This window comes from Uloborus diversus, chromosome 8 (genome assembly GCF_026930045.1).
Source record: "Uloborus diversus isolate 005 chromosome 8, Udiv.v.3.1, whole genome shotgun sequence".
In the NCBI taxonomy this organism is placed as follows: domain Eukaryota; kingdom Metazoa; phylum Arthropoda; class Arachnida; order Araneae; family Uloboridae; genus Uloborus; species Uloborus diversus.
In genome coordinates this window covers 44,618,521-44,690,609 of record NC_072738.1, presented here as the reverse complement: position 1 = coordinate 44,690,609, position 72,089 = coordinate 44,618,521, and the positions used below count along the sequence as shown (strand labels likewise).

The following is a 72,089-nucleotide window of genomic DNA, read 5'->3' as shown; positions in this document are numbered from 1 at the left end:
TCATGCGTTTTAGCCATCCCACTGCTGCATATTTCAGTGAATGGGTTTGTGTATTACACGTCTTATTTTTTCTAACTCTAACAAAACATTTTTTCTCTAACAATAAATTGAAATTTCAATCGAGCACACATCCAAAATATTAGCTTTAAAAGCTGGCTTGTGCAAAACCATAAGTGTTTGGGAATCATGGAGGAGTTAACAAACTAAAAATAACAATAACAATATGCATGTAAATGTGCATAGTTGTGCCTAAAAAATTTTTAGCAGAACCTAAACAAACCCTCAAGTTCCTATTCGCAGTAGACTTGGTCTCAGTTTTATATACCATTTTTTTTAATTATCATACTTTAATATGCCCTTTTATAAATTTTAATGTAAAATGCAGTGCTCTCTGCGTGTGCGTGTTGTGGCGGTCCATAATACTGTCTTTGCCCATGGACCCCCGAATCCAGTATGCACCACAACACAAACTGCAGCGAAGAGACTGTAATTGAAACAACTGCCACATTACGCTCAAAAGGGAGCAACCATAAATTTTGCAACTTTCTGTCACTACTGTCCAACTACGGATTGCGTGGAATTTTCAAACGTCCAGCTAAGACGAATCTATGTGAATAAGCGGGAAAAGTAAAAAATTGATCGCGTATTCCGCTCATTTGAATGAGACTCGCTTCTGCAAATGCTGACATCGGTAAAAAAAAAAATCATAGATTCGTCCATTTCCGGCTGTAAAACGGATGATTGTCTTTCCATATAATCCGTGGTCAGACAGTATCCTCCATCTGGGGAGCATTTTCTATGCTCATCAAGGACTTTGCCAGCACACCCTGTTTTTTAAAACTAATTTAAATCTATCCAAATTTCAGAAAGACTGGTAGTCAAGAGCAACATTAGGTATATTTATTGCTATTCTTTAATAAATCTTACAACATTTGTGTCAATGCACCAAAAAAGTAATAGGTTAAACGATGGAAGTGACAAAAGAACTAACAAATCTAGGCACCGAACAACTAAATGTGCAGTTAGTCAGGTATGCTTCCTAACTGGTAGAACTTACAGCTATTTCTTATAACTGGGTTTCAGTCTCACCATTTTATAGTTAACTGAACCACTAATTAAGCAAATCTTTATGACACAAAATATCAGTTTGAGTTTCCTGAATTCAAAATAGTTCCAAAATCATTTCATATACAGAAGACTTGCACGACATTGCATTTTTTTAAACGAAAGATTAAATTATGAGAATTCGTCAATTTTGTTTAGGGGTGTCAAATGTTACTACAGTTAATCATCGTCTGTATTATTCTAGGGAAATACTAATTCAGTTCATCATCTTTATCTGGTCGGTCAAATTCTACTACTGTTCATCGTCTTTATCTGGTCGGTCAAGTGCTACTACAGTGCTGGCCAAATTATTAGACTGAGACTGTTTTAAAAGCAAATTTTTATTGATTACATAACTATAGACACATTAACGAACAGTGAAATAATTATCTCATATGCATTTCCTTGTTCTTGATGAGCATTTTAAGTATTTCTGGCATACTTTTCACAAGGTTTTCTTAACTTTTAAAAAAAAAGGAAATAAAAAATTGTTTATACTCACTATTATATATACTCACATACACATACTCACTAATTACCGAAAACTAACTTTAAATATAACAGAACACTAATATAAAGAACTATAACAGTTTAAGCTGATTGAGGTTATGTTCCTGGTAGGTAAATAAACAAAGAACAAAGCAGACAGTGCTGCCACCTGCAAACATTAAATTATGCTAAAATAACGTAATAATCAGTGTACAGTATGTACTGTACTCTAACAGTAAAATAAATAGTATTTTAATACAAATAGTGTTAAAAAAAAAAAAAACCTTTAGTCTAATAATTTGGCCAGCACTGTACTTATCATCGTCTTTATCTAGTCGGTCTAATGCTACTTCAGTTCATCTTCTTATCTGGTCGGTCAAATGTTAATTCATCGTCTTTATCTATTCAGTCAATTGCTAATACAGTTCATCGTCTTCAGCAGCTCGATCAGTTCAGTACGTGACGGCTAATTCGGAAATGAGAGGTTCGAGACCCACCTGAAAGTTATTAACAGGACTGGGAACCTTTCCGTTTGAATAAAAAATTATGTTTCCAAATAGGTTTTTCTTAGTTGTGATAATTAAACCTAATAGAAAAACTGAAAGGGAAAAAAAGAGACGAAAATTTAGTAAAGTAGCTATAAAAATAAATTTTAAATGATCAACTATGGAATAACAGGTTACTCTAGAGGCATAGGTAGTTTTTTTATTAGTTGTTAGATTTTTCATTCGTTCATTACATTGGAAACTTTGAAAATAAATATTTGCTACTGGCAAGCAAAAAACATGACATTAAGACCATTAAGAATTCAATAAGCTTACCAAAATATTAGACAGATTAGTATTTTAATTAAAGAGCACATTTGCTGGGACATATATTTCATCAGTTAGTTAATAACGAGCTAAGGCAGAAATACATGCAAGATCCCAACCGTGATAACAGGTCTGTCGGTGTCTTGCATATAATTAGTGATCGCTGAATCGTCAACTTTAATTCTTTATTTGAACATCCCATTAATAATCCGGAAATAAAAATCGCGTTACAGAGTGGAGTTGATCATTTATATAATATGTTCTGTTTCAATTTCAGGCCTTTGCAGTTTTGTTAGCCGTGCTTTTGGCTGCAGCTCACGGAGCCTCAATCACTGGCAAGCGATACGGTTTTGGTTACAGCAGTCATAGTCATGGTGGATATCTTGGAGGACATCATGGTGGACATGGAGGCCACGGAGGCTACGGTCATGGCAGTTATGGACACGGGAGCTATGGTCATGGTAGCTATGGACATGGTAGCTACGGCCACGGGAGCTACAGTCACGGAAGCTATGGACATGGTGGTTACAGAGGCCACCACCATGGTTGATTCAGACTTTGTGAACTGCATGGACAATCATTAACCGCACGATGTATTTGATACTGGAAATATGTCTTCAAAATAAATTATTTTTTAGTAAATCTGAAATATTGGAATTCTTGATGTAATTAATTATTCTATTTTTCCTGGTAGTTTTAGCTTATTGAGAGAAGGGGGGGGGGAAGCAATTTTAAATAAGTGTTATTTTGGATTTATATTTTATTCTGTTTCAGCTCTATTTAGATGCGGTTTGATACGAAAACAGGTACAGGATTACAGGAACCCATTACTGAATAAATAATAGGGTTCTTTAATACTCTCTCTTCTCATTTTATTACAATGAATGGCAAGAAAAAAAAAATCTACCTCACAAAAATTAATGAACTATCAACTACTCTTAAGTTGGCGCAGATAAACTAGTGAGTGAATTGTATTTTAATAAGACTCCAAACCTCAATTTACTTGCGGGTCATGGTTACATGCAATGTAACATCAATACAGAAACGTTCCTGGAAGATAATAAGCAGCTAATGCGCCCAATTCTGCCAGTAACATATTTTGCAAAAAAGTTTTCTGCTAAATCCCAGTACCCTTACAGAAACTATGCTTGAATTTTCCTAAATAATTTTGAAAACTCCCCAGTTAAAGCTAGACATTTTTCTGGAACTTTCAAAGAAATAATAAGACAGTAAGATTGGAATAATAGCTTGGCGTTTTCCTGATTTACCAAAAAAGTATTATTACAACCATGGCCAAAGCTAAGACATAACTGCAAGTGAGTACCAAGCACCTCACGTGCCTATAACTTTCGCAAAGCTGCGGAATCCAGAGACTTATTCACTCCTATTGGGAGCTTAGTCAATTTGATCAAACCGTAAAAGAGTTAAGGGCACCCTTATACAGTGCCCTAAATACTTTAAACAATTCGGATTATTGATTTTTATATGTTTTGAAACTCCATTTCAATACCTTTTTTAATGATACAAACTTCTTGATCGTGCTCATATTAGAAATAAGTTAAAATATGCTTTTGAAAAATTTAAACCTTTTTTGATGAAGTATGATTTTCCCCTTTAAATTGCAATATCTCGAAATGGTATTTTTGAAACTGAATGTTCCTTTTTCTCGGAAACTAAACTGTGTCAGGCTTTAAAATTTTTACTACCTATTCCATACATCTAATTGTATATACAATAAAACCTGTGAAGTTGACCACCTTTGTAAGTTGACCATCTGTCTAAGTTGACCGCTTTTGTCAGGAACGGAACTTGTACTATCTTATGTAATGAAGGAATACCTCTGTAACTTGACCACCTCTCTATCTTGACCACTAATATACACCAGCTTTGGTTTAGAGTATTGTAAAAAAAAAACCTTGTAAGTTGACCACTAGGCAAAAGCATTAGATTGTACTAAAAGTTTCATCAGTTATGATTCAAATAAGTAAGCAGACATTTTAGAAAAACCTATGAATATTTATGCTTCCATCGAAAAACATTGGGCTAATGTTAAGTCCCAGAAAATGAGTCAAACTTTAATAAGGATTTATTTTGTTGAAAAATAGATTACCATGGTTACAAATATACCAGAAAAAATCAAATCAAGAATTTGAGTCACTTTTGACTTGTTATGAATTTTTAGGAATTGTTAATATCAAGTAAGTAATTTTTCATAAGCAACGAGGCTTTTTTTTTTTTTTTGATCAATTCACAGAAATTTTAAATTTGTATGATACTTTACGCGTCGTTCTGGTAAATAATCTCTAAAAATATTTAAACAACATTTTTTCTTATTGTTTTAAAGTAATGTTAAACAATGAAAGTGAGTTTAAAGTATTCCAATTAGTTAAAAAATAAATGCAAGGGACTAGAAATGACAACCAAAAAAAAATTTTTTTTTTCATTACTACACTCTATAAGTTGGCCACCTGTCTAAGTTGACCACCAAAGTACTGAACCGCAAGTGGTCAACTTACACAGGTTTCACTGTACTGATGTAAATATTTTCTCATATTCGAAAAATATTTTTTATAGAGCTGATTTCGTGTTGCAAAATGGCATTGTTTCAAAAAAAAAAAAAAAAAAATACAGTGACTTACACTTTAGAATTAAAAAAAAAACAAAAAACTAAGCTCTCTTTCTGTAAAATTTTACTTTAGTATAGAGCAGCGTTTCTTAATCCTTATATATTATTTCTGTAGCCTGTTTTTGGTTTCTACGCGAGATTTTCCTCAATTCTTGATCGATTTCTTTGATTTACACCTTATTTTAAAGCTTATCGTGCAGGCTACTGACGAAAAATAGACCCCCGGTCTAAAAATTGTTTTTTCGGGCAAAAAAACCTGTTTTAAAGAACCAGAATGAGGTTTTCGGTTAAATTTATAACTTTAACTTGCAATGTTACCGACAGAGGTGAATAGCTTGATCGGCAGAGCGTTCGACTGGTAATCAGGAGAATGCGTGTTCAGGCCCACGTCCGGACAATCTGCATCAAAAAATTTGAAAAATATCGCGCATTACATGAACAATGAATAACAAATATGAGGGAATACATGAGGTAAAAACGCTCCTAGCTGTTATGAAAACTTGATGCAACACGGAGCTAAATTAAAACTCAATTGTAAGGTTTTTTTTTTTTTTTTTTTTAAGCTTTGGCTCCGGGAAGAAAATTAAAGCATAATGTAAGCGAAAATATAAGTATCAGGTTTAAGATTTCAGACTACATTGGAATTGTTTTTTGTTCAGTAAAATGTAATAAATCGTATGTTGAAATATAGATTCTTCTAATGAGTTTTTGACTCTTTGTATAAATAAAAAAAAATACTACTCAATTTAAAGGGTAATATATATATTTTTCTTCTTTTTGCAAAAAAAACAAATAGCGTATCATATTTTTACTACATTTGAAAAGTTACGCTTAATAAAGAACTTAGTTCAAATTATTTTGTATTTTAACCGTGCTATTAAATGATGAACACGTGCTGCCATCTAAGTTATAACGGTTCAAACAGCCTGCGATCACAAATTGTAAAAAATTTCAAAAATAAAAACACTTCTCGGCAAGAAAAAAAATTTAAAATTACCTGTGGGTTTTTTTTTTTTTTTTTTTTTTGGTAGAGCGTTCGGCTATAAACTGTCTGAACTTCGGGTCAATTCGGGCTGTCCGACATAATAGCAAATTTACAGTAATATTACGCATTACATGTACTCATACCATACAACAGATAACACACGTAATAAAATAAATGCAGTGGGAATGCTATTTGGTGTTTCGACTCTTTTATGCAGGCTACAGTTATCATTCAGATAAATTGACTGCTAATCGAAGGGTGTTCTTCCCTTTTTTTTTTAAGCTTTGACTCCGTCCAGACCACTGAGCATAATGTAAGCATAAAAAAAAGTATTAGATATACCTCAAGGGAATCCTTTTTGTGCAGAAAAACATTTTTATTGTATACTGAAATGTAGATTTTTCTAATAGCAGTGTTCGAACTTTTGTACAAATGAAAAAATACTACGCCAAATTAAAACTACGAGTTTCAACCAGTAAATCTTTAATTATTTATTCAAATACGATATAAAACATTAAAATTATTTTCAACTTCATTAGTAAAAAATCATTTTCTACTCCTCTGCTTTCGGCTGAAAAAAAAAACATTTTGTCTACGTTCGAAAAATTACACTTAAAAAACGGACTCAGTTCAACTGGTTTTGGTTTTGAATTCGAGTAAAAGAAAAACAAGTGCGGGTTTTTAAGCCGTACAGGTTAAAGAAGCCTGCTATGGGAAATTGTTGAATATTCAAAAATAAAAACACTTATTTTTTCAACCGAATTTATTACTTCTCTGGAATGTTTGCTTCAATCTCTACGTGAGATCTTCCTCATTCTTTAATCAAATTCCATGTTTTACGAATAATTTTAAATCGTATCATGCTGGCTAATGACAAAACACAGACGCATGATCTTATTATATTTTTTTCGGGAAAAAACTTTTTTACTGTGTTTTATTACGCATTCCTTCAAAGAATAGCATTCGAAATGGAAGGCACAGTTGCTAGGTTTGTTGGAGTGTCATGCTGACAGTCAGAAAGGCGCCAGTTCGAATCCGTGCCACTAAATATCTCTTAAATGTTTCTTTTTTTCAGTCAGATGCTCACATGGGCAGGACAGTTTCTACCACAACCTGTTTTTTTCACATGCAAAATTACTGATTTTTCACATGTCACTCAGCTACACTTTTAATAATATTTATATTTGCATTGAAAATACGTACAACCAAAAGGGGAGCGATGATCAAATTATCACAACGTTGTATTTAACGAGGTTTTGTTACTCATGTCTTCAAATTACATGCCTTCTCTTGTGCGCTTACTTTTTTCCGTTTACTTTTTTCGGTTTTTCTTCATAATATTCTTTTATTGAAATTTTTAAAGAGCGAAATGCCTTATAAAACGATTCGAAGTACAGTGCGGAGTTCCGCACGGGTCGACTAGTTTCTTATATTTGTGGAACCTTTTTTAATGCTCACTTTTTTCGTGGAACCCCTGGGTTTTTTTCTCCAGTTTACAGTTGCGTAGCCCGAATTCTGTTTCAGAGGGGACCCAGGTTCTTACCTCAAACAGACTACCATATTAAACATTTGTCATTAAATCGCTAATTAAGTTGATTTCATTAACGATCATTCTATTTATTAATAGCTGCTAGTTATTATGTGTTATTGTAAAGCACCAATGCAATCCTCTTTGTTACTCTGAGTATTTTTAAAAGGGACAAATAACCTAAAAATTAATGAATGAGTTACATAATTGAAATATTTTTCAATTAATAAAAGAAATACTTAACTACAATAGTATCAATAGTTCACTTAAATTTACACAGAAAAAGTTTTTAAACCAGAAAAATCAAAATGTCTTTAATTTTTTAACATTTTTTTAGTTATTTATAAATTATAGGCTTAGATGTGTTGATTGGAACATTTTGACCCCCCTCGACAAGTACTGCTCCTTAAATAGATCCTCACTCGTTAAATGTTGAAAAGAACCTAATTACCCAAAAGGCTCGGAAAATTTGAGCTTCAACTCAAAATTTTTAAGGGGCCCAAACATCCCTGTGAAACTGTGCATAACAATTCTAGTTTTGGTTTTTAACTGTTTTTTAAAGAGATTGCAAACATTTGAACTTGCTAAACAAAAACGTTTGAAAGAATTAAATTATTGAAAACGAGGACACATTTGATAAAATGTAGCTACAAGCAAGATTTTCAAATGTGTTGGATTTGACTCAACTCTGTTAAAATGTACTTTTATGACATTTGGTTTCCTTTGTGAAGCATAAAATATGCTTCAAAATGTTACTACCCAAATTTGCTGAGAATTCATGTTCGACATATGTAATAAACGAAATTTCTGTCAGTCGGTAAGGTTGAATAAACTTAACTCTGAATGGGGTCGTTTCCAGAATTTTAAAAGTTTTTTTCTGAAAGAGCATGCTTAAAAACATAGGATCTGACCATTTTAAAAAAAAAAATTGTTTAAGTTTAATATTTAAAAAAAAAAAGCTTAAATCGGAGCGCTTTCATTGTTTACGGCTTTTGCGGATGACATCACAAATGATGAAATGCCATTCACAGTGCAAAATATTTAATTCGTATCTTTACGCACGTGCATTGGCAACGAACGATATGGTTGATAGCAAGCGTAGAGCGCAATATTTAATTCGCTTCTTGATTATCATAACGCGGAAACGTGGTAGAAAATGCGGCAAAGTGCATCATTTGTGACGTCATCAAGACTACGCCTTGTTTGAAAAATCGGACATTTTAAAAAATTAATTCAAAAAGAACTGTTGGGAAAATGAAAGTATTTTCTGGGTCCATCTAATTTTGTTTGTTCATTCTATCCATTTCAATGACTAAAAGTAGTAATTTTGACTGAAGGAAACCACCCCATTCTGCCTGGCTACTCAGCATTAGTCAATGTCGTATCAATGTGCATAGAAAGTTAGAAAAATTTCCCCAAACAAAAGGTGGGGAGCCCCAAACTGAGGCCGAGCTTTCCCTAATTTTAGAGGTTAATCGGGCCATAGATACAGGGAGAGTGGCTAGTAACAAGAGCAGAATATATGAAATTGACGTCAGAAATCGTAATTTTTGGTAATGTTGTAGGAAAAATGGGTTTGGTGTGCACTCCCAAATTTTTTTCAATATCACCTTTAAAATATCTTTGGCGATATTAGGGATTAAAAGCTTATTCCGGAAATTTTTCAAAATTGAAGTTTTTTAAACGCAATTTAAGTTTTGAAGGCAGAAGTTCAGACTATTTTTGATAATCTAAAATTTGTATAATTTTTGGCAACAAATAAAAATATTCCTATAGTATAATAGGAATTATTTTATTATCCTGATTAACCTGATGGGTAATACCGCTCAGAATAGTATACGAAAGTAAAGGTAAATTTATACAGTAAATCATTTTTTTACGCGGGGGTTACGTTCCACGGAAATGCCATGTAAATCGAAACCACGTAAATTGAGACCTAATACTAGCGTTAAAATAGGGGTTTGATTCCGTCGATAACAAAATACTTCATTCTAGTGATGACTAATCGTATAATAAGTTTAATGTGCACTTATATCGACTCTTATGCACAACATGCATAAAGAAAAAATAAATTAATTTCGTGTTCTGTTTATAAAGAGGAGCTGGCTATGATAGCGTTTTGGCAGGCATTAAGAATTTTTATTTTTTTGCAGAACACTAATGCATCCATGATTACTTGCGGCATTTCCATGACAGAATCTTCCTTCACTAACAAATCAGAAAAATCATTTCTATATTCTAGGAATGGCTCAAAATTTTCAATGTCAATGTTTTTGGTTGTTTGTGCGTCACCTACGTCGGTATCCTCGTTAGTTTTGGCCTCCTTTGTCACTCCTAAAAGCTCTTCTTCCAGTGAGTTCTGATCTGTGAAGGTTTAATAACTTTACTTCTGGAAAGAACTCTGGAACCAATCGCATATAAGATGTCTCCAGTGGCCCAAGCTCGATTATTAGCACTCCAAAATGCAGTTGATTACCCATAATCTGCAATCTTTAGGAGTTTGGATTTTGAAAGAGGGGAAAATTTTATCTTTTAGCATTGCCTCATCCGCGTAAAACCGAAACTCATCCGCGTAAAATAAAATAAAGGTGTCAAATCTTAAACCGTGTATAATCGAAACTGCGTAAAATAAACCCTCGTAAAACGAGATTCTACTGTATTTAATTTTGAAAAGCGAGAGTTTTATTGATTTTTTAAAGAACAAATTTGAAAGGTGTGAAAAGAAAACATGCAAGTCTCATGAAACCCCTGAGAGAGTTCCGTGGAACCCTGTGGTTCCGCGGAACACAATTTAAGAAACGCTTTTATAGAGTAAAGAGTCTACTCAAGGTACAGAAAAAAATTCATAATTGTATCTTCAATAGATTTTCAGAAAACGATACATGAACCTGTGCAAATTAACAATGACGGGGTATCGGGAATACTGACTCCCCTTAAAGCCGATACACATAAATATACACTCAAGCTCAGTTACTCATTAAACTGGAAGCTAAAATATTTTCATTACAGTGAAAGTCTATTCGTGCAACTTGTAGTAATTCAGGAAACATTTTGACAAAGGTACATAATTCTCAAGGAAATCGGTGAAAAACCTGGGAAATCCCGAAACGTTCCGCGCAAATGATTGGTGACGTTTAGGAATTTTTTTACAGTGGATTTTCAGTTTCTTTTGAAACAAATTGATGGTTACATTTTGTCTGTTACAACTAAAGTAATTATTCATGCCTATGATTATTCCAGAACGCAGAATGAACTCAAATATAAGATGTCATCAAAACATTTTGCGTCAAGAACTTCAAACCTTTTTCCTGTTTCCTGTGCCTAAATAATAATAGTCCACAGCGTATTCAGTACTGTATTCGGAGATGAGATGTGTTTCTTTACACTAGCTTAACTAACTTCTGCTCTCGTGTAGAGATAATGGAAACGAATTAAGAGAAGAAAATATTAATATTAAAATAATGCAAAGTGGGAAAGAAGCAATATAGCTTATAATACTACCGTGTTATGCACGAAAGCCTTATCGGCAGCTGAGCTTAAAATGAAGAAACTGCTTCGTAAAGCTTTGCGCCTCCATATATTTGATTCAGATTCAACTTTTTAGACTGTTTTACTAAATATTTCCTATGTACAAATGACCGCAAAGCAACGCATATAGGTAAAATACATTAAAAAGAGCCACGTCGTGACAATAATTCAATTTTGCTAAAAATTTCCGATACGACTTCTGTGCTTAGCACAGCAGAATAGACATTATTGGTATTTTTTTCTTTTTTTTTTTTTTTTACTAAGCCTTAATTATAGCACTTGAAAATCTCCTTTCTTAGCAAATATAAATGTAGTAGTCTCTGCTTAGGTGTGAGCCTTCTTACGATGGAGGATGTATGGGGCCCTGAATGTTTTATCTGCCCAGAGATCTAAGGGACAGGATGGAACCCCGATGCATGCAATTCAGTTAAAGCCCTGGATCCGTCTCTTAAGTGGCGACACTCTTTGATCCATGCACTGCGCGCCGCTTTCGACTGCGATTGGAGGCGGGCAGTCACGTGGGTTCAGTCCGCCATTTTGTGTCGTTGCCTGTGTGATTTCACTGTGCGGAATACTAGATATTTTCTCTTTGCTATTCGTATTTTTCATCAAACGCTATCTTTAATGTGAAGATGCTTTGGTGTAGTGCATTAAGATAATCTAACAGTTCAAAATTACTATATCGAAGAACATTGAAAGATTATTTATGTATTTTAAATGTTTTCATCAATACTGCTGCGCAATTTCAGATACTTTATGAAACTCTTGTTGAAATTGCAATATTTTTTACTTTTCATGAAACTGTCTGATGGTTTGTTATTTTTCATGGGATAATAAGGACATTCACTAAAATCATCATAAATAGTTCCTTCAAATATTGTAAAGCTCAACTATGTAACGGTACCTAATAAATTGCTAGCAGTAGTAAAATATTTGCCCTGTTTTCAAAACTGATTTTTCTGAGTTTAAGGTAACAAAACCGCCAAAATTTAAATATACTAGTTATTTTATTTATTTTTAATGTAAATTTTCTATTCTTTAGTTAGTTTCAAAATGTCTCAATAACTGTAGCAAAATTATTTTAAGAACACGTCGTTTCGCTTTTAATTGTGTCATTGCCATGAGTTTCAGTGTGTTGCCAAGTTAATTTTTTATCTATTTTGCGCGTAAAAATTAAGATATTAAAAGTATGAAAATATTCATTAAAAAAATTAAGCTTCTTTGAGATTACAGTAACATGTAACTCAAGCCAAGTTATATAATTACGTGAAGATTTTTTTTTTTTTTTTTTTTTGCCCGGAAAAAATCTGTTCTCGTTTAATTTTTATTTTGATGTGAAAACTTTTTTAATAAAAATATATATATATATATGATTTATCCCAGTATCTGTTAATTTACAAATTCATTATTACTATTTATAACAGTTCGTCACAGATGTAATCTGCACTCTTTTATTTGAATTCCTATTGGTATCAAATATTTCAATTATTATTATTATTTTAAAATATTGATTTAAAACTGGTTACATTTTGGTTCGTTGAATTTTTAAGAACTAGTTGTAGCCTTAAAAATCAGGTTTAAATGAAAGGCATTTTTTTAATGTAAAATCGTCATGAGAAACAAGAAAGTGTTGGTAAAAAAAAAGAAAGAAAGAAAACTACACACATTAGTAATATTAATGATACTGCTTTGCATGAATAAGTTCAAACTGTTGCCCACAAATAATTTATGACATAATTAATTTAGCTCACTACTGTTCTACTCAGTAGTGGATTTAAGGGGGGGAGGAGGCCCGTGCCCCTCCCCCAAAAGGATGAATTTATTTAAATATTTTATTCACAATTTTTTCACTGACTTCTAAATAGCGTTTTTTTCATATAGTTAATTAAACAGAACACAAAACACACATAGAGCATATTTTGAATAATAGCATTTTTATTTGATAAAGAAGTCACACTGGAGTCCTAGAGTGGCAGAATACATTTATACATTTAACTCGCTGGTTTTAAATTCAAGGGAACGTAATATCGCGATTCGTCCATTAATTTTTCTTTGATGGAATCAATAACTAACATTCTTCAAAAAATGTGCAGGCGTGCCTAAAAGAATTATTTTGATCCAGGAAGCTATTTGCGAAATAATAGCTTTTTCTTTTTCAGCTTATAAAAAATGCAAAATGAAAGAAATCATATCGTAGTCTCTTGAGAAAACCATGATATTAATGGAGGCGGTATGTAATATGAATATGTTATCTCAACTGTATCATGGCTTCAAGAACAATCAGCAACTGCTTCGAAATCCACACAGAAATTGTACTGAATTTTTCAGTAAAACTTATATGTTTAATAGTTATGATTTTCTTAATTAAATAATATTTTATAGTTAAAATACTATAAAATAATATTAAAACCTCAAATGAGGTATGGGTATATTTTTTAATTGAATAACCTTGCCCTCGTGTTATAATCATTACGACATTGTTCCTAAAATTAAAACCGCTAATTGTATAGCATTTCGGTAACATTATTATGGTTTAGTATTTAATTGGCTTGAAACGTTAAAGATGTTTTACGTCCACATTCAAAGTATATTGGTACATAATATGTATGTTCTTAGAAGTGGATCATTAGCTTAAGGGATCCTAAAAAAATTTAAAAAAAGACATTTTAAAACCAAGTAATGAAAACTTTGTTATGAAACACCGTATGTGGCAGGGGGAAGGAGGAGGTGCTATTCAATTTCCCGGGTCCCCTCCGAGAGATTTTTCTGTATCCGCCCCTGGTTCTACTACACCAATTTTCTAATAATAAAACGCATATTTAAAACACTTCAAGTAATTTAACTCAGAAGGTCTATATGGGGGGGAAAAAAGAAATTACTCTTAAAAATAGTCGAAAATTTATTCAAAACACCTTTTTACTAATATTCGGTTTAATAATTAAAAAAATATTTTACTAAGGTGGAATTCAACATTTTTGTATGTATATTATCAGTGACATAAGTTATGATCAAAAATCTGCAAACATTCGTTGATAAAAAGATACTTTTCAATGAGCGAAACTCTGCATTTTTCTACTGTTGAGATAGGGAGAAAGTTGCGGAACGACACAAAATGGCGGACGCTGGAGCGTGTTGCCATTTAAGAGACGGATCGAGGGCTTTAAATTCAGTATGCACCTCAACATAGACTGATTCTTTCCGATCACTAACAAATTTTTGACGAAATTTTTCAACCAATAATTTAAGTTTGTGTCGAGATAAAATTTTTACGTAGTCATAATCGATCGTTAATTCATTGGTTTCTTGAGCGATAATTCTTACTATGTTCAGTGGAAGTAGTCTTAATAAATAAGTTACTAATTGAGGAAGTGAGAAGCAAACGGATGCAAGTGCCTAAATTAAGAATAAAGAGATAACCAGAGCAAATGGTAGGGGAACGTCTCTCATGTTTTGGTGCAAGAAATAGTACTAGTAGCCCTGGTAGGTACTGCTATACAGCATGATTTAGAAAAAGGTCGCCTTTCAATGAAAGCCTACCTAGAACCAGAACTTTAAGCGGGATTTACTCAAAATTTAAAACTGTCCACTTACATCTCTTTGCTTCTGCTTTTCACTACCTCAATTCATCCTTACTGATATTTGCACCTCTTGCTTGGCGCTCAAATATTGTTAAACGATATACAGGGTGTCCGAAAAGTCCTTGAGACATTTAAAAATTCAAAGAAAAGCAACAAATTGTCGTATGAATTTGCGGTTTGCACCATAATATTCACAGGTTCAAGAGTTTTTATGACATCGAAAAAAAAGTTACTTTTAAATCGTTTTTGTTGACATGGGAAAACGCAAAAAGGAATGAAAATTATTAACGAAGAATTACAGGCATAGCATATATTGACACATTGGCTGCGAAATGACTTTTTTCTTCTTCTTTTTTCCCCTTTTCATTTTTTTTTCGATGTTATAAAAACTCTTGATCCTGTGAAGTATTATAGTGCAATCCGCAAATTTATACGGCAATTTGTTGGTTTTCCATGAATTTTTTAAATGTGTCAAGGACTTTTCGGACACCCTGTATAACGAATATGTGTTTATATCATTTTCGTTAGCTTCAAAAGCCTTTTAATATTTGAAGATATTTGTGAAGTACTGGGTCTATCTGTATGAAACGAACTTAGTTTACTATTTTGGCAATTAACATTCTCAGATTGAATTTAATCTTCAAAATTTAATCGTTCTTCTTCGACTGCAGATTTTTCATTCCGTTTCAGCGAAAATATTTATTAAGATTATTTTTTCGCACAAAACCTATTCCAATCAGATGCTGTAGCAATACGGTTAGTTAAGCCAATCATGTTTGTACTAAACGGAAATGAAATCCATACTTTCTTCTTAAATAAAAACTCATATGGACATTTCTCAGAACAGTACGAGAAAAAAGTGTTTACTCCAAGTATTTCAGCAGATAGGTTAAGATTGCAGGTAATATAAAATTGTCACCGATGAACCACGCAAATTAAAAAAAAAAAAAGAAAGTCTCATGGCAAACTGCCTATACACACAACATGCCTACGTTTTACCCTAAAATAAATACGTAAAATGGAATGTCTTCCACTTTTTCGGTAGCTTCACCAATCAATGCAAGGTAGTGTATTCGAGCTCTACAGTTGCGAATAACGTGCAGGTGCGAAGCTGCTACTCCCACCTGCTTTTTTAAATACTTTTCAATATATCGTTGTAATTACTTCGTGTCAAGTTAAACTCTGCTGAAAACCCCCTTTGCCCGTATAATAGGCCAAAAACGTGTAGGGATCTGCGCAAAGAAGGAAGTCAAATTAATTAAATCAGTTAGTCTAATCAAACAACATTGGATGGTAATATAGATCACAGTTTTGAATGACAATGCTATCCAAATCAGTGAAAATGTGATCCATTGTTAGAAGTTTAGTATTCCTACAGTTGCTTGAGGCTCAGTTAGCATCAGGAAAAAGCGGGTAGGCCTTGTATTTTGTCAGTTAGACTTGGCGACATGCAATCGGAATCTCAAGTCGCCAGAAGCCTTTTCTTTTGTATTTACTGACCACTTTCAAAATAAGCTGAACTGATAAATCCTTAGTAAATTCGCACAAAAAAGGGCTACCCATGGACATGAATGTCGGTTTGGGATTTTGAAAAATAGTTGGTGAAAAAGATAGGAATAACCATTCACCAACAACACAGCTTATTTTTGAACTTACAAGCAAACACACACACTTTAAGTTTAAGCTTTGTTCCAATCTCAATTACAAAACAATCTTATTCAGAACTTTTTATCTGCGCTATTTTTAGAATCCTCCCGCATTATAAAGAATTATAATACAAAAGTACAATTCTTCTTCTTCAGAAGCACAACAGGCTTTTGTAGGTCAAGGCTGACTTGCCGATCCTTCTCCAGATGACCCTATTAGTTACTACGGCCCTCCATCGGTTGACTCCCATTAGCCTTGAGGTCCTTTTCAACATCGCCCAACCATCGTGTAGGTAGTCATCCTCTTCGTCTAGTCCCTTCAATTCTCGAAAAACTTTTAAATGTCTGATGTATAACGATACATAAACGAAAATAACCGAAATCAAAACTTTAGGGAACAATTTTGTTTATTACGAATTTGAAGCTTAATCCTCATATATATGATAGCCAATTCACTGATCTAGTAACGCTTCTGCCGTCATCAATAATGAAACTAACACCGTAGCATGCGTGACGGCATTATTTCATTGTTGCAGCACCAAAAATTAAGTAAGTTATTTATAATTTATAATATTTTTGGCAATGTTTGACCATGTAGGGAAATGCTTTATTTTGACAAGACTGAGCAGGATCCGGTAGCTAAATGTTTTACTGGTAAGACTAATTTTAGGAGAATGAAGAAACGATAAATTGATCAACAATGAAAGCTATCCACTGGAGTTAAGGGTTAATCCACTGGAATTAGGGCTAAAATGTCAACTGCAAATTATCATCAAACAGGCAGTTGCTCCATCCAAATGTTGAAGTGATTTTCACCCGTCATACCTTAACGGGTGATTTTCTAGTAAATAATAAGTCACAAAAAATAATCATTTTCAGATTTTTAGAATTACATAAATATTACGGTTTCGTATTTTAAATTGGCAAAATGAGCAACGGTAAGTGAAATAATGTGTTGATATATACGTGCCTATCGCTGGAAATTATTCCTGTAACGGGATGTCGTTATAAAGAACGCGAACTGTACATGCATATAAATATGGCTATTTTTTTTATATGTTTTCTTAAAATGCAAATAGTTTGTTGTGACAATAGTAACATGTTTAAAGATTACACAAGACCTATTTCCGAAGCATATTTTTATTCCTGCTATCAGAGTAGAAGCTGATAAAAAGGTCGTAGAGATCGATGAATGACGCTGGCCACATCAGATACTTCAATAGCTTCTTATGGTGTGTTGCACTGAGGGTTATCTATGAACGGAAATGTTTTGATGGTTGATCACCACAATCTTTAGTTTTGTTTTTGTTTATGTGATTATGTCTCTTTGCTCAATATTTCTTCGAACGTTATGAGACACACCATTTTAGTCTGGCATTTATGTGCTGTTGTTGTTGAAGCAGGCTGAGTGGAAACTTGTTGGTGCGTAATTGTGGTAATTGTGTCACATTTTACAAATCTTCACCAATAATGTTAATGGAGATATTTCGTTAAATTCTTCAGTTTTGTTTTTGTTTGTGTGATTACTTCTCTTTGCTCTCTATTTCTTCAAACAGTAGGAGACGAACCATTTTAGTCTTGCGGTAAAATTCTTTCTACCGTTGAAGCTGACTGAGTAAAACCTTACACTGAGTGATTGTAAAAATTACTAAAAATCTGCTCTAAACCCATAGATGTTAACGTAATTTAAAGCTATGGTGTTCCTTCGCTGAGTAATATATTTGAGCAATATCCATGCATTGATATAGAGAACGCACAGAAGTACTGTTCTTTTCCTTTTTTTACAGGTTTCTTTCTTGGTTTATTATTTCATAACTTTTGAAGACTACGTTGTACAAACTCAGTGTATCATAGTCCAAGGACCAATTAGCATGTTAGTGGCATTTCTGCCAAAAGAAATACTATTTATGTGAATGCTTCTGTGTCTTCAGATCACTGAAGATTGAAAAAAAAAAAAAAAATAAGATTCGCTTATAACATAGTATATAGTTATGCGCTAATGAGTCTTTTTCTGTGGTATCTGAAAATGAATTTCTAACGTAATGCATCTTCACAATTCAAAGGACTAAGTTATGCAAGCTGAACAGAAAAGTTAAATAAGTTAAAAAATATATTTATTATCTGCCACTCTTATAAACCAATTTTTCAGTTTTTAAGTAATATGGAGCATATGTAAAGGACTTTTTTTAATTAAAAACGAAATTGTTTACTTATCCAAGGAAGCTTGTGTTTTAAATGAGATAGACGAATAAGGCTTCTTCTCGTGCAGGAAATTAACTGTGCGAAACTTGTTATGAAAAACCAAAAGATATAAGAGGCATCAGGAAAGCTCTATTTTTTTGTAATACTTATAAAACTGGTCCTGAAGTCTCAACTTTATATGAGGTAAATGTTCCTTTGGAACATACTGATTGACAATTTCAGTTTTTCTCCAGTCTATCGTTAATGCATCTTTTATGTTAATGACTACATTTTTGATGTTATCAGACTTGCATAAGTTTGTTTATCGGAAAAATTAAACCTCCATCTGAAACTATATTACTAAAGTAATCCATGCACTGAGGATCTTCCTTTTAATCAGTGTGCAGGATCATATGAATAGCTAATATTTACTCAAACATGAAGTTAAAAAGAAACAGCTACTTGTGTTTCTTCCTGTGGGTCATAGTACCTGTTGAATCAAAACCACAGGCTCGGTACTCCAAAGACTGTGACTGTCACTGTTCAGAATCGTCTGACACAAGTTTATGCGACAGGATATCTAAAATAGAAACCGTCTTACGAACAGTCGTTAAAGCTATAGCAGACAGGACTTACCTTATTAATGAAGTGAAACATTTAAATATTTGGAAGGATTCTCAAGTACATGTGACTAAAGGTTTAATAGCTGAGATACAACAATTGAAGGATCGCTTGGATGTTGAAGTTCTACCCTCATCACAACCACTTATTGGGAAGCCAGATGACAAAATGCAGGTGAGTTTCAGTACTTTTAGTTTCGTAACGGATGACCACAAGGTTGCAAATTGAATCAAACCATTTTCAAACAGTTTTGAATAAACGCATTGCAAAATTAAAGCCAATGTTTTTTGAAGCTATTTGAACCCACTTAGACGTATTTCAACAATCTTCTGAACAGATTTCTTGGAACCTTTATGCTTGTGCGAAAAGCCTTAACACATGCGCTAAATTACATACAGATTGGATATTTAAAAGTTATTTCTGAACCTCGAAGTTAGACTGCCGTAAGTCACATTATCACTATTTTGCAGGAAAGCGTAAAAAGGTTTGTCTGGTGCATACAAAGGTAGGGACTCACGCTCTTAATAATTGTAAAGAATTTTTCTTTTTCAAAGAATTGCGTTGGTATGGTTCAATGCGGAATAGGATTCTACATACACAACGCAGTAATAACTTAAAAATTGGCAGTTTTTGACTAACGTTATTCTGGCCCTGAGGTTGATTTTATTGTTTAATTTTTAACTCGTGAGATGGTAATTATGACTAATTCCTTCTGGAGATTGGGTATCCTTATATATTACTTCTGTAGCCTGTTTTTGGTTTCTACGCAAGATCTTCCTCAATTCTTGATCGATTTCTTTGATTTACGCCTTATTTTAAAGCTTATGGTGCTGGCTACTGACGAAAAATAGACCCACGGTCTAAAAATAGTTTTTTTTCAGCCGAAAAACCTGTTTTAAAGAACCAGAATGAAGTTTTCGGTTAAACTTATAACTTTAATTTGCGCTATGACCGACAGAGCTGAATAGCTTGATCGGCAGAGCGTTCTCATCGTAACCAGAAGAATGCGTGTTTGGGCCCACGTCCGGACAATCTGCAACAAAAAATTAGAGAAATATCGCGCATTACATGAGCACTTAATTATGTGAAGAACAACTATGAAGGAATAGAATAAATGAGAAGGAAACGCTCCTTGCTGATATGAATATTCAAGTGACTTTGTGCTGAATTGTACGTTTTTTTTTTTTTCTTTTTAAGCTTTGACTCTGGTAAGAAAATTAAAGCATAATGTAAGCGAAAATATAAGTAACAGGTTTAAGATTTCAGACTACAATAGAATTTTTTTTTGTTCAGAAAACAATAATAAATCGTATATTGAAATATATATTCTTCTAATGAGTTTTTGACTCTTTGTACAAATAAAAAAATTACTGCCTCAATTTGAAGGGTAAAATATATATTTCTTCTTCTTTTTGCAGAAAAAATAATAGCTTATCACATTTTTACTACATTCGAAAAGCTACGCTTAAAAAAGAGCATAGTTCAATTTATTTTGTATTTTAACCGTGTTGTTAAATGATGAACACGTGCTGCCATCTAAATCATAACGGTTCAAGCAGCCTGCGGTAACAAATTGTAAAAATTTTCAAGAATAAAAAAATGTTTCTTCAATATCTTATCTTATATATTATTCCCTTCTCATTTTAAAACTTATCAGGCTGGCTAATGAAGAAAAATAGACTTACGGTCGAAAAATCAAGTTTTCGAAAACGCTCCTTGCTGTTTCAAAACCTGGATGCTGCCTGTAGTTCTTATGCATTTTTTAAAAGCAAAGTTCTAATGCAGTTTTCCATTTTTTACGTCGCTTTCGGCAAAAAAAAAAAAAAAAAAAAAAAAAAAAAAACCTGTGTGTGTGTTCATATCCTTATATATTATTTCTGTAGCCTGTTTTTGGTTTCTACGAGAGATTTTCCTCAATTCTTGATCGATTTCCTTGATTTACACTTTAGTTTAAAGCTTATCGTGCAAGCTACTGACGAAAAATAGACCCACGGTCTAAAAATTGTTTTTTCGGGCCAAAAAACTTGTTTTAAAGAACCAGAATGAGGTTTTCGGTTAAATTTATAATTGTAAATTGCACTGTTACCGACAGAAATGAATAGCTTGATCGGCAGAGCGTTCGACTAGTAACCAGAAAAATGCGTGTTCGGGCCCACGTCTGGGCAATCTGCATCAAAAAATTAGAAAAATATCGCGCATTACATGAACAATAAATAACAAATATGAGGGAATACATGAAATAGAAACGCTCCTAGCTGTGAAAACTTGATGCAACACGGAGCTAAATTGATACTCAAATGTAAGGTTTTTTTTTTAAAGCTTTGGCTCCGGTAAGAAAATTATAATGTAAGCGAAAATATAAGTATCAGGTTTAAGATTTCAAACTACAATGGAATTGTTTTTAGTTCAGTAAAATATAATAAATCGTATGTTGAAACATAGATTCTTCTAATGAGTTTTTGGCTCTTCGTGCAAATAAAAAAATACTACCTCAATTTAAAGGGTAATATATATATTTTTCTTCTTTTTGCAAAAAAACAAATAGCGTATCACATTTTTACTACATTTGAAAAGCCACGCTTAAAAAGAACTTAGTTCAAATTTTTTTTTGTATTTTAACCGTGCTGTTAAATGATGAACACGTGCTGCCATCTCAGCCATAACAGTTCAAACAGCCTGCGATAACAAATTGTAAAAATTTTCAAAAATAAAAACACTTCTCGGCAAGAAAAAAATTTAAAATTAACCTGTGGGTTTTTTTTTTTCCGGTAGAGCGTTCGGCTATAAACTGTCTGAACTTCGGGCCAATTCGGGCTGTCCGACATAGTAGCAAATTTACAGTAATATTACGCATTACATGTACTCATAACATACAACAGATAACACACGTAATAAGATAAATGCAGTGGGAATGCTATTTGGTGTTTCGACTCCTTTATGCAAGCTACAGTTATCATTCAGATAAGTTGACTGCTAATCGAAGGGTGTTCTTCCCTTTTTTTTAAAGCTTTAACTCCGTCCAGACCACTGAGCATAATGTAAGCATAAAAAAAAAGTATTAGATATACCTCAAGGGAATCCTTTTTGTGCAGAAAAACATTTTCATTGTATGCTGAAATGTAGATTTTTCTAATAGCAGTGTTTGAACTTTTGTTCAAATGAAAAAATACTACGCCAAATTAAAACTACGAGTTTCACCCAGTCAATCTTGAACTATTTATTCGAATACGATATAAAACATTAAAAGTATTATCAACTTCATTAGTAAGAAATCATTTTCTACTCCTATGCTTTCGGCTGAAAAAAAAAAAATGTCTACGTTCGAAAAATTACACTTAAAAAACGGACTCAGTTCAACTGGTTTTGGTTTTGAATTTTAAGTGTTCGATTAAAAGAAAAACAAGTGCGGGCTTTTAAACCATACAGGTTAAAGAAGCCTGCTATGGGAAATTGTTGAATATTCAAAAATAGAAACACTTATTTTTTCAATCGAATTTATTACTTCTCTAGAATGTTTGTTTCAATCGCTACGTGAGATCTTCCTCATTCTTTAATCAAATTTCATGTTTTACGAATAATTTTAAATCGTATCATGCTGGCTAATGACAAAACATAGACGCATGATCTTATTAAATTTTTTTTCGGCAAAAAGCTTTTTTACTGTGTTTTATTACGCATTCCTTCAATGAATAGCACTCGAAACCGAAGGCAAAGTTGCTCGGTTAGTTGGAGTGTCATGCTGACAGTCAGAAAGGCGCCAGTTCGAATCCGTGCCACTAAATATCTCTTTAATGTTTTTTTTTCTCCGTCAGATGCTCGCATGGGCAGGACTGTATTTGCCACAACCTGTTTTTTCACGTGCAAAATTTCTGATTTTTCACGTGTCACTCAGCCACACTTTTAATGATATTTATGTTTGCATTGAAAATACGTACAACCAAAAGGAGAGCGATGATCAAATTATCACAACGTTGTATTTAACGAGGTTTTGTGACTGATGTCTTCAAATTACATGCCTTCTCTTGTGCGCTTACTTTTTTCAGTTTACTTCTTTCGGTTTTTCTTCATAATATTCTTTCTTTGAAATTTTTAACGAGCGAAATGCCTTATGAAACAATTCGAAGTACAGTGCGGAGTTCCGCACGGGACGACTAGTACTTATTTATTTCACTTTATTATTTACTTTTCGTCGATCATTTCTTTGGATTTGATACTCTGTATGCTACTGCGATTTAGTATTTTAATACTTAACTTTAAGCACTTTGAAACGGTAGTTATAAATAATTACAATTCTAATTAATTAAGCATTCCTTATACCGAAAATATTGAAATAAACTGTTTATGAATGTTTTTTATAATCATCTTTCTCCTATGAAAACATCTTTTTTCAGCATTTTGCTTAAATATTATACTTGTTTGATAGTATATTTTGTTTAATATTCAAATGACATTTATTAAATGCATAAATTTTTCTTATGGCTGTTTTTTTTTTTATGGTATAGTTTAAAAAATATATTACTATTCCAAACAGCATTTTTGCAGGTATTTATATAAGTATGAAAAAATATCTGAAAAAAAAAAAAAAAAAAACTTCAATCAATGCGAAATTTTATAACTTTTAAAAAAATACAGAGTGATCTGTATACTTCTGTTTATCAGAAATGATTTTTTTATTCTTGCACTGATGGGGCAGAAGAATTAGAAGAGCTTTGCGAATGAACATGGCAAGGAGCTGTTTTTGGCGAAGAAAATAAGTTATTTCTTTTTCAAATCCGTAATATTTCTTCTTTCCCAGAGTCCTTCAAATAGAGCTATTTTTAACAATGCGAGATAATACATCCAAGTTAAAGCAGTTAAATTTTGAAGGAGCATGATTTGCCTTTTTAAAATATTATGATGATTAAAAATAATTGCAAACCATCATGACTACGCGTGTGTTTTTAGATATTGTACACATATTTCGATATGCAGATGCATTCCCCACAAAAAAAGTCACCTTCTCCAACATTGAAGGAAAATGCCCCACTGTCAGATGGCTGGATGGGGTAGAAAAGGATTTAAAGGCAGTTGGAGTGAACCGATGGAGGGTCATTGCAGGGGATAGGGTTAGGTGGGATAGACTTCAAGAGACGGTCTTGGCCTGCAACAGGCTGTAGCACCAGCGAAGAAGAAAGATTCCATAAAAGATTTTATTTCAACTACACGGTATGCTGTCAATAATTTTTAATTCTTTGAAAAATGTATGGTTTAATTTATGTTTTTAAATGACTTTACGTAATGTTAAACTAACGTAAAGTTGTTGCAATTTTGAGTGCGAAATGCTTAACATAACACTAAGCGATTAGTCTAACACATTAACTCACACGCACCCACCTTCCATATGTTACAATTACTATATTGGTTTTCAATATTATCGATGCATGAGTCGGTGTAGCAAACAAAATACCTAACAGTCCTTTGGACAGTTCATAAAGTTATTGGAGGTTATAAATTGTGAATCTGCTTTTTTTTTCTCATGTAACGATTTGTGATTTTCAATGACCCTTAAACACTCGTGTTTTAGCAAAACACTGTATTTTCAAACTTAAATCTATTTTGTTTGTCTGGAGAATCAAATCCCAATGTTAAATCAAATATTTCTAACTGTTTTCGTGAATTTCCTTAAGCAAATTTCACCATTAAGCTTTTCATGACAACTAAACAGGTCTATAATTTCATACCGGTTCGAAAAAATTGCAATGGCACTGTTCTATAAACATTTTTTTTTAATCCGGAATTTTTACGGTAAAAGTTACTAGCATCCATATATTGCCAGTAACTTTCACTGCTATATTTTATTTTGCTGAAAAAGTTTACAGTAGAATAAACGAAAGTTAAGAAGCGCAAAATGCGAGCAGCAGGTTAAATCTCGGGACCTTGGTATTGGCAGGTGACTTTACTGACCACCATACCATTTGGGACACATCGAGTGAGGGAAATACGGTGTTATTTGCTTCGCACGGTAAGTCACGTGGTGTATCAATTGGAGCTGCAATCGTAAATTTGTTGTAAAAATGGTATGTACAATTTACTGTAGCTATTTTCTGTACTGTAAGCACTCCATTTTACAGTGACATTTACCATTTAAGTTTCCAAAATTTTTAACAGCGTAAAATAAAAAAAAAAAAAAGATGTTCTATCGCAAGCCTCCATGTCTCTATTTTGTTATATTTAAATTTTTAGAATGATGCTGATTCTGGATCTGGTGGTTTTGAAGAGGAAAAGAGAGAAGCAACGAAAGAAGTGTCGGAACTGCTCGCCAAAGTGGAAGAAGTGGAAAACAGAACGATCCAAGTCCAAGAGACTTTGGAAAGCGAACGCCGAGTGCGACGACACTTGGAGGTAAGCACAGTAAGAACGGGACTCAATCAAGCCCACTTGATGCCCAAGTCCGGAAAGAAATTTTTGCCCCCTTCACAAGAAAATCCGTATATTTTGAATGTAATTGTTGTGTACATGAAAACCAATTAAACATCCTGTCTATATATACACTATATTACCAAAAATATTGGGACACTTTCGAAAATTCATATTTTTACGGATTTCTCGAGGCATAAAAGACCAATTGAGGCAGTGAGAAGCAAAGGGATGTAAGTGGCAAAATTAAAAATTTGGAGATAACCAGTACACCTGGTAGGTGAACCTGTTCCTATCTTTGGACAAGAGACAGTACTAGTAGCCCTGGTAGGTGCTGTTATACAGCATAATTAAAAAAACTTTCCAATGAAAACTTACCTAGAACTATCTTAAACGCGTTTTGCTCAAATTTTGAAATTGGCCACTTACACCCTTTGTTTCTCACTGCTCTCAATTGTTCTGTAATTTTTTTCACAAAAAAAGTACATTGCAGCTGTCATTTTCCAAGAAAAATTAAGTCTACTCTTCATTTAGGGAACCAGCAACAAATTAAGAAACAAAAAAAAAAAAACGGTTTTTGATCATTTTTCATTTTGAATAGCTGGGAATAAGTTATAAATTTCAGAAATAAGTTAAAAACTATCATGAATTCATTTTTATATTTTCGTGAAAGTATCTCTTATACCTACGGAGATGTAAGCATTTCTTTCAAAAATGCAAACTTGTTTTGAAGGATTTCGGGTTATATCATGCAGAGTTTTTCGTCAAACGTTACTAAACTTTCAGAATATTTGACAACAGATTAGAGAAACATAACAATAAAATTTAAAGTTAAAATATTGAAAATTTAATGAAATATGAACGTTTAAAGCAATTAATTTTTCACTGCGCATGCGCGAAAGAAAGCAATTTATAACTTTCATAATTCAATGCTCAGATATATCCTACAACTCTTTAAAAAAGTCCACCTCAATATCTTTAAAGTTCGAAAAGTTATCAGCGATCTAATGAGACGAATTTCTATAATTCTTGGATAGGCGACGAATGGTAAAGGGTTCGTTCGCAAACTGGCAATATTTTCCGCCTACAGTTGCAGGTCATGATCAGAACGGATTATTTGCGAACGATCCCTCGCGATTCGTTGTCCGGCCAAGAATTATTAAAATTCAGCTTATTAGATCGCTGACAACTTTTTACATTTTAAAGATATCAAGTTGGAATTTTTTTATGAGTTGTAGGATATATGTGGAGCTTCCGACAATAAAGGTTATAAAATGCTATCTATCGCGCATGAGCAATGAAAACGCAATTGCTTTAAACGTTCATATTTCATTAAATTTTCAATATTTTAACTTAAAATTTTATTATTATGTTTCTTTAATATACTGTCAAATATTCTGAAAGTTTAGTAACATTTGACGGAAAACTCTGCGTGATATGATCCAAAAACCTTCAAAAAATCGCATTTTTGAAAGAAATGCTTATACCTCCGTGGGTATAAGCTATACTTTCACGAAAATATAAAAATAAATTCTCTAGATAAGTTTTTAACTTATTTCTGAAATTTATAGCTTATTCGCAACTATTTGCAATGAAAAATGATCAAAAACCTTTTTTGTTTTCTCAATTTGGTGCTCGTCCCCTAAATGAATAGTAGGTTTTATGTTACGCAACTAGACGTCAATAGTAATTTTGACGTCTTGGATTCAAATTAACGTTTTTCGCAATCACGAATGTAATGGTAATCTGAAAAATCCGAGCAACATCAACTTTGATTAAATGAGGATATTAAGCAATTCGTGATTGTTCAAAGAAAAAAAACAACGCTATTTTGGTGCTCCTAAAATTATAAAGTCCAGGTCCTAGAAGCTCTGAAGTACCTATAAACAACCGTACAAAACAATGTTCCAGAGACACATAGTTTTTTTTTTCCTTTTTAGCTATTTTTCAGAGTTAGAAAAAACTTCAAATATTTTTTTTTTAAATAAATTTGAACATTAGGGTTATTATTTTAGTTATCACAAAGCTTATCTGGGCTTATGATACTTTAATTTGAAATCGAGAAAACCTTACGCTATGAAAGTTTTCTTCGAATCAGATAGCTTCTTATCTACTTCTTGCAATTATTAGGAAAGATGAGATAGGAGATATTGATTCCGGATGTTTTAAAACCACAACAAAAGTACATAATGAGGCATGAAAATGAGCCATGCCTCATCTTAAAGGTATGCATATGTAATGTTCATTTGCAAAATCGGAATAAGGAAAACTTGAAGACTGCAACCGTTTTGATGTTGTGAAAGAGAGAGAGAGAGAAAGAAAGAGATTTACAAAAAATAAAAATAATAATAATATTGTTTACAAGGCTGCCAAAAAGTGAAATTTGAGGTGTTTAATTTATTGAGTTAGATTTGGCTTTAAAAACTGTATTTGATTAGATTAATTATTTAAAATCGCTCAATTTGTTAAAAATATTTTAAAGCTTTTTTTTTTATAAAACAAATTTTCAATTTTTTGTTTCTCAATTTTTTATTGTTTTGAGATTTTTTTGTAAAAATCAAATTTATTTCAAACTTTTTCCAATTTTAGCAATTTAGTTCATAATGAATGATCCACCGTAGCAAAAAGAATAATTTTTATGCATGCTGTACTTATTTTTATTATTTTTACCATTACTATTACTGCTGTTATTACAGTAAAACCTGTAAAGTTGACCACCCTTGTAAGTAGACCACTTTTATCAGGTACAGAATTACTCCTCTATCATATAAATCAATCTCTATAAGTTAACTACCTGTTTAAGTGGACCACTAAAGTAGTGCACAACACGTGGTCAACTTACACCGGTTTCACTGTATTTTATTAGGATATTTATTTCTATATAGTGAAACATTACTATTTACATTTATCTTGTAAGTACAAGAGAGTCTTAAAGAAAATTAGTTTTTTTTTTTTTAAATAGTTGATCCACTCTTATTTCGCTAGTCACGCCCCTGTTAGTGATTACTCATTTCCAAATTAAGGTTTTTTTTTTCATATTTTATTGAATCGTTTTCCGCAATGGACTGCATTTGATGAAAAACTATAAAAAAAAAAAAAAAAAAAAAAAAAAAAAATCTGCATTTTGCTCAGTGTCTTTCTTTTCTGTCGGGGCTAATTACGAATAGTTAACTTTCATTTTCACACTTCGTCTGAGCACCAAACTGGCAATACTTTTACGACAGACAAAAATGCTGAACTAGAAAATACCATTTTGAAGTGATAATTAACTCGACGCACGTATTGCCGTATCTAGCTACTATTCCCTAACTAAATGGTAGTTTAACACAATGAGTTGAGTTACAATTTGGGATGCTCGTCATGCTATTTTTAAGTGAGAAAAAAAAACTGACATTGTTTTTTCTACAGGCAAATATTTTGAACTAGAAAATAACATTATAAAGTGCTGATTAACTCTTACCGCCGTTCTATCAGTTATTTCTCAACTAAATGGTAACTTTTGCATAATTATTTTCATTGCAATATACGACGCACTGAACGTAATGTAAAAAAAGGAAGTTTTTAATAAATGTTACTCAGTATTTTTCTGTCACTCCTCTTATAGTTATGAAAGAGTAACAATGATTTTCCCTTCGATATTTAATCTGAAGCACGAAACTAACACAAATTTCTCTACAGATACGATTAGCCAGCTATCCTGAAACAAAAAATTGCAGTTAGAAGTGCTCATTAATGAGTGATTTTTATCAAAACATACGGACACTGCGTAGATCTGAGGGCGCCCAACTTATACCGTAAAAAATTTCAAAAACGTTACTGATAATTTCCATGGAACGTTTCTCGATTCCTCAGTTTTTCATCCATTTCCTGGGAAAATCAAGTATCTTTGTCAAAAAGTTTCCTAAATTGCTGCCTTAGAGCAGGAATTATAAATGGAGGGAGCAAGTCCAATCATTGGCTTATGGCAAAAGCTTGGGGACAATCTCAAGTCACGTGACTTAACGACGAATGGGTAACACGTTTTGCGTGAAACTAGCGAAAACAACCTGATTTCTTCCAATGCTTCGCTTTAAAATCAATCATGTGACTTAGTGTTTTTGTATCACCAATGAAAGTCTTCACTCCCTCCATTTTACCTCTTCTCGATCGATGACTACTGCAAGTTGCAGGAATGCGGATTCACACTGTTGTAAAAAATATTTCTAACTACCAGTTTAAAGATTAACTGCATGAATTCATTATTGGTTTCGGCCTGCTCATGGTGTGTACAGGTTGGCAAAACGCCCAATAAGAGTGAATAAGTATATGCATTCTGCCGTTATGCACGAATTGCAGGAGAGTTCTTTATACTGGCCTGCAATGTTGTCTTGGCTTTGTTTGAAGTAATGCCTTGATAATCTCCAGGGGAAGTCAAGGTATGAGTACAAGCCCACCTAAGTTTTGTCTGAAGTTTCACCGAGACTCGACTGTCTTTAACGGGGGAGATTTTTGAATTTTTCAGAATAATTTCAGGAAGGTTACTGGATTTCAGCGAAAACGTTCCTGTTTTTTGCAAGATATGTTACTTGCTGAAATTGGGCATATAGTTACCCACTATTTTCCAGGAGCATTTCTGAATTGTTTCACAAGGATCCGACATTTTGGTTCCAAGAAGGGTTTGGATCTAACCTTGTTTCTAGTATTTATAAATACGGCATCATATTCGCTGGTTGCTACACTATAAAAAAATTCTGAAACGTTACTGGTTATTTCCGTGGAACGTTTCGGGATTTCAGAAGTTTTCACCTCTTTTCTTTGCAAAAAAGTTTCCTGAATTGCTAAAAAATGCACGAAAGCAGACTTTGCAGTGATGTGAAAAAATACTTTTTGCTACCAGTTTAAGGATTGACTGAGCGTGTTTATTGAGTGTATCGGCTTTAGATTGATTATGATACATTCGGATAGACCAAGCTCCCAATGGGAGCCAGGAAGTCATTGGATAGCTACAGGAATTGCAGGCATAGGAATATGCTTGGTTCTTGCTCGCAATTTTTGCGTAGCTTCGGCCATGGTTGCTCTGATTCTTCTGGAGCTTTCGTGGTAAATCAGGCAGGTTCTAATCAAATATATTAAATTTCTTTAATTTTTCTAAAATGTTCACGACTGACTTTAACAGCGGAGATTTCCAATATTTCAGAAAGCTTACTGACTTTTATCGGAAAACGTTCCTGGTTTTTGTAAGATATGTTACTGGTTGAAATTGCGCACATCAACTGCCTATTATTTTCCAGGAACGTTTCTGAATCGTTTTTACAGTGTATATCGGAAAAAAATCGATGACTGAGTAAAATGTCACTTCTTAGTTCGCGCAAATTCAATAAAAATGTACCGGGAAATGTGAACTGCAATGAATCTCATTTTCACACCTTATTTGTTTTTTAAATTTGTATTAATTAAATCTTCTTCATTTACAGAATAAAATAAGCAAACATTAATCAGGCAACATATCCAAAGCTTGGTCAACATTTTTCTGCAACGAGGTTTTGTAAAAATACTAATCTTTGTCAACCGACAATTTTGGAACCAAAATGTCGGACAAGTCAGTTCCCCTTATACTGTGGCCTTAGGCTGGTGCAAAGATGAGCGAAGCAATGACAAACATTTTATTTTGTTTTCAGGAAAGTCTCAATGAAACGCGAACGTCTGTACACCTCCTGGGAGATAAATTGCAGAATATTACCACCCCAGAAAGCAACAAAAGGACTCAAGTGGAAGAAGTATTGCTCTCTACTTTAGAAAGTATGAACAAGACCTTATTTGAAGACCATCTGCAGAAATTGTACTACAAAGTGGATGGAGTCGTGTATCAAAACGAAACTAAGTACGTATGGAATTCAATTTATCTTAAATTACACTTTTTTATTGATTACAAGTGAGACCAACTGAGAAGAGAGAAGACTCTAAATATTTTCATTTCAATGTTTTAATATTGTACAGTAGTAGAACCTCGCTTATCCGAAACCATTTTTACTGAAACATTGCTTAACCGAAGACTTTTTGTTATTATTGTAATTATTTAAGGGGAAGTAAACCCAAAGCGGGAACTCTATAACCTTGATAATTATATTAAAAAAAAATACGTTTCCATTAGACACTTTTTGTCATTCAGAACTTTCTGTAGTTGTCGCAATTTACATTTAAAAGAACAAAATCAGGCACATACACTGTAAAAACGATTCAGAAATGCTCTGAGAAAATAATGGGCAGCTAAATCATTCGTTTAATCATTCATCAGCTTAATCATTCCAGACCAGATGTCTGCATACGAAAATCGATATTGTTATTAAACACGCTTTGTCAAGCGTTAAACCGGTAGCTAAAAATCCCGAAACGTTCCACGGAAATAGTCTGACGTGTCGGAATTTTGTGAACAGTGTACTTATTTTCGATATAAAAATCATTAAAAAACTTAACCTCTTTCCTAACACCCTGTTTACACCTTAAATGTATGGTAATTTGTTGGTAAATACTAAACGCTGATGAATTTCAAAAAATTACTCCATTTTCTAACAAACTTGTTTAAAACGAGCTATCCAAAAGTGATTAACATTCATTACTAAAAATATATAAAAATAAAATAATAATTAACTTTTTAAAGAAAATGCAAAAAACAAAATTAAAAACATTTCCTCAACAGAAATTTCAAATGCTCCTTATCTAAATGAGTTTCTTGATTGTGAGTCTGTTTCAACTTTAGCTGTGGGGCCATTCTACGAAAAAGTCAACCCTTTGTCCCGCATATATTTCATTCATATATTTCATTAAAAAGTAATAATTTTAAAGGGTAATGACAATATTTTTTGCTTGAGAAATCACACATACGTTAGTAATTTGTTATGCAGCAAAGATTTGTTCATTAATATTTTAAAGTATTATTTAAAATGAAATATATAAGGCGCCACGTGCGGGACGAAATGGCCGTTTTCCGTGGAATGGTCCTGGTGACTTATTTCTGGTTAAACTATATCCAACGTGTTCAGCCATTTTTTTTTCTTTTCAGATTGCTGAGTGAAAGACTAAATCAAGTGGAAATAGAAGTGCAAGAAAGCAACAACTACACCAACAATAACAACCTGACCGAGCTAACAGCATTGGTGAAGAATTTGGAAGAACATTTTCGGCAAATGAACGACTCACTTCAATCGGAAATCACACCTCGCTATAACATTACAGCCGTGGAGATCGCGCAGATGGAAAGAATAAAACACCTCGAGGATAGACTTATGTCACTGAGCAACAGGAGTGAAGCTTTGAAATCGGAACTTGAAGAAATAAGGAACAACATTGAAAGTTCAGATGGTAAGTTGCTGCATTTCAAGTCATGGGATAACAAGGGAGGATCCAGAAAGTTTGGAAGAGGTTTAATACAATTTGGCGGGAGGGGGGGGGGGCTTAGTGTAACAAATAAGGGCAAGGGGCACAATAGGAGGATTCATGAAATTAAACAAAAAAAAACTAATTGTTTGTATAAATGTGAAGGTGTTGATTGATAGTTGGCATTCACCCCCCCCCCCCCCGTTGCAATATTATGATATTAAGTCTTTTGGGCGATTCTCGAAAAAATTTCCCGTGTATAACACTAAGTTTTTTTTATTTTTTCCAGCTAACCAAAGCCTTCAAAAATGAATACTGTTGGGGAATGATACATGACTTAATATACTATCAAAGCATAACACTTTATCCCGTATTTAATTAATAGTTACTTAAATAAAATTAAAAAACTTCACATTACGCACGGGACATTTTTTCGATAATCGCCCTTTTGAAAAGTGCCACATAGTTTGCAGGTTATTACTGTTCTTATCACAGAAGGACGATAACATCAAAAGATGGCTCCAACAGTCATCTCCACCTACACAACTTGGACAGCAGGCGAGAGGGGAAAGAAATTCTCTAAAGTCTCCTGTGCCGTTGATAAACTGTATAGCTACCGATCACAAGAATTTCATACCCCATAATTTGATTAGTACATACCGGAATGTGTGCTACTGATCGTTATGGCCTCGGGCACACTGAAAGCGACTTCCTCTGATTCTAAGTAATGTTTTCTAGCCACTGGGGACACCTCACAGCCTTTGGAAAATAATGTATATCAGCTATTTTAGTAATTTTCTTGCTTTTGCATCCAAGGATGAGGAGTCAGAGAAAAAACTACTATTTCCGGCTCTGACTCCGACTCTTTTAGCGCAAAATCAGACAGACTCCTCAAGCACTGATAGATTTGCGGATTTTGAGGGAAAATGACGGACTCTGACTCCAACTGTAGGAAATTCAACCTTCAACTCCCAACCCCGACTCCGACTCCTTTTGCCCAGAATCAGTTCAACTCCGACTCAGCAGCCCTGATGGCATCACACTGTTTGTAGCAAATCAAACTACTTCATATTATTATACAGAGTAAAACCAGTAAAGTTGCCCACCACTGTAAGTTGACCACCTGTTTAAGTTGACCGCTATTGTCAGGTACAGAAATAGTCCTGGATCTTATATATCAACCTCCATAAACTGACCGCCAGAGTAAGCACCGCCCTTGTGCAAGTTTTTCTGTAGTGGTAGTACGTTTCACCCTGACTGTGTTACCAAAAAAATTACTACGGAAACACATTGGAGGTTCTTACGGTTTATGTTAGCTACGGTCGCGAGTCGAACCGGGATTAACTTGTCAATTACTGTCCGCTGGTAACTCTTTTCAGAAGCAAGAAGTTTTTTAATGCAACAACAAGCTTCTATTCAAATACGTGTTTAAGAATGACTCTTGGTAAATCTGAATGACTCTAAGTAAATTTTCTTTCTAACCGGTGTCTTATGAGTAATTGTAACTTGAGAATAACTTGCAATTGTGAATAAGAACGTTAAAAATGCAATTTTTTTTAACCTTCTATTTGATTGAACACCCATTGAATGTTCTATGAATGATTCAAGGCATCAAGTAGTTTTGACCATCGGAGAAGCAGTACTTGGGGGTTAACCCCTCCAGTGCCTTTCAATTTTGCAACAATACCAATCTTAACATGGAAGTTTATACACAGATTAGAATTTTTATAACACCTCCCCTTCCGCAAAAGCTAAACTTTGCCTACAATAGTGGCGTTGACTTCTGTTTTATTTACTAATTGACGTTGAGTCATTTTTATTTGTGACTACAAGTCTTTAAGAGCTACACGCGTATGTTCAAATATTTTTCACGCATATATATTGTGGAAGAACTGTTCAAATTTCTTTAACTTATAACAGTTGTGTTTGTCATTCTAATTTAGATCTCCGGGAAAAGTTTTTGAATTTCACTGACGAGTGGAAATCTTCTCTTTCTTATGTGGGAGAGCAAATGAGTGAGATCAAAAGAGTTCTTGCAAGAGAAGGCAAAGACGTACCAATGTTCGATGACTCAACTGTTTCCATGTCTCTGGAAAATGAAACCATAGCTCCAAGTAAGTTCAGAATATTTTCTTGAAAACATTTTATTGTGTACAGTTATTGTCATATCGTGTACAGTCATATTGTGCCAGTCTCTTGCTATTGCGTGCTTAAAAAGAATCTTTTTTTTTTTGCTGTCCTCTAAATTTAAAACCATGCAGCCCTTCGTTTCTATTTAAGAAACTGAACAGCTTATTCAAGATTATCACAAATAGTTGATCCTATCTTTTTTTAAATCATATTTTCGAAACTACTGCATAACCTTAAGAAATACATAAAAGTAAATTGAAATATACCAAGTTTTTTGGACTTTTTTTCACTTACAAATGATCGATGTGGAAGCCCTTTTGTTAAATGAGGATCATCTAATCTGCAGTTGAGGACCTTGATGCTAGAACACACACGCAAACTCCAGACACACATTTTTGGTAAGACCAACAAATAGCATCAATGTCCAATAGAAACTCTATGACCTTTACCACATTTTTTACAACATTGTCAAAAAATTCCGAAACATTACTGAGTATTTCCGTGTAACGTTACGGAATTTTAATGGTTTTTTCCACTTCCTGCAAAAATGAAATATCATTGTCAAAAAGTTTCCTGAATTGCTACAAGTTGCACAAATGCAGACTTCTTACTGTTGTGAAAACTATGTTTAGCTCCTAGTTTAAAGAATACCTGAGCGCATTTATAAATTGTATCGGCTTCAGTTCTGTTATAGCCCGTCCATGCTGACTAAGCTCCAAAAGGGAGCGAATAAGTTTGAACTATATTGCTATGCAAGAATTGCAGGCGACTCAAATTCTCGTTACTTACCAGCAATTCTATCTTAGCTTTGGCTATGTTTGCAATACTGCTTATTTAACGTTCTTACTAACTCAGGAAGGTGCAAAGCTATTACACCTACCAAAGTTTACTCTAAAGATCCAGATATACGACTTCAACCGGGAAGATTTCTGAATTTTTCAGGAGTCTTCCTGGCTAATTTCAGAAAGGTTACTGAATATTAGCGGAAAATGTTCCTGGATTTTGCAAGGTATGTTACTGGCAGAAAATGGACACAAAAGTTGCTCAATTTTGTTCAGGAACGTTTGTGAATCGTTTTAACAGTGTACAAAGTAGAGGTCTGATCTCACATTTGTGTCTCGTTGTAGCACCAAACGGAACATCTATATTGTCCACATACAAAACTGAATTTAAGAAAATAAATAAATAAAAATTTGGACTTGCGTGGTTCTTACACCAAATCCCTCAATTTAGCTCGTTTCAGACGCTATGTGATTTTTATTCATTGGGTTACGTCAAAGACGTTGTTTATCAACTACGATTACGAAATCATTACAGAAACCGCCATAACGCAATTTTACAGCATTGCAAACATTTAACAGAGTGATACTCTAAAATGTGTGGAGCCAGCAGGATTCAGAAACGTTACTGGAAAATAATGGGCAGCTGATGTGCCAGTAACATGTCTTGGAAAAATCACGAACTTTTTCCACTAAAATTCAGTAATATTCCTGAAATTATCCTGGAAGCTTCCTGAAAAATTCAGAGTTCTTTCCATTTAACTTCAGTCGTATCTCTGGAACGTTGGAGTAAACTTACGTAGGTATAATATAATACTTTGGAATCTTCCCGATTTATCAAGAAAGTTCCTAATGCAATATTGCACACATGGTCAAAGCTAAGATAGAATTGAAAAGTAAGCATCAAGAATTGTACTCTTCAGCAATTCTTGCATAGCGACGTTGATCCACGGACTTAATCACTCCCTTTGGGAGCTTAATCAGCCTGGACGGGCCATAGGAAAATTAAAGCTGATACTCTTTATAAATACGCACAATTAATTTTTAAATTGGGAACTAAAAATATTTTTCACACCAGTGTGAAGTCTGTATTCGTGCAACTTGTAGCAATTCAGGAAACTTTTTAACAACGAAACTCAGTTTTTCCAGAAAGTGGATAAAAGCCATTGAAATCCTAAATTGCTACACAGAAATACTCAGTAACGTTTCGGAATTTTTTTTACAGTGTAGGTTTGTTCAATGATGTCCAGTACATAGCACGCGTACCACAGTAGCTTACCGTATCACTATTAAAATTGGCACACGAAGAATTTTGAAACATTTTAAAAGCTAAGAAAATATTATTGTTTTTAGGAATTTAGTCAAACTCTGAAAACTCTACTCACATTAGAAGATAATCTTCAAAATATTTTATATTTTACTATAATTACAATGATATTAACGACGTCAAAAATATGGTCAATGTACCATCTTAACATATAAATACAGTCATGCGTCGCAGAGATGACGCGGACAAGGAAATCGGCGCACAAATTATCTAAACAACAATATCGCTTATCATTAGCTTTGAATGAAAACATCAGAGACATCACAGAGAAAGCGCAGTTGAGCAAAGTTGTATGTTGCACGAATTATAATTTAAAGAACATTCTAGCATGCTCAAGCTGTGCTGGATTTTCAGAAAAACTTTTTGATTTGCTCCAACTAGTTTCAAACATAAAAAAGGACATCTTCAAAGAACTCAAAAATGTAATTGAATTTAAGAAATTCGGGTGAAAAAAATAGTTATTGTTTGCACAGATGGAGTACCTTGCATGGTTGGCAAATTAGTGGGGTCTTATACACCAAGAAGCTCTTTGGGCCAGGGACTGCAACTTGCTTTGCTGAACCTGTAGTGTACTGTCTGAACAAAATACAAGATGTAACTCGTGTTTTGTTAGATTTTGAAATAGTTGAGCTTTTAATGCACGAAGCTTTTCCAGTATATTGAATTTATACTTCTTATTTTGCTTTTAATTTTATTTTTCTTGATTATAGCTCTCTTATACACTGTATTATTTTCAATTTTTATCTATTTTTTTTTCTTTTCCCGTATTATTTTTCCCCTGGTTTTTATCTTTTCATCTAAAGGCCTCACCAACAGATTATCACTTTTTTTTTCACTTTTGTCACCTTTTATTCTTTCGCTTTTTTCTTCCAGCTTGCTTATTTGGTTTCCGCCGAAAATAATAAAATAAAAACAAAATAAATAAAACACGAAAAAAAATTTCCAACTTCAACATTTTCCTATCATTAGTATGGAATCCGAAAAGCGTTTCTTCAAATACCTTAACACAATTTCTACAGATACTGCCCTCACCTTTCCACTGCAATATGCATGTCTATTTGTTACATTTCTCAACATTTTTTTGAGTAAAATTACATTCTTCACAAATTCTTCATTACTTGCCTGCAACTATTTTCTTTTCTCATTTTGTACAGAAACGTCTATGTGTGGCCATCCAGACAATAATAAACCGAACCTCCTGATAACTATGGATACTGACGAATCTGGAATTCAACATTTATCATTTGGTTGTTTCCCTATTGGGCTATACATTTTAAGTCCAGTTCCTGTTCCAGCTCGGTGTGAAAATGGTATTTGGATAGGTCCTTTCCCTACCTGCGTCCGCCTTCCTGATGAAGAAGAAATCCATAGTAAGTAGTTTATAGAATCTTGTGAAAAATATGAATAGAAATTTGTGGCTAGCTCAAGCTGTTCATTAGGATGGTTCAGAAATACACATAAAAAAAGTTTCTCCTAGATAACAGGACACCCCTCAATATTTTTAGACTTGTGGATAGCAATATATTGGAAGAATTTTAGTTTCCTATTTCAACTGAAAAAGGTTGCTCAACCCCCTCCCCTAAACTTCATAACTATGGAGAGGGAGTTAAAAAAATACTTCGAACTGAAAAAACAATGCTGCATATTGTAATCTACACGAGTAATATACATATGCCTTGCAACAAAATAATTATTTACAAAAAGAAAAAAAACAGCTGGGGAAATTAAATGTTTTAAATTTGTGAAATTTTTATGCTACGGCTAATGTTAAATGAAGGGGTCATTGATCACCCTCTTAAAATTTGAGTAAGAAGCTAAAACTTTTACAGCATAGTACTACTAGTAAATCTAAAAGAAATAGGGGGTGTCCTAGACTCTAGCTAAAAAAAAAAAGTTTTTTTTGAACCACCTTACTGTTCATATTTAGCAAGAGGAAAAATAAGTCCATGGAGGATAATAACATGAAGATGATTTAAAGGACTGAATTTTAATCAGAGCCATAGATTAAGACTCTGAGTAAAATTCAGTCCTTTACAGTCCACGTAATGGCCTCAGCCCTTTCTCTTTCGAAGGTGGTCCATAAGCCAGCTGCCGGGTATTCCACCTTAGTTTTTACAGTGTAGTTCCTTGCTCTAGCTAGCAGAACCGTGATGGCGAAAAAGACGAGTGGTCTATATGTGCGTAAAGAAATGTGCTATAAAGTGTTCGAAAGTAGGTGACAGTATTCAGGTTGGAAAAAAAAAAATCTCAAATGCGTCAATTAAAGTGTCTAAAAATGCATCAAAAAGTACGCTAAGTCATGTAAGTCTTGACAGAAATTTCTCGAAAACTCTTCCAAAAATGTATGCTTTAAGTGTCAATCTGCAAGATGTATTCAAAATTTTTCATTTGGTACAGTATGTGGCCCAAAATACGGAACAAAAGGGACCTTTTCCGGATTTCGAAATTTTCCGGATTTTGGATTAACTTTTCTGTCGTGTGGTATTTGAAACGTTTTTCCAGGTTTCACTAATGCTCGAGCTAAATTTCTTTATTTTATATACTTGAATGTAAGTATACTTCATTATGCTAAAATAAAAGTCGGAGATAATTTGCTAAATTTATTTAAACGAATAATAACTGAGATTGGCTTCGGAAAAATTAGTTCTTGAATTCAAATAGTGCAGATACACAATAATAATCTGTGTTTCTGAAAGTTGTAATTTTTCATGCATTTCGGGCTATTATTTAAGGTATTCATACTAAAATCGAAATAAGAAACATGTGCTAAAGAATTCACTGAAGTATTAGTTCACTAGTTTAGAAAAATATCAACTCAAAGTGTTGTTGCACATAGTTACCGTACATTCAAAGTTATGAGTTCAAACAATAATGAATAAAGAACATTCGATAGGGAAAAAATTGAACAAGAAAAGGAAAAAATATATAAAAGTTATTTGGAGAAAAATTCTTCGTGATGACCGCATTTAAGCATTTTAAATCGATATAATTAAACAATATAGGTCACAAACATCCCATCAGAAATAAATTGCCTAGGAGAAAAAGTAGCGGCATGTGAAGTAGAGGCCGAAGAAAATGTGGTTGCAAGGCATCCCGGGATTGAGAAACACTAACCTCTCAGTAGAATATACAATATTCTTCCTACTAACCAATTGGAATTTTGACACTTAAGAATTTATTTAGAACTTTTTCCTGGTCTTTAGAAACTAACCTTATCTGATACATGTAACTTTCTGACTCCACTCCTAAACACAGACTGTTAGTAATTATTTAAACTTTTAAGTCGACTTTTGGATGCTATTATTTTATGGCAAACTTTTGAAAAATATTTCTAAGGCAACAATAAATAACTATTGCAAGGAAAGCGTCAGCAGAAATACCAAAATACTATGATTATCGTTCAATGTCAAACGATATAAACCAAAGTCTAATTTATATAAGAGGCGACATTTGTCAATGAAGCGGAAACTCAATAGGGGACTTTCGTTTGCAATAGCCGTAGAGCATGGACGAACACAGTTCGATAAAAACGGAATTTGGGCACGAAAATCAGGAACGCAAATTAATGTTTATCGTCATTCTCAGTGGAAATGGAAAAACTGAATGAATTCAACGCTAGCCATAGCTCGATTAATAAGCTTTTGCGAGGGTTTTTCACAGAACTACCAGAACTTGACGTTGGTGAAAATACTGACCCTTCCACATTTAAACTACTAAAAATATATCCCCCAGAAAGACTCCGGATGTTCCACAAGAAAATTATGATACAAAATTATGAGAGGCGTCACCTTCGTATTTGACGGTGACTTTTACCAAACTCTTCCTGTGGTACCCTAGATAACAGGGGACCCTCGGGTGAGATGTGATGTGGTACCATAGAAGAACGCGTGCATATTTACTTTAAGTCTGATTAATGTCGTCCCCTTAACAATCTCTGTATCTCAAGAACAACTATAAGAGCCCGTTTAGAAGATGGTGGTAAGCATTACTACAGTCTTTTATGACAAGTAAGTAAAAATACCTGGAAAAGTGTGTCTTACCAAAATAGATAAGTTGGGAAATTTTCTCTGAATGATTTGATCCTCAATGTTTATTCAGAAACTAAGGCTAAAAAAAATTACATTGGATACGCGAGGGGGCTATAGTTCTTGTCAACAGCGCTGTGCATCATCTAAAAGAATTCCTTAAGTACCTTCACTCCCCAGTACTTATCTTCATGCTTTTAAAATTAAAGGCAGTATCCCAATAAAATTATTTCGTTACTTTAATTTGCTTAACCTATGCAATGGAGTTACTACGTAGTCTTTGACTAAGAGTGTTGTTCTTACATCACCTGCAGCAGATCAGTTGGCTCACATTCCTTGCATCCTTATGCATATTTCTTTTTCCAATTTAAGTAATTACAACTCCCAATGAAAAGTTCTTATGAACGTTACACATGGTAAGATGATATTGCTCAGTGGGAATTATGTGTTAGTCTCTCTTGATCAGGAAATGAGGTAAATCAATTTGTTGCAAACACCTCATGAAAACGAAACAAAAAATGTTGCTTACTAATAAATTTAAAATTAAAAGTACCTGCATAATATTTTTTAAAGATGATCGCTTTTTAACCCGAACAAGGTCGGGACGGGCCGCTAGTGAAATGTATAAATTTCTTACAAAACCTCATAAAAACGGGACAAAAAATGCTGTTTAGCATGATATTTTAAAACAAAAAAATCTGCATAACAGTTATTTTCATCCCGGAACAAGTTCGGAACTAGCCTCTAGCATTTACTAAATCTATTTCAATTCATCAGCTTAAAATTTTTGGTTTTCAGTCAGTTATATTTATAAATGCAAATATATATCTACGTATATCAACTTTCTTTCAATAGTTCATCGAGCTCGGACTTGTGAGACTCAGGCACGTCCCTCTTGCGGTGTGTAGGAGGGACTAGACTGTCAAATCAATTGTCGTGTGCAACGAAACAAAACCTCGTTGACGCTTATTTCTGTGGTGTCCTCCTCTATCATTTCGACACTTGGCAGCACATTCAAAATAAGAAAAATTTAAGATAATCTATTTTATGTAACAGATATGCATGACGTATTTCCCGGTTAAAATAACGCACATATCAAAATATCACCAAACAGAATTGCTTAGTTAAAATGTAGAAGAGTAGAAGCAATTTTCACCCGTCCTACCTTGACTGCAGCCTTTCTATATGTATAAAGATACGATGATCTATTATATGTATAACACAATTTTGGCTCATTATATTAATTCTTCATTTCAACTTCCAGTAAATATTATAAATAACTACAAATATATATTTACTTAATTTTTTTCCTTCACCAAAGGGGCAGAAGTGGCTGAAACGCTCTAGTAAGTCTCTCTGGTATTGTGCAAGAGGGACTATATTTAGCAGAAAGTACTTGCCTTACACGACAACGCCCATTGATTATTTCAATCAACTCCAGGTCTTCTCTTGCCTCTACAAGTCGTGGAAACCTTTGATGCAGTTGAAAATGCACCTTTGTCATTTATTATCAATTATGTAACTATCTGGCATGGACAGCAGAACTTCATATTTCCTAATCAGTTCGAACCGGACCCCATTCGTATAATTGGATAATTTCCTAAAAAAGGAGTTATTTTAGTTAATCACTGAATGTATGTTGAAAATGAAGGGGAAAAAACTATTTTCAAAGAAAAAGAGTTTTAACAGAAAGAGGGCCGTCCTTCAAGTGACGGACGACAACCAACAATGGAACTGCTCCATAATCGCAAACTCCATCTTCGTGGAATCAAGAACAATACTGCCGTGCTAAGCAAGAAAGTCGTATCTGCATTTTTTTCAAATCAAAATTGAGTTACGGGCCACCAGGTGGTTCTTTGTGACATATTTCATCGCAACATAAAGTTTTATGGTTATTTGTAAGTAGGAAATATTTTTTGAAAAGTTCTGAAAAAGTTGCAACTGAATCAAAGAGACGCAAAACTTTAAACAGGAATTTCTCATTCTGAACCTCGGCTGCAGATACTTCTGCGCTTAGCACGACAGAATAGAGACGCAAACGGAATCATTATTTTGCGAACCACAGTGTCTTATACGCATTTCTTTTTTCTGAAATTCTGAATGCGATTCGGATAACCAGCGATTCGAATAGTCGGAGTGCGGATCATTAGAGAATAAAAAAATTTAAAATGATGTTAGAGCATAAAAAAACTATATCAGTCAACCAAAGCTTGTTAAATTATTGCTGAGACGACATTCTCGTACACGTACTGACGCAAATTTTATTTCACTACTGTCGTCCTTTAGTTACCTACTAGTTACATTTATGAATGACTGTAAATATATATTCCATTTAATTTATTTTGTAGGATTTAAAAACAAAGTCACAGAATGGGCTTGCATAAGTCTCTCTTACAATTCACTGCACAGACAAGATTGAGAACGCTATACCATTTAACCGTGAAACTCTTTAATTTGTTACCATTTATACCAGGCGTTCACAAACCTTTGAAAGTTGTGACACCTATTGAGAAAATAATTTTTCTCCAGGCATCCGTTTCATTTATCTCAGTTTTATACCCAGTTTTCTGTAACACAAGTTAATTTATTTATTTATGAACATAATATGTATATAAGTAAGTAGAAATAGATGACTCAAACACTATGTTCATTTATTTGCACGATTTTGAGAAAAAAATTGTAAAAGTATGCAGCCAAAGTATGACAAAATTAAGTGCTCTGTTTCCGTTTTCAGTTCATCCGTCCTCTTTCCGCGGCACAACTAAATGACTATACTAACATAATTTGCTCTAAATACCATACATGCATGAAATAACAAGTCTTTGACAAAAATTGCTTTTGTAAAAGCAATTAAATAGAGGAAAGATTAAAACCTGGATAAATTGAAAAGCTTTATCTCCAAAATTTGAAATGTTTTGAAAAACTCTTTTCCAGAATTAAATGCTTGCTTAAGTTTAGCCATTACGTATAATATGAACTTTTTTAACAGTCCTCATGTATATAATTGCAAATGTTCGAGTAACGCTGACGTCATCAACAGTGAAACTCGCGCCATGACACGATAATTTGATGATATGTTTTGGTAATGCTTAACATGCAGGGAAAGGCTTCTTTGTGACAAGGCTGAAATGGATCCGGTCACTAAACTGTTTTACTGGTAAAAGACTGTGTCATTTCAGGGGAATGAAGAAACGAAAAAGTGGTCGCAGTCAACGCTGCCTACTGGAGTTTAGGGTTAATCCATTGGGTTAGGGTTACAATTTTAACTATCAAAGTATCACCGAACAGGCAATGGCTTCGTTCAAACGTAGAAGCAATTTTCACCCGTCATATATAGACAGGAAATTTTCTTGTTAACTTAATATTTACTCCATGCTAATTTCTTTCATCTTTTGTTCGGTAACCATCAACAGGCTTGTTTTACCCAACTAAACTGACACGAAGCCAAAGCGTTTTTGTAAAAGAAAAAAGAAATGAATAACTAACAATTTACGTTTGTTATTTTTGATTGGCAAGAAATAGTGGGAGGACAAACAAGGGAACATATTGGAAGTTAATTTGCATTGATATTCCACTGATTTAGTAGGCAGGACATGCAGTTCTACTAATAACTGCTTTTCCAACTGTTGAAGAGAGATGGTTTATTAACATCATCAGTTATATATACAGGGCGGGATTATAGACTTTTCCGAGGCAAGGCAGATACTTGAAATTGCTTCCGGTTTATATATTGAGTTTAAATTTATCTTAAAAAGGGTAATTTATAAAAGGTGAGATAAGAGCTGCGGAGAAATTATTTATGTGCAGTTGATTGATTGAGCAAAATGTAGTGATCAAAAATTAGGATTTGGGGTATCTAGGGACCTCCCTTAGGAAATATTTCGATAATGAAGTCTTAAAAACACTATTTGAGTCCATCTTTATTGGTTTTAGAAGTAATGGGCTGGAGGGGGGAGAAGTCTCGATGTTGGACGTAGAAGTTTTCAAAACTGACGTGAATGATTATTTCTCAATTTTGCTTGTGATGAATTACTACAAAATTTTTGACACTTTGATTTTATTTCAGCGCTATCAGGTGACCTGGAAAAATTTAACCAATGTGCAAGTACGGATGGACTATTTGAAGATCCTACAAGCTGTTCTCGATTCTTTAAGTGCACGCAGTTCCAACAAAAGCTAATGACTTGTCCAGAAAATCTTCAGTTTGATAACACCGAAAAGCAGTGTGTAGACTCATATAATTCGGGATGTGTACCATTTTCAAACATCAGCCTTAGTTCTGGTAAATTTAAATTATTTTAATTGAATTTAAATTAAACCTAGTTAGACCTTAACTAAGCCATTCCACAAAAAAGTCAGCCCTTTATCTCGCACTTTAACGGTTAATATATTTCATTAAAAAGTAATAATTTTAAAGGATAATGACGAAATTTTTTGCGAAAGAAATCACACATACTTTGTAAAAACGATTTAGAAACGTTCCTGGGGAAAAAATGGGCTGCTGATGCGCCCAATTTCTGCCAGTAACAAATCTTGAAAAAGCCAGGAATGTTTTCCGCAAAAATCAATAACCTTCTCGAAATTATACCGGAAGCCTTCTGATAAAATCAGAAATCTTCCCGTTCAAAGCCAGTCGCGTCTCTGGAACTTTAGAGTAAAGCAGGTACAAAAAAATAATTTAGCATCTTGCTAATTTATCAAAAAAGTTCTTAAAATCAGTACTGGAAACAGAGCCGAAGCTAAAACAGAATTTTACTCTTCCGCAATACTTGCAAAGCTACGCGGTTGGCGATCGGTGGACTTATTCGCTCCCTTTGAGATTTTAATGAGTCTGATCTGACCGCGATCGAACAGAAGTCTTTACAAATACGCTCAGTTAATCTTTAAACTGGGAGCTAAAAATATTTTTCTCTACAGTGAGAAGTTTGCATTCGTTCAACTTGTAGCACACCAGGAAACTTTTTGACAAAGATACTTGATTTTTTTCAGGAAGTGGGGGGGGGAGGAAAACCATTGAAATCATGAAACGTTACATGGAAATAATCGGTAACGTTTCGGAATATTTTTACGGTGTAAATTTGTAATTTGTTAAGCAGAAAAAATTTGTTCATTAATATTTGAAAGTATTATTTTTAATGAAATATATGAGGCGTTGCATGTAGGACAAAATGGTAGTTTTCCGTGGACTGGCTCAATTGCGCTAATTAAATTTTGCTGAAAGATTGGGAAATTAAAATTACATTGATTTAATTTTAACTAAAACGTTAACAATATTTTCATTTTTTTTTTTTTCGTTTTTTCATTTTATTTTGTTAAGTTGATATGTCGAAGTTCTGTGCACTTAAACTTATTTGTTTTTCATGTATGTCACTTTAACCAAGGCTGGACTTAATAATAAACCGTTATCTTAAGAAGTAGTTATGTTACTGAATCAGTTCCGCTCCGTATTAGCTTTAAACCTTAGTTCTGGGTAGCTAAAACTTCTAAATATGTTTAAAATGACTGTATGTAATCGCAGTTTTATCTTACTACTTTTTTTCTTTCTGTTTGAGTTAAAAAAGTTAATACAAAATAAAACAAAACAAAAATAAATAAATAAAATAAATAAATAAAACATCAATGAAAGGAAACTTTTATTTTTCTTAATTTCATTGCAAAAATTACAAGTTTCTTCGTTTGTGTATACAATTTCCTTTGCAATTTTTGACTCATTTGCTCTGGAATTAGGATTTTTTGTGAGAATTGTTGTGCAACTCTCATTTATTAAGTTGAAAGAAAATTCCGAAACGTTACAGATTACTTTCGGGAACGCTCCGGGATTTCACAGGTTTCCACGCTTTCTGTTCGTCACAACTTCCAGTTAAAATCCAGTATGCTTTCCAAAACGTTTCCTGATTTGCTACAAATTGCACAAATGCAAACTTCTGATTAGTAAGAAAATTATTTTAGCTGCCAGTTTAAAGATTAACAAATTGTATTTATTCAATCAATCACCTTCTGGTCGTCAACATCATTCTTGAAAACGAAAATTAACGCCTTTGGCTTTAATAGCTTTGCAAGAATTGCAAGCCTAAGATGCTTGACGAGTTTTTGCATTTCTGACTTTGCTTCGGCAATGGGTGGAAAGATGCTTTAGGAGCAGTCCCGGGTAGGATCCCTTGAATGAGACAGGTCGATTTATCCGACATCTTGGTTCCATGGCAGTTTTGGATCCAACCTTGTGTCTTGTATTTATAAATATGTTGTAATATTCGTTGGTTTCTATGTCGTAAAATAACTGATGATTAGTTGAGTGAAATGTCACTTAAGGTAAATCTAGAAAGATAACTTAGATGACAATTTCAAGCAAAATGCATCGGGAAATGTTCACTGTAATGAACGACATTTCCACACCTAATTTATTTCTAACTTGTATTAATTAAATCTTTTTCATTTACCGAATAAAATAATCAACCATCAATCAGGTAGCTCAGCTAAAGCTTGGGCACCAGTTTTCTGCAACGAGGTTTTTTTTACAAAAACTAATTTTGGAACCAAAATGTCGGATAAGTCAGATCCTTTTATATGGTGGCCTTAGTATCACCTACCTGAATTTTCGCAGTAAGTTCTTGTTTTGAGCTGCAGCCATAACTAGCTTTTACCCAAGAAGGTTTCTCAATTCGTTAGTAAGATTCCAGGATAATAACTAGCGGAAAACGTTCCTGTTTTTTGCAAGATATGTTACTGACAAAAATTGGGCACATTAGCCGCCCATTATTTTCCAGGAAATTTTCTGAACTGTTTTTGCACTGTAGTACGACCATATATATTTTTTAATGCGTTTGTATACATTAAATAAAAGTAAACGTCAAACTTCGTCCAGATATTAAAGGCACTGATTTGTCCTATAACTATAGCTGAGGTGCTTTCTGAAGGACGAAATTAAAACCATCGCCAACTATAGGTGAAAGAATACATTTTGCCATCTTTTAAATTTGGTTTGGGATTCAAGTAGAAAAGGCACGGATTTGTCCTATAACTATAGCTGAGGTGCTTTCTGAAGGACGAAATTAAAACTAGCGTCAACTATAGGTGAAAGAATACATTTTGCCACCTTTTAAATTTGAATTGGGATTCAAGTAGAAAAACTTCGAGCTTCAACCATTGAGTACAATGTTGAAATTAGCGTAAAACAATTTTCAGCAATTAATTGTTTAAACCGTTGAATGAAGACACTTATCACAGTTTTCCAAGTAAGAGTTGTTTTATGTAGTTTAGTTAGGTTAATTCTTCTCAAACTCGTATCAAGTTTATATTAGAACTGCAACTGAATATGGATCAGAATTTATATTTAAAGTTTTTCATTCAAGAAATTTTAGCAAACTTTTGGTGCAAAAATGCTTTTGGTCTTAGAAAATCTAATCAGAAACAAAAATATGAGACAACACTCCAAAGGGAGTTTTTTCTTGGGCTGTTAATGGCTGAGAGCAGTCGACGATATGCAGCTCACGTAGGACTCCAGTTAAATATAACTAGTCGACCCGTGCGGAACTCCGCACTGTACTTCGAATCGTTTCATAAGGCATTTCGCTCTTTAAAAATTTCAAAGAAAGAATATTATGAAGAAAAACCGAAAAAAGTAAGCGCACAAGAGAAGGCATGTAATTTGAAGACATCAGTAACAAAACCTCGTTAAATACAACGTTGTGATAATTTGATCATTGCTCCCCTTTTGGTTGTACGTATTTTCAATGCAAATATAAATATCATTAAAAGTGTGGCTGAGTGACACGTGAAAAATCTGTAATTTTGCATGTGAAAAAACAGGTTGTGGCAAATACAGTCCGCCCATGTGAGCATCTGACGGAAAAAAAAGAAACATTAAAGAGATATTTAGTGTCACGGATTCGAACTGACGCCATTTTGATTAACAGTACGACGCTCCAACAAACCTAGCAACTGTGCCTTCCTTTTCGAAAGCTATTCATTGAAGGAATGCGTAATAAAACACAGTAAAAAAGTTTTTCGCCGAAAAAAATATAATAAGATCATGCGTCTATGTTTTGTCATTAGCCAGCACGATACGATTTAAAATTATTCGTAAAACATGGAATTTGAATAAAGAATGAGGAAGATCTCACGTAGCGGTTGAAACAAACATTCTAGAGAAGTAATAAATTCGGTTGAAAAAAAGAGCGTTTTTATTTTTGAATATTTAACAATTTCCCATAGCAAGCTTCTTTAACCTGTACGGCTTAAAAGCCCGTACTTGTTTTTCTTTTAATCGAATACTTAAAATTCAAAACCAAAACCAGTTGAACTGAGTCCGTTTTTTAAGTGTAATTTTTGAAACGTAGGCAAAAAATGTTTTTTTTTTTTTCAGCCGAAAGCGGAGGATAAGAAAATTATTTCTTACTAATGAAGTTGATAATAATTTTAATGTTTTATATCGAATTCGAATAAATAATTAAAGATTTACTGGTTGAAACTCGTAAATTTAATTTGGCGTAGTATTTTTTCATTTATACAAAAGTTCGAACACTGCTATTAGAAAAATCTACATTTCAGCATACAATGAAAATGTTTTTCTGCACAAAAAGGATTCCCTTGAGGTATATCTAATACTTTTTTTTATGCTTACATTATGCTCAGTGGTCTGGACGGAGTCAAAGCTTTAAAAAAAGGGAAGAACACCCTTCGATTAGAAGTCAACTTATCTGAATGATAGCTGCAGCCTGCATAAAGGAGTCGAAACACCAAATAGCATTCCCACTGCATTTATTTTATTACGTGTGTTATCTGTTGTATGTTATGAGTACATGTAATGTGTAATATTAATGTAAATTTGCTATTATGTCGGACAGCCCGAACTGGCCCGAAATTCAGACAGTTTATAGCCGAATGCTCTACCGCAAAAAAAAAAAAAAAAAAAAAAAAAAAAAAAAAAAAAAAAACAGGTAATTTTAAATTTTTTTTCCTGCCGAGAAGTGTTTTTATTTTTGAAAATTTTTACAATTTGTTATCGCAGGCTGCTTGAACCGTTATGACTTAGATGGCAGCACGTGTTCATCATTTAACAGCACGGTTAAAATACAAAATAATTTGAACTAAGTTCTTTTTCAAGCGTAGCTTTTCAAATGCCGTAAAAATGTGATACGCTATTTGTTTTTTTGCAAAAAGAAGAAAAATGTATATATTACCCTTTAAATTGAGGTAGTATTTTTTTTATTTGTACAAAGAGTCAAAAACTCATTAGAAGAATCTATATTTCAACATACGATTTATTATATTTTACTGAACAAAAAACAATTCCAATGTAGTCTGAAATCTTAAAACTTATATTTTCGCTTACATTATGCTGTAATTTTCTTCCTGGAGCCAAAGCTTAAAAAAAAAACTTACAACTGAATGTCAATTTAGCTCCGCGTTGCATCAAGTTTTCATATCAGCTACGAGCGTTTCTACCTCTTGTATTCCCTCATATTTGTTATTCATTGTTCATGTACTGCGCGATATTTTTCTAATTTTTTTGATGCAGATTGTCTGGACGTGGGCCCTAACACGCATTCTCCTGGTTACGAAGAGAACGCTCTGCCGATCAAGCTATTCAGCTCTGTCGGTCATAGCGCAAATTAAAGTTATAAGTTTAACCGAAAACCTTCTTCTGATAACCAGAATGAGGTTTTCGGGTTTCGAAAAACCCTGTTGTTCAGTCGAAAAACAGGGTTTTTCGACTGAAAAAAAACAATTTTTAGACCGTGGGTCTATTTTTCGTCAGTAGCCAGCACCATAAGCTTTGAAATATGGCGTAAATCAAAGAAATCGATCAAGAGTTGAGGAAAATCTGGCGTAGAAACCAAAAACAGGCTACAGAAATAATATATAAGGATGCTCATTGAGTAAAGATGAAAAAATTACGTTTTATTGTTTTTACTGCTATTGTTGCATGCGCCAAGAAGCCCAAGTTTGTCACAGTGAAAACAGATGCCTTGTAACATAATTGTCTGCAATCGTTATCAATGTTCTCTAACTTTTAACTTGCGGGTATAAACTTGAATTCGTACCGTTTACTGCAAATTCACATCAGTACTCACCAATCCTACTTTGCTGCGAAGAAAAATTACTTAAATGTACTCTGAATGTGTCCCGCTAAGATATATATATTTTCAATTTAAGCTTAAAAACACATTTGAAAAGAGATTAAGGATACATTTGAGAATATATAAGTAACACATTTTTGGGCATGCTTGTGAAATCCTGGCTTCCTTTTATACAAATATAATTGCAACAGTTTTTTTTTATCTACTAGTCTGTATAACCCCGCAATATGATACTAATAGAAATTTCGCTGTCACCTCAATATGCGAATATCGCCAAAAAAAAAAAAAAAAAGATAAACCTACCTTGTCGAAAATTCGACAATTGCACGTCAGTGTCGATGTAAAATTGACAGCAAAAAATACTGTAAGAAGCAAGTTATATTATCGGCAAACCTAACCTGTCAGCGTCGTAATGTTGGGAGTTGCGTGGCCTTCACAATGCTGCCAGGTTAGGTTTGCCCCGACTGTAGGAAACCGTACGATAGTGTAACAATGAAAAAAGTTTAATTAGTAAGCATTCCAAAAAGCATAGTAAACATGTTCTTGGACGCATAAATTATTTGCCCTTGTGTCCCAGTTATCGAAATTCAGTTCGGCAGAAGTTTAAAGAAAAGTCGCCAAATTTAGCAAATTACGCCGACTGATGGAAGACATCTTTTCACACGATTTGTAGAAGGCTGCATACGGTGAAATTAGGTGATAAGCTTCTCACCAAGCTTTTAAGTTTGGGGCTTTTCCTAAAGTTTCTGCAGAATTTAGCACCTGATATCTCGATAACAGGCGTACGAGAGTAAGCAATTCTTGCGCCAAACATATGCAGTGAAACTTCGGTAACTCGACACGTGTATAACTCAACTACTCCCGTAACTCCACAATAATTTTTCTTATGTTTGGCTCAAAGCTAATTTCAATGGGCGAAAACTTGACACACATTTGCAGTAACTCCTATAACTCGACATCAAATTGCTATAATAGTTCAATTTTTTTGCAACCAACATTCTCTCATACTGACCTTTTCTCAGTATTTTACGCTACGGTTTGTTGGTCAATCTTTTCTGGAAAGCTTCTCAGGAGAATTTCATCTCTTACCCAGGGGAATTGGCTAACACACTCTGTGCTGTTAGTGCAATTCTAAAAAGCTAGGAAAGAGTAGCATCAATATATCCAAGAGAAAAAAGTCATCATGACATGTTTTTCAAAGAAGTGTGAGTAGGTTTTTTTTTTTTAAATCTTTACAGACCTGACTGACACAAAGACTATCTCTTTTCAAGAATTGTGGATTGTTTCCTCATAAGGTATTCATATAATATTAGTGAGTTATGTAGGGGAACATGGGGCAAAGTGAAATGGTGAAATATTTACTCTGCTTTTAGCTCCACTTATCTTGTATTATTTTTCAACTATGTAGAACAATATGCAGTCTATTCCAGTCAGGAAAAAATTACCGTCGAAGAATAAAGCATTTTGATAAACAGGTGATTTGACAGGCAATTTTTAAAAAATGATACTCGTACTGTAATATTTTGTTGTAAGGAAAAAAAATATATTTTTTTACTATAAAATGATAAAGTTCTTGTTATTAACATTTTAAATATTAATTGAGACCGCCTAATATTCAATGCAGTATCAATTGAGTTAATATTAAGCTTATTTGTTTTTTAAATAAATTGTACAAGTATTCAAGTACATAACAGCAAAATGGATGGAGCAAAGTGAAATAGTGTGTTTCATTTACTCACTCAATCATTTAATATAAATCACTTACGATTTCATTTATAAATTAATTCATTTACATTCCTTTATTTAGTAATTCACTTATTTATTCATTCATTCACTGATTTTCTTACTCGTTCATTCTTTTACCCGCTCACTTATTTTTATTCACATATTAACTAATTTGTTCATTTAATTATCCGTTTATTGTTTCATCATCTTTTCATTTATTTATTCAAACTTTTATTTACTAATTCTTTTGATGAAAAATATGTTTCATAATCGGATAAAAAATATTTCACTAGAAAAATATCTTGTTTTTCACTTTGCCCTATAAAAAAAAAATGAACATTTTCCTCCTTTTTTTTTTTTTTTTTTGAAGACTCTAATTTTCTGCCAAAAATTTAAAATACTGTTCAAACGCAAGTTTTGTTATAAAATAAAGTGTTCTTTCTTTATGTACTGTAATTTTCAAAACAAATTTCTGATTAGTTCATTTTGGAAAAACTCAGTCACCTTAATCATTTTACTTTGCCTCACATTCCCCTAAAAGTAAAACGAAAAGGAAAGAAAATTTATTTACTGGAATTTATTTTAACAATGGGAATGTTAAGCATTAGTAAGTAAGTGATACAGAAACTCTAGGAATTAAAATTATGGAACCTCAGAAAGTTGACATCTGCTTAAGTCGACATCTTTTCATGTTCCCATGCTGGAGCGTCGAGTTATTGAGGTTCCACTATATCTTAATATGTTCTTCCGATTGTTACTTATTTAATTTAATTTTTTTATTACACTATTCGTGTGGTTCCCTGGTAAGAACCGTTTTAAAAGTGCGGAAAAACGTGTATCGAAAAGTGTGCAACAAAGTATTCTTAATAGAGGGACTTGTGTCAGTGTTCAAAAAATGTAAGCGTTCCCAAAACTTTAAAAAGCGTGCTGAACAAACAATTGATTCTGAGAAGTATTTCAGAAGCATAGCGGCTCGTACGGAGGGCATCTGCCCCATCACTTCGAAAAGTAAAGGTCGCTTTGCCCCTCCACTTTTCTACGTTCAGAACTCACATCGATCAAAAAATGATAAAATTGATCGATGTACGTTTTTAACGAACAAAAAACTGATTTAATAAATGTGATTTTTATATTTTCATCAAGTTGTTATTTCATAAAAAGTAAAATGAAGCTTTGAATTGAAAGAATTGAGTTTGCTGCGGCATTCCATCCCGATTTTTCAGGTCACATCCAGGGCCGCGCCGTCCCTATGTGCAAGGTCGTGCGGCGCACAACGGCGCCAGAGTCAAAAAGGCGCCGAGCTCTACCAATCAAAAATGCTCCAAATGAGTGGAAAAAACTTCCAACCAAAAAAATAAAATTGAACTTTTCATTATATCTAAGAGTAATGGTGAAATTATAATGCTCATTAAAACAAGCAATCCCACTTGCTGCCTTTCTTAAAGGAAAAATATTCCCTTGTTGTGTCTAAATATGCTATTCAAAAGCGCAATTTTTTACACTGAAAACACATGATACTAATTTATGCATACATGACCATTTTTCTTCATATTTGGAGTCGCAAATGCTATTTCGATGTGTCTATATAATTTCACAAGGTTAAGCATCAAGAAATTTGCTATTTCCCATTTTGGTTCTTGCAATGAATATGTTGTATTATAATTTATGCACCTCCGGAATGCTGAGTGAATGTTTTTCAAAAATATTCTTCAGAAGAGAAAAAACAATGCTTCTTAGGAAAACAAAGTGATTTTGATAAGAAAAAATAATGATGTTGGGGAAAAACTTAAGTTTCTTTCAAAAAGAAATCTGAATTAAAAATTTTCAGCAGTTACAGCTAATTGTTCATCTACTCCGACCTCCGTTTTTTTTTTTCCCTTATTATCTTTATTTTTTTCTAGTTCGTCTGAAAGTAAGATTGTCTTCAAAAATGCTACTCCCCCGATTCTCTCCCTCTCCCGCCGCCAAAAGCATTACGGAGCATCTCAAATTCTGCGTTCGAAAATCACCTGAAATTGCGTTTTTGGAGCTTCAATTTCGAAAGATTGCCGGCCCTAATGTTACCAAATATGTTCTTACAATCGCGTTTTTAAGACTTCAATCTCAGAAAACATTCGGGCAAGGGCCTCCGAACCGCCTTCCTTTAATATCATTAAAATTTAGGTTTTTAAAACATGACTTATTAAAACTTAAGGGAAATATCCTCAGAACGTCTTCTCCTAATATCATAGAGTACTGCTTACGTTTTTAGGGCTTTAATTTTGAAAAATTTGACAGGCGGGAGTTCTAAAATTTCCTTTCCTTTAAAAATCTTCAAAGTTATCTACAATTGCGTTTTTGGAAGTTCAATTTAAAAAAATTGGAGGGGAAAGGAGAAATTGATTTCTATCTGTTTTACAAAAAAAAAAAAAAAAAAAACTGGTAGAATCCCAGAGTTCCATCTTTTATTCTAACGTCAATAAATGTGGCCTATAATCGCGTTTTAAGGCTTCAACTTCTACAAGTTTCCACGGAGCCCCTTGTACCGTTTTTTCCATAACACCACCAAAGACCGTCTAAAACTGCGTTTTTAAAACTACAAATTTCAAAAATTTTAAAAAAGAATTTTTTTAATGTGCCCCTCTAAAACTATTTTCTAGTTGCGCCACTGCTCCAGTTGTCATGTTTTGCCAGGCATAACTCTTTTATTAATTATTTATCACTTAGAGATTAGATAGATACTCACAGTGGCGTGCACTTTGATGTTTCAAACATTTTTCTTTTTCCAAAATGCATTATTAGCATATCAGAGGAGCTGCTGAACTCCAAATATTTTCGAAATATCAAGTAAAAACGTACACCATATTCCGAAATTAAATATTAACACGTTATTTTTTAAATAAATTAAGTCCCAAACGTATTTTTGTCCATTATATATTTGTTTACAAAACCTCTTTCCAGGTGTTACCTATATTTTCCCCGAACGCCAGAGCATAAAGGCGCTCAAAAGACATTTGCACGACAGCGCCGATCAGGCTTGGCGCGGCCCTGGTCACATCCCAAATTTTTTTTTTGAGGCCATTTAACCAATACAAACGTTAAACTTCGGTTCATTAAAAGAAGGTCAGCTATTGGGACACCGCCTTTGCCCCCAACTTTTTTGGTGCAACAGTCGTCTATACATGAAATACACCGCCAACTCAGACAGTTCCAGCCGAGGACTTCAGTTTCGTGCTTATTAGCACTCAGCAGCCCGGCATAGGAAAGTGGCTGAGCTGGAGATAGAAAACCTCTTAAGGAAGCCAAAAGTCCCCAACAAACTGGTAGCTAATACAGAATTAGCACTGACCAGACGGATGACCGAATCAATGGTTCGGTTCAACTCGAAGATTGAAGGTATATTCAGTAAGTTACCGCCCTATAGCCCCCAGTACTCGCCTATGTTCAAAAGTGTTTTGAAAGCTGTTTCAATTTACGTGCTTCAAAATGCTTTTTAAAAAAGGACAGATAGTGTCCTCGTTGAATAAGTGTCGGAAAATTTGCAGTATATCAGTATAATGATTTAAAATTTTATTTTTCTAGCACTTCACAGTTTGAAGAACTTCATTCCTCCAATCCACATCCATCCAAATAACCTTGACAAGCCTTACGGGTTCATGGGAACTGGTCCATTGGGTGAGATGATAGTGTACCCAGGAACTACATTCACTTTGCAATGTCTTTTTCCCAATACTGTATTTGGACAACCGAGGTGGTTTGCCTACAACTTTCTGACAGGACTTTTCAAAGAACTAGAGAATCAGAAGGAGGGAAATTTCCATTATAGCCTGAAAATAGTCGCAGCGAAGCAAAGTGACAGTGGCTTGTATACTTGTAAAACCCCCTACGGCAAAGAATCCAGTATTACAGTCATCGTGAAAGGTACGTGAAAATGACCTGTAAATTTTGATTTTTTTTTCAAACAAATTTTCTTGCGTTTAGGCTTGCTGGTAACATTAATCAGGTAAGGATCCTTTGAATTACCTTTAATCAAACCTTCAAGCATAAAAAGAGACTTTCTAGAAACTTTCTTCTCAAAGTCATATATTAATTCGGACCAGAGAAATGTTAGAATTCGATAGTTATCCTAGTATATTTACATAACAGGAAACGTCTAAAATACATATTATTAAAAAATTACTTTTAACTGCTGACACGATAAATAACAGCTTTCATATACAAACGAAAGACAATTTTTGTTCTGATGAAAAAGAAATCATACGGATATTTTATTTAAAAGACTATATATTTTTTACTTAAAAGACTATATGTTTTTTATTTAAAAGACTATATGTTTTTTTTTTTATTTAAAAGACATATTTGACTATTTTTTATTTGAAAGCATCCACCAAATATTTCTGTATATTCTGTCCAAACTCACATATAACGAACAACTTTTGTTCCTAAAATTTCTTCAATAAATGTTTTTTGTGTCTTAAATGTAGATTAAGAAGTTAACGTCTATAACATGAACGTTTTCGTATGCGTATATTTGCTGCTGTTCTTTATTTAATCTGGTACTGAACAGCGCCAAGTATAGCAATCTGCGCGTAAAATTGCAAGTTTTCTTTCCCGAAGATTAATTGATAAATGCTTAACTTATATTAAAAAATCAGTTAAGGTAGTGCTTATAAAAATCAACATATTTCCCCGGTGTAAACTTAAGTGAAAATTCCTTTTATTTAAATACTTGTAAGGGTACAAATTAAGAATTGTCAATCACGTATTTTCAATTTAAAACGAGATGATGCCGGATGTCATCCACAAGCTCGCTTTTTTTTACATTGAATCCTTGTAGCCCTGAAACACGTTCATGCAATTCTCCGTAATTTCTGTGACTATTTGCGTTGTTTTATTTTCCATTTATTTTCAAACATTAAGGTATTCCATTCTTGAGTTTTGAATATGTTTTGTTTAGACAAGAAAGAAAAGTTGGTTGTATAGACAAGAAGCTGTTATCAACAGACGTAAAATCAGAAATTATTTGAAATTATGCATTTCAATTTGTAATGTAAAATAACTTCGGCTTCTTTTTCTGAGAAAAAAAAATACTTTAACAAAAATGCTTGCATCAGCACAAATAAATATTTAAAAATATTTTCAGAAATCGAATGTCCTCCAATATCAAGCGACGAAGAAATTGAAGAGGCAGTATTTTACAGGCCAACACCAGAGGGTCAGCATCGAATCATCAGTACCACAGCACAATTTAAGTGTGAGGATGGACGCACCATAAGAGCAGTGTGTTTGGCTAATGGGACATGGTCCAGAAAAGCTCCTACAGCTAAAGAATGTCATATTAAAAGTAAGAAAGTAATACTTATCTTTTCTGCTATTACAAAATGAGCTTAAAATTGCATTTCAACTTTAGAAAACAAATACTACTGTGTTCTGTACGGTGTTCAGTGATTATTATACACTGTAAAAACGATTTAGAAACGTTCCTGGAAAGTAATGGGCAGCTGATGTGCCCAATTTCTTCTAGTAACATATCTTACAAAAACTAGGAACGTTTTCCGCTAAAATTGAGTAACCTCCCTGAAATTATCTTGGAAGCTTCCTGAAATATTCAGAAATATTCCCATTTTGAACCAGTCATGTCTTTGGAACTGTAGAGTAAACTTCTGTAGCTATAATATAATAGCTTGGCACTTTCATACGTTTCCAGGAAAGCTCCAAAAGCAGTATTACAAAAATGGCCAAAGCTAAGACAGAATTACAAGTAAGTATCACGAATTTTCTCTCCCGCAATTCTAGCAAAGCTATGTAGTTCATAGACTGATTTGCGCCCTTTGGACGATATATCATTCTGGACGGGCCGCAATCGAATTGAAGCCGATACTCTTTATAAATACGCTTAGTTAATCTTTAAACTGGGAGCTAAAAATATTTTTCTCACTATGGATAAGTCTGCATTCGTGCGACTTGGAGCAATTCAGAAAACTTTTTGACAAGAAAACTTGCTTTTTCCAGGAAGTCGTTAAAAACCTTTGAAATCCAGACACGTTACACGGAAATACTCAGTAACGTTTGGGATTTTTTTTACAGTGTAACTTAAAAAGTACACTGTAAAAACGATTCAGAAACGTTCCTGGGAAACATTGTGCAGCTGATGTGTCTAATTTCTGCCAGCAGCATACCTTGCAAAAACCAGGAACGTTTTCCTATAAAATTCAGTAACCTTCCTGAAATTGTCATGGAAGCCTCCTGATAAATTCAGAAATCTTCCCGATTAAAACCAGTCGTATCTCTGGGACTTTAGAGACCACTTAAGTAGGTATAATACAATAGCTTGGGACCTTCCTGACTTATCAAGGAAGTTAAAATTATTGCAAACATGGCTAAAGCTAAGACGGAATTGCAAGTCTTAGTACGTATCAAGAATTTTTCCTCTCTGAACAACTCTTGCAAAGCTACGTAGTCCGTGGAATCGCTCTACTTGGGAGCATAATCAGTCTGGATGGCTGTATTCGAACTGAAGTCGATACACTTTATAAATATGCTCAGTTAATCTTTAAACTGGGAGCTAAAAATATTTTTTACAACAGCGAGACGTCTGCATTCGCGCAACTTGTAGCAATTCAGGAAACTCTCTAACCATGCTACTTGATTTTCCAGGATGTGGATAAAAACCATTGAAATCCCGAAACGTTACACGAAAATACTCAGTAACATTTCGAATACTTTTTACAATGTATAAATACTCATTGGTATTTTATGTAAGCATTTGTCATCTTTATGACAAGATCAAAGCCATCTTTATTGCTTGACCCCCATACAAAAGGAATTTGCAGTGAATACATATTGTAACAAATTCTGTAGATGGGCAATTCCACGGAAATGGGAAACTGATGACCAAATATTCAAAATCCTTTTTTTCTCACAAATTAGGTATCATTTTGAAGCTTATGAGTTGAATTATATGAAAATAATAAAAATTATCGCATAAGTTCATGTTTGTAAGAGTTACAAGCCTTTGAACAAAGGTATTTTCCACTTGCTGCCATAATGGATTTTTTGATATCTTGTTGGAATTGGTATTTCAAACTATTGCTGTACTTTTTTTCAAATTGTAACTGATTCAGATGCCTGCCACAACACTTTAGAACAAATGTAGCACAAAAAATAAGAGCTAAATAAAATATTTTTTGTCTTTAAAAGCTTATTTAATACAGGCACTTTGATAAAATTTCGTCCGACACTAAATTGCCTAAAAGTTTGTGCTGTATAAAATAGAATGGAATATTTTGTAAAACATTTTACCTGCAAATCAGAACATCAGTTACTATTGAAAATGTGCAATCCGAACAAAATTCAAATAAATCGTTTTTTGTTATTTTATGGTGTCGGACGTAACAATTTAATTACGTCCGACACCACATTACGTCCGACACCAAGAATTTGAAAATTATTACCTCGTTCTGATTACAGAATTTCTCTGATTTAAAATAGAAGGGATAGAGGACAGCAATAACAACATTTCTTTATACTTTAGTCATTAAAATGTCTTTATTAATAGGTACGTTTACTTAAAAACATTTTTTTTTAAACCATGAAACTGGTAATTGATTAACTGGTCCAATTTGTTACTTAATATATATATTTTTTTCTGGAAGCACTGACCTTATAAGGAATAGTTTTTCTTTATTTTAAGCATCTCAAAATGCGGCATTTTTACAGCAGAACGAAATTCAATCTGGCAAACATGCCCAAGCCACAATCTTCACATCCCATGCGTGGATTTCCAAAGAATTCTCTCAAACTTTTGCAATAATTTTTGATACTTTGCATCATACAAAACTCGCCGTGCTATATGCTGTGTAAGTTACCTGTTAAAATATCTTAAAAACAAAACAGTGAAATGGGGGCCAAAGTACATCACTTGTGACGTCATAAAGACCACGCCTTGTTTGATAAATCGGACATTTTAAAACACTAATTAAAACTAAACGTTTTGAAAGTAGAAGATTTTCCTCGCCCCATGATATTATTATTATTACTTTGCTCATTCTATTAACTTCAGTGACTAAAAGTATAGTACTTTTGACTGATGGAAGCAACTCCATTGTAACATACTTTATGTTTATCGCAAGTAAGTTTTCTATGTCTATGTGTTGAAGTACTGCATATTAATAAGGTGACAGATAAAATCCCACAGAAGTTTTTCCTATTTTTCTTTTTAGAACACTGAACCTCAAAATGGCTTCACATTAAATGTTGTGAACAAGTATTTTTGATTCATTTTTTGTTGAAAAATTGTTTCAGATAGTGGCATACTATGTTAATTTTACAGCACAGTTTTAATTCTGTTCAACTAGTAGTTTAATCAAATTTAAAACTTCATTAAATCGAGTCAACTTCAATAGATGTTTCAGTGTATGTTAAGGTGAGTGTAAATAACCAACCACAAAAAAAAAAGTAATGTAATTAATTCTAAATGATTAGCAGCTGTTGAAAATTATAGTCCGGTGTACCGGACATCAGGTCTGAAGAGTTTACATAGAGGACTGCTTATACATATGTCTTCATATACTACTTTAACAAAATGTGGTTAAAATTAACAATGTTTTCGAGAAAAATGCCTGAAGCGTTGCTTCTAATAGTATTACCGAAGTCATGTGTAAAAATAAATAAATTTAATTCAATTCAATTTTTGCACGCATCTATTTTTTATTTATTCCTCAATAGGGAGTTGCAACCTATTAAATGTTCATATTTTGACTATTGGATATTGTTAACTGACCCTCAAAACTAAAAAATTCACCATCACCGAGTTTTAAAACACGGTGATTGATTTTTAATGAATTTTTAAAAATCCACGCGCAAAAGTGCGCTCTTCTGAAATGTCACGAGCTTACGTCACAGGGCACTAATGAGCAACCTTCCGCCGAAGATCCCTTGTTTTCGCTACAGACATTTTGAGCGCACTGATATTTTTATTTTTTAGAAATTCAATAATCCTTTTGAACACACTAAGGAGGCCGGATTCGTTAAAGCACAATCTAATAATCTTCCTCAAGAAACATCAATGATGGTATTCGAATATTTCCGAGAGTGTGAGAGGTTTAATGTTCCAGAAACGCGAGGAGTTAAATGCGAGGAGGTAAGCCTTACGTTTCGTCTTCGAAGTCAACTGCACGTCATTCGGCTTCTCCCGCGGCGGAAGACTGCATGACGTCATTTCCTGTGCCATTTGACGTCACAAACGCTTGAACTTTAATAATTAATTTAAACAAAACTACTTATCGTATCGCAAAAATTTTGTCACCTATGATGTTCATACATGTTACTCTATCATATAAAATTAAAATTGAAAAATCGAAAATTTCCCTATTGATTCAAGTTTTTCTTTTTTTTTTTTTTTTGTTTGGACAATGTTTTTTAAAATATATCGTATCGGTTGCTGTCTTCATGGCGTTTTTCTAATATTTTATGATTTGCAGCGACCATTTAGTGTCCCGCAGAATATGTGCTTTGAGGCTCACTACTTTTAGAAGAAAAAAAAAACATTTATGTTTCCAGCTTATTAACAGCATTTTTTTTCCTTAAGTGTTCAAAATCTATGAAGTTTTGAAAACGAAACATTACGCGTCAATAAAGAATATAATTTACATGTTTTCTAATTCCATGTGTTTCTTTCATATAGACACTAAAGTGAATCTCTTTTGGGGCTGTCTACCGTTGGATTTCACAAACCATCCTCATCTGACAGTTGAAAGAGACGAGGAAGAATCCAAGTTAAGTTTCGGCTGCGAAGGAAGATGGAACTTGATCGGCCCTTCATCTATTATTTGTACCGACGACAAAGAATGGACACGTACTTCTTTGCCGAGATGCGAAAGATGGGGAGAATCTTTGATTGGTGATCAAGATATAATTAATGAAGTTTTAGGGGATTACTGATAATATGCTTTAAAGGAAATGATGTTTTTTTAGTATATTTAAATTACTACAGGTGATGCCACCAAAAGTGAAGATTAACTGGTTTTTATGACAAAACACGGCGCCACTAGATACTGTTACAGATATTTAGATTTTGTCACTTCTTGATACTGCAAAAATAAATAAACTGAAATCAAAAAAGTGACGTGTGAAAGCAGACACGTTCGTCTTACTAGTTTATCAAAACTACACAAATTGGTAAACGTTGCGTATGGTCTTACATTTCAAATTTTCATTTTGAAGATTAACTTTGCATCAGGGCTGCGGAGTCGGAGGAAAATTGACCGGAGCCGATTGTGACTTCCACTCCGGTAAATTTAGAGCCCTTTGATTCCGAGTCTGATTCTTTCCCCCGAAAATCAGTCCGACTCTAACTTCGATTCCGCAAGCACTGGCAGAGTTACGGACATGGAGGAAAAATGATCGACTCCCGAGACCAACTCTTTTACCCCCAAATCAGTCCAACTTTGACTCTTTGCCTCCAACTCCACAGATCTGCATTGATCAGTAATCTCTGTTTAGATTTACTTAGTATTATTAAAATTTTAAGATAAGTAACTATTGTAATTACTCTGCATGAGTAAATGAAAAGTTTTGAGAAAAAATAACGGAAAGTTGTAAAGTTAATCACAAAATCAACCTAAAAAAATAGCAGAAATTGACATTTTCGACTGAAAAACACCTTTTGTATCGCGGAAAGGTAAAAAAAAACATCTTCCTAGAACCGGTCAAATTTTACCGTAAGCCCCGGGCGAGTCTGCTAGAACCGGGAATATCCCCCAATAACTGCCTTATTTCTTAATAAGTCTACAAAACATTGCAGGAGCTGCGCACTACTTACTGCTGCAATTTCGCGATCGGAATAGAAAGAAGGAATAAAATCCCGGCATTTGTTCGTTTTCCTTAGTTTGTATTATTTTCATGCAATAAAAATAACTGGTAGACATAGGAAAGAAATCAGAGTTGTTAATGACAGTAAAGTCATAGATAATTATTAAATAAAAACAAAAAACTGCGTGAAAAAAAGAAAAACTAAAAAGGAAAAAATATAAGCCCAGTAATTTAGAATTTTATTAAGTATTACCGAATAACTACTCCATTGAAATAGTTATGTGAACTTATGCTAAACAGCAGTTTTCTGGCAAGAAACAGCATTTAATTTAGACTTTAAAAAACAGTAATTATTCCGTTTTTTCAAATTTTTGTAATTTACCGTTATGTTTCACAGCTTTCATATATTCCAAAAAATACATTTTTTTTTCAATAGAAAATTAAGATTTTCGACAAAGGCGTATAAAGATACATTTTAGAGAACATAAAAATGTATGAATATAATAGAAGGTTTTCACAAGCGTTAAAATACAATCATAATATCGTTTCAATCAATGCAGCTGAAAGTAAAGGAAGTCAGCAAAATAACAGAATTAACTATCTAATTGATCTTCTGATGTTCTCAATTGAGAAGGTGAGAAGCAAAGGGATGCAAGTGGCAAAATTGAAAATTTGGAGATAACCAGTACACAATGGTAGGTGAACCTCTCCTCAATCTTAGGGCAAGAGATGGTACAGTCATAGAAAAAAAAAACGAAACACTCGATCGTATTCAAAAACTATTAACACTACAGACACGTGAGAGGTGTCATTGTTTCAGGAATAAAAAGTTCTACAAAATTATATTAAAAAATTGTTGTTAAGGGGTCGTCTTCATATTAAAACGAGCATCAACTTCAAATTTTTCAATGAGAACCCCCTTTTTTTATCACATATTTGTGATCAGCATCCTTTTTTAACTTTGTATGCAAAGTTTTGTTTAATTCGATCCAGCCGTTACTTCAGAATCGAGTTTTGAAAAATTCCTCTCGTAATGTTAAAACGTATTTTGATATTTTTACTCATAACACAAAAACTAGATTAGGCACGGCAAAGATTGTTTTTTTATATCAAAATATGAATCGACCCAATAATAAAAACGCCCTTTACAACATCTAAAATGTAATTTTAGTTTTTTTATGAATTATTTTAATACTTTTTGAAAAAAATATGATCTGAAACCATATTAAATTTTAACAGAAAAACAATCTAGAAGAGCTTTTGTGCGGGAATCCAAAATTTGAGCTCAAAATATTCAGTAGTTTTTGCACTATGCTTAAAACTTAATTTTTTCTTACTTTAGGGGACCGTATACTTTTTTAAAACAGAAATTATGAAAGTTGGTTTCTTCGTAAAAAAAGAAAAAAAAAATGTTCAACAAAATAAGCAAACCAATTATAACTTGGTTTTTCTACATTAGAGTTACGTCTATGAATTTTTTAAATGCATAAATTCATTCGTTGTCTCAGCAGAAAAACAACACAATATTGCAACCGTCAGTTTTTTGTGGATATCATTCAAACGTCAATGTGTAAATAATGCGAAACACTACTTCATTGTTTAATAAAAGAATATTTTATAGAAATTTTTTAATTAAAAGAGACACTTAAAATACTTCTGTTTTTGTTTTTTTTTTTTCTTGCAATAGACAGTTTAGAATTAATGGCTCTTCCCGGTAATAATTTGCTAAAAGGAAAAATTATTGCCTTGTCTAAATCGGGAAAAAGCACTCGAAAAATAGCCGACAGTGTGAAGTTTCGCCTTTAACAGTATCCAGATGGGTCAATAGGTAATATTTGCTCTTAGATAAGTTTACTGGTTTTTAGGAATTATTATTATTATTTTTTCTAAAGTATTTGAATATTTTTCAATGTGGTAGAAGAGGAAATTTTAGTAGCAGTAGAGGACCGCGTGCTTTGAGCCTCATTCTGCACGAAAGTAGTAGTTGTAGCTAATTGTGAACTTTTTTTAGCAAAACATTAATTTGCGTGTTATATTAAGTTGAGATTTTGTCTATTCTTAATTATAATTTAAATACTTTTTTTTTTATATTTATTTTCTCGGTCATTGTCCGTGCATTTCACATTAAAACTATTCTCACAAGACAAAGATAAAATTTCATTTTTTTTTAATAACGTGGAAAAATATCGACCAAAAAAAAAAGAGTTGTAAAAAATTATTGTTATCAACTACTAGATGCCTATCTTATTAAATGCATGTTTTTCAGAATCCAATATCTGAATATTCGGCTCCACCTTTATGACACTCTAATTCAACTTTCTGGTCCTATTCTTTAAGCAAACAATGGGCCACATGGACCAGCTGCGAGGGCTGAATGTGGCCCGCGTCTCCCCTGTGGTCTGGCTATCCCATTCGATGGCTGCAGAGGGTCCTAATATTGAGCACAACAGCCCTGCACCGAACATCTGGATAAACCGAACAATCAAGTAGGTGTCATGTCATTGAAGCCGAGAGTGCCTAAAAACTGGTGGATGAAGAAAATTTATCTCACCAGTGAGCTGCCGTAAACATGCAGCAAATAAATTTACTTTACCTACCAGTTTATTCGAACTCTTAGCTTTAATGAGGTGACTTCTGTATCCCGCACGATTAGTTTCGATTCCAGTCTGCGAAATCCGTAGCAAGGACGAAATTGTAGTCTCTGGATAGATTAAACTGATCTGTCCCGGGTATGCTTCATGTAGTATTGCTATAGCTGCGGCAGCCTACAGCCTCACACTATAGGAGAAGTTCATTTGCAAGTATATAGTACGCGATACAAAATCAAATAATACTAAGCTTGGTTTGCATCTGCTAAGTTACAAAATCGGAGAAATGACAAGAAGTCTGATTTCGGTTCACCTTGGTTTAAGCTAAAATAACTTTTGTCTTTTTAAATCACGGGTTGGACCATGTCGTAACTTGTTGCTAGAAATAGCATTGGAAAATTACTTTCCTAAATTGTTTATGAGAGTCATTACATGTTTAACTTAAACCGCCAATTGTGTTATGCTTTTTTAATATTACCACGCATTATGATCTTCCGCATCAAATTTGGATTTGAAACAAATTCTCTTTTTTTGATTACAAAAAAGCCGCTAAAACAATTACCGTGTTTGTCCACTGTGTTAATTTATATAATCAAATTTTTACCAAATAAAGTTCGAGTATGAACAGTTTGCTTATTAACGGGTATTTATATTCTTCTGTTTCTGTTTTATTTTTCAGATTGATGCTTCGTTCATTTTATGTATATAGAGCAATTTTTCACGGAATAAATAAACCTTGCTTCTCTCGTGTCTCCAATCTATTTAATGCAGCAACTTCCCACGTTGTGCGGTACATTTTTTATATTTTTGTGCGCGATGGCCCAAACTTCTGCCGATGTTTTGCGAAATTAAAAACGCGCAATTCCATTTGACATTAAAAGACTTTCTATTCATTCCAAAATAAACCTGTAACATAGGTGCAATACATTTATCAAACATATTCGCATTATGATTCTAGGTATAAGGTTTGATATTTACATTTCTTTGAGGCTAATTTGCTGAATGATTATATAAGCAATCCAATAGGCTCATATTAGAAAAGGCAAAAAGTTCCATTAATTTTAATTTGTCCTTATTCGATTTACTAAACAACGATTTATTCGATGGACCAGTCAAACCCAGTCCGACATTCTTAGGTTAATCCTGATAGACAAAAATCTGTAAATATTTTAACTTTTTTTTCAAAAAAAAAGTTTTCGACCGTAAATCGCTTTTTGGCGCAACATTATCGGCCCAAAAAGTTTCGAATTACGGAAAAAGAGAGAATTTCAAAAGATCATGAATTGAGCTGGATAATATCGATCTTTTCTTTGTTTACATTCCGTTACTTGATAAGCCGTGACCTTGAAAGAAGCGTTTTCAATGTGGTGACGGTCCCTAAAAGGTTTTTCGTTAATAACTCATGTTCTACTGCACGGATTGCAGTGAAATTTCGTACCCTGGCTGTATTTTGCGGTCTAAACATAATTATGTAGTAAAAAATAGGTGTTCCCATTTGAAAATCAAGAGTTGGTGCTCGTTTTGCTTTGTATATGGTCCCTTATCAAAATTTTACCAACGTAGTTTTAAAGAAGACTTTAAACCAAGTCGGATGACACCTTTCTTTCCTTTCTAGCATGTATAATGGCCGAATAATTAAAAGTGTTTCGTTTTTTTTTTTCTATGACTGTACCTACTAGTAGCCCTGATAAGTGCTGCTGTAAAGCATGATTTAGGAAAAAAAAATCAATGAAAGCATACTTAGGAAGTTATCTTTAAACGCATTTTACTCAAAACTTGAAAATGTCCACTTACATCCCTTTGCTTCTCACTGCCTCAATTGTAATGATGTAAAAGATAAAAGTGGCTGTGTAAAAGAAAAAGCATTCGATACAAGAAAGGTTTTGGTGGAAGTGAACAGTTGTATTTTAATTTACGTTAATTGACAAAATAAAAAATATATTTTTTCTTTATTGCTGACTCTTTTATTTTAAATATAGCAATTTTCACCATACCATATAAAAATTCTTTCAAAAACTGCACAGTAGTTAATATTGTTAGTATTTTATGAAATTCAAATAAAATTGTTTTAATAGTTCTTAAAATTAGTAAGTGTTGTATTTTAGTAACTGTGTTACTATGAGGATACTAAGGATTTATTCCCACACTTTTATTTAGATAAAGTTTTTTTTTTTTTAAATAGCAAATTTTGCAATTAAACATTGATGAAATTGAAAGTAAGTAACAGGGGACTTGGTTCCAAGCCGCATTAGCTAAACACAAGTTCTCAAGACAATTTGTTTGTTTGCTGTGGTGTTCTACTGCTGAGGAAAAGACAGCCATTGCCTCACAGATAGAATGGACTTCTAGTAAGAACTCACACACAGGAATTTAAGGTGGGCCCCCCGCCCCAAAGAAAAAGAAAAAAAAAGGGAAAAGAATCAAAACTGCAATAATTAACTCTTAAAAGTGCCTTAACAGTAAATACTGTAAGAGTAAATTTTACTGGATGTTTACGCTTCCACTTATTCAGAGTCCCCCTCCCCCTTTTTTTCTTCCTTCCTTCCTTTTTTTTTTCGGGTCAGAATCACCGGGTTCTAATATTGTGTTGAAAATTTAATATGAAACATAGTTATCTCTTTGCACATGCGCAGCCCGAATATACCTTCTGGATGGATGTTAAAAAGTCCTTAGTCTATATATATAAAAATGGAGTTTGGTAAATTTGTTCCCTAAGATCTCAGAAACTACCCGGCAGATTTGGCTGAAACTTTCACCATTTGTTCAGTTTGGTACTGGGAAGGTTTATAGACCAGTTCGAAAAAAATCCGATTGATAGTTCCCTTTTTATTCCAATTTTAGTCCCAATTTTCGCATAAATGCCCCAATATGGGGGTGGAAAAAAACATGCACATATTAACATTATATGTCCATCGAAAGTGCCAATTTTTCTGCTGAAGATAGCATCTGTTCGAAGTTTCTAAGTTGTATAAAAAACGAGTTATGAGCTTTTTTGTTCCCTGTTCGAAGGCTTTCATCAACCCAAGTCATTATTTAGTGTGTCATCTCAACTCCCAAGAATTGTTGTATTGTTGAATATTTTTGCGTTTCGTCTGACTTTTTGAGGCTTTTCTCAAGTCAAATCTTAAAGCAACGTTTTTCCACAGGATTGGCTAAAAATAAATGGATTTGGCTGATCATTTTACTTTTAAACGAAACTTATGTAATTAATGGTTTATTATTATTACTAGCTGCGTGCCCGGCGTTGCACGGGCTACCTAAAAAATGTAAGAGCAGTCCAGTTGATGCTTTTGTAGTACACTGACACTAGTTTCTAATGCGTTAAGGAATAAATAAATGCGCGTAAAGCAAGGTTTGCAAAACACCAGTAAAACATATTTTTGCCAAAACACCTCATCAACGTTAATAATCGTTATCAATGATACAAGTTATGAGTACATTTTCAGTCAGCACAAAAGGGGAAAATATATGCATTATCAACTATAATCTTTACTCACGTTAAACTGAATTACATCTGATAGACTATATCGGAAATATTTATGCACAATAACAATCCGCTTTTTACATAAAATAGTCTACTACCCGGCGTTGCCCGGGTGTTTATTAATGCAACATACCACTCGGATAAATATTTGGATGGATTCTATCCACATGGTCGTACAAGAATTACATCAATCCGTTTTCCAGGTACAAACCCTCAAAGAACTTGTAAATCACTCATTTACTTTACGACGTGCACGGTCCTCCTCGAAAATGAAAGTTATGTCATGTGACGCGTATTTAACAATCAGGCTTGAACAGAAAAAAAAAAAAAAAAAAAAAAAAAAAAAAAAAAAAAAACAGCAAAATTTTGCTGCAGATTACGGCAAAATAATCGAAAAGTAAACAACTTAAACACCCTGATTACAGGAAAAGCCTTAAAACAAAAGCCTAATTTTATTTCTTTATATTCGAGAAAAAAAATGGCAACCGATCTTTCATCTCAATGATTTTCTTCACCGCTATACATTTTAGTAAAAGCATTGTTGCGGAAAGTTGAGACGAAGCACTGAATAATAATTTAAATGGAGGAAAGCCTTCGAAAAATAGGGATTTGATTTTGAAATCTAAGAGTCATAATTAATAGTTTTTAATTGATATCTCCGCTAATTATTATCGGAGGATTATGTTAAATAGCTAAACATGAAGACGGGAGGATTACGAATCCATCGATACCTGGTTCGATGGTCAGTTCACTGTCGTTCGGGAGAAGAAGCTTGGACATAGATAGATAGATAGATAGATAGATACTCAGATTTTATATGTATAAGACTAGCTGCGTGCCCGGCGTTGCACGGGCTACCTAAAAAATGTAAGAGCAGTCCAGTTGATGCTTTTGTAGTACACTGACACTAGTTTCTAACGCGTTAAGGAATAAATAAATGCGCGTAAAGCAAGGTTTGCAAAACACCAGTAAAACATATTTTTGCCAAAACACCTCAACGTTAATAATCTTTATCAATGATACAAGTTATGAGTACATTTTCAGTCAGCACAAAAGGGGAAAATATATGCATTATCAACTATAATCTTTACTCCCGTTAAACTGAATTACATCTGATAGACTATATCGGAAATATTTATGCACAATAACAATCCGCTTTTTACATAAAATAGTCTACTACCCGGCGTTGCCCGGGTGTTTATTAATGCAACATACCACTCAGATAAATATTTGGATGGATTCTATCCACATGGTCGTACAAGAATTACATCAATCCGTTTTCCAGGTACAAACCCTCAAAGAACTCAAATAACTTGTAAATCACTCATTTACTTTACGACGTGCACGGTCCTCCTCGAAAATGAAAGTTATGTCATGTGACGCGTATTTAACAATCAGGCTTGAACCAAAAAAAAAAAGTCACTGAAATTTTGCGGCAGATTGCGGAAAACCCCAAAAAGTAAACATTTTAAATCCCCTGATTACAGGAAAAGCCTCAAAATAAAAACAAGAATTTTACCTGTTCATATTCGAGAAAAAAAAAATGGCAACAGATCTTTCATCTCAATGATTTTCTTCACCCGCTATACATTTTAATAAAAGCATTGTTATGGAAAGTTGAGATGAAGCACTGAATAATAATTTGAATGGAGGAAAGCCTTCGAAAAATAGGGATTTGATTTTGAAATCTAAGAGTCATAATTAATAGTTTTTAATTGATATCTCCGCTAATTATTATCGGAGGATTATGTTAAATAGCCAAACATGAAGACGGGAAGATGACGAATCCATCGATACCTGGTTCGATGGTCAGTTCACTGTCGTTCGGGAGAAGAAGCTTGGACATAGATAGATAGATAGATAGATAGATACTCAGATTTTATATGTATAAGATTTATGTTGATTGGACACTAGCTCACTATATCCAACCAACCAGCAGAAATATCGCCAGAATTTTTTCAGAAAGATTTCAGTAGCTGATGCATTTGGCAGTTTTTTCCACTGTCGCTGTTTTTGAGCCCAAAGACTACGTAATAATGTTTCTCAGCTTTCACCATATAAACAAAATATCGCCAATCAAAGATACTTAAAAAAAAAATGTGTAAAAATAATTCAACAACTAAATTGGGCAAATCCATAAACCGCACAAAAACTTCCATTAATTTTTCTTTTTGCACGATTTGAAACAATCGCCAAATTTTACTACTTATTTTGGAAACATTTCGGATGAAACCGTATAGCGCCATTTTATTTTGACCAAAAGTATCTCAGCATCTGGCAACAATATTTCTATAATAAAAATTAGTAAGGAGGG

General features: G+C 33.5%; 1 protein-coding gene across 1 annotated transcript; it reads left to right on the top strand.

Moving 5' to 3' along the window:
- Positions 1–18,915: 18,915 nt before the first annotated feature.
- Positions 18,916–62,833, top strand: LOC129228337 (uncharacterized). Its single transcript, XM_054863016.1, has 9 exons — positions 18,916–19,272; positions 25,321–25,479; positions 31,152–31,354; positions 32,534–32,832; positions 34,791–34,961; positions 38,238–38,453; positions 56,474–56,812; positions 58,035–58,235; positions 62,577–62,833. The coding sequence occupies exons 1-9, from the start codon at positions 18,916–18,918 to the stop codon at positions 62,831–62,833; spliced, it is 2,202 nt and encodes a 733-aa protein (XP_054718991.1).
- The last annotated feature ends 9,256 nt before the right edge of the window (positions 62,834–72,089 follow it).

Coding starts and splice junctions, on each gene's coding strand:
- LOC129228337 (XM_054863016.1), top strand. CDS start 18,916: ATGAAGTTAAAAAGAAACAGCTACTTGTGTTTCTTCCTGTGGGTCATA. Junction 25,480..31,151: donor GAGTGCGACGACACTTGGAG/GTAAGCACAGTA, acceptor TTTTGTTTTCAG/GAAAGTCTCAATGAAACGCG. Junction 38,454..56,473: donor TGATGAAGAAGAAATCCATA/GTAAGTAGTTTA, acceptor TTATTTTTCTAG/CACTTCACAGTTTGAAGAAC.